This window comes from Syzygium oleosum, unplaced genomic scaffold (assembly GCF_021117445.2).
Source record: "Syzygium oleosum isolate NSW1041296 unplaced genomic scaffold, Sole_v2.1 Sole_v2.09, whole genome shotgun sequence".
In the NCBI taxonomy this organism is placed as follows: Eukaryota; Viridiplantae; Streptophyta; class Magnoliopsida; order Myrtales; family Myrtaceae; genus Syzygium; species Syzygium oleosum.
Genome location: NW_026607493.1, coordinates 10,251,584 through 10,312,346, shown reverse-complemented (window position 1 = coordinate 10,312,346; position 60,763 = coordinate 10,251,584). Strand labels below are relative to the sequence as shown.

Genomic DNA, 60,763 nt, shown 5'->3' with positions numbered 1-60,763 from the left:
ACAACTCATTTGAGAGCTTCATGGTGGTACTCTTGGTGGACATTTGGGACGTGATAAAACTGTGGCCTTAGTGGAGGAACGGTACTATTGGTCGCAACTGAAGCGCAACGTGGGACGATTTGTCAGTAAGTGCTACATTTGTCAGACAACTAAGGGGCACTCTCAGAACACTGGCCTTTATACTCCCTTGCCTGTTCCTTCTGGTCCGTGGGTGGATATTTTGATGGATTTCGTGTTGGGACTTCCTCGCACCCAACGAGGTGTGGATTCTGTATCTGTGGTGGTTGACAGGTTTTCCAAGATGGCGCACTTTATCTCTTGCAAGAAAACTTCGAACGCTTCACATGTGGCAAGTTTGTTTTTTTCGAGAGGTAGTCCGCCTTCATGGTGTACCAAAGACAATCACTTCTGATCGTGACACGAAATTCCTAAGCCATTTTTGGCGTACTTTATGGCATCTGTTTGGGACTGATTTACAATATAACAGCTCTTTTCATCCCCAAACGGACGGTCAAGCGGAAGTTGTTAACCGTACTATGGCAGATATCATTCGATGCCTCTGTAGTAATGTGCCTAAGCAGTGGGATCGGTATCTTGCTCCTGCTGAGTTCGCCTTCAACAACACTATTAACCGTTCCACTGGAAAATCTCCTTTTGAGATCATATATGGGCGTACTCCGCAGCATACTTTGGATTTGGTTCCCTTGCCCAAGATTCCTGGCTATAGTGTCGCGGCAGAACATCTGGCAATCAGAATTCAAGAAGTCCAAGCGGATGTTGCTCGCCAATTAGCTGCTTCGAATTCAAAGTATAAGGAAGATGCTGATAAACGACGCCGTTCGAAAATTTTTGAAGTAGGCGATGAGGTCATGGTTTTCTTGCGAAAGGAGCGCTTTCCCATTGGTACCTACAATAAGCTGAAGCACAAAAAGGTTGGTCCTTGCCGAATCTTGAAGAAGATCAACGACAATGCTTATGTTGTTGACCTCCCTGATGATCTCAACATTTCTCCTACGTTTAATGTGGCGGACTTATTTGAGTATCATTCTCCTGATACTCCCCTCTATCCTGATCATAACTCGAGGGCGAGTTTTTCCGCAAAGGGAGGGAAAAATGATGTAGAACAATTGGCGTGTGATTATCTTGAACGACGTGATCGTCAGGATCGCCGGAAATCTCGGCAGTTTTTCTGATCTTGGGTCTGGATAGGTTTTTCAAGCAGTTTTCTATGTTAGGAAATTCGTAATTGTCATTAATTTCAAATATTCTATTTGAAAGATTTGGTTTATTAGATGTTATCTTTAATTATTCGGTTTCAAGATTTGGTTTATTAGATGTTATCTTTAATTATTCGATTTCCAATAGGAGTCCTATCTCTATATAGGATGTCCGTCTTTGTAATCGGAAGAATCACAGTATCATTGAATAAAAAAATTTCAAGTTCCTTGGAGTTGTTCCAAGTTTACGCTTTCGCTCTGCGTCAAGTTGAGATTGAAAAGTGTCCATGAATTTGCTTTGTATACGGGATAGATGCGACCTTGATTCTACAAATGTAACATTCATAGTCCATGGAAGAGCGAGAAGAGCATTTTGGCAAAAACACATTAATTTGTCCTCAAAAAAACGACGCATGATAGTTGTATAGCCCATTTATAATTTTCCTTGCTCTATCAGTAATTCTAGCAGCTAGCACATGAAGAGCAACTAATTTGCATTGTATATCAGGTTGTGATCCAATCAATGATGATAACAGGAGAGAATTATAAGATGCACTCGAGAGCGGTAATGCATAGGTCCATACTCCATAATCTCAATTAAAGCGGATCATCCTCAATTGGGTTTTCTCCCCCCCTTTTTTTTTTGGCCAAAACGGAGATATCATTTCATTAAATCCGAACCCACCTACAAGAGTAAGGGGCATCAAAATACATGATTTCTCAAAGAGGGGAAGGGGGATTAGAAATCCAGTTTAGGGGGAGGGTTTCACACCTTGACGCTTTTACAACCCAGTCTGCCAGTATATTTAAGTCACAGGAGCAGATGACCAATTCTAGACTCTCAAAAAAGACCAAGAGGCTTATACAATCAGTGATAAGTAGCTCAACATCCCAAGGATAGAGAGAAGAATCATTCAGATAGCTTATCAAAGTTGAACAGTCAGATTCTACCGTTAGTTTCAGATGAGGCCAATCAGTAAAGTGTTGGAGAGCATAGAGACATATAAGGGCTTCGGTTTGAAGGGCGGAAGATGCTCGAACTGGTCGCGCGAGACCTTCCATCAATCTTCCTTCTGAATCACGGCATACGCACGCAATTGTCCCTTCCGTAGTCCTAAGAGAATGCACCACTTAGCAAGGTAGGCCTCTTCTTTGAAGCGATATATTCAAAGATCAATGACTTTTTCACATGCTTGTAGGGTTCTCCCCATCTACGAAAATTCAGTGCAAAATGCAATGCCGTTTGTGCATAAATGATAATTGCCCTAGCTCCGGAATATAGCACTTATTGCTTTAGATTCCCTTTGGTACGATGCAATCAAGATGATATCATTCTGGTTTTCAATACTTAGAAGGACCTCTTTATAAAGTGAGAGAACAAATTGTGAATTGGAATATTGTATAAGTTGCTTTTTAAATAAGTGAATCATATTTGAACAGGTTGCTGCAATTTGTATAACTTAAATTTCACGGAAATTTTTGAACCTCTATTATTAGTTTGTTAGAAGTGTTCGATAGTTCAACCTACTGTGTTGCAAACGCTAAAACATCGTACTCACTTGTCAATTTCAACCACAATCTCTACCCATCTTCCATGATGATCTTCACTTGCCTTCGTTTCCCTTTCCAGAAAAAGTGTAGCATCTTTTTTTGAATGTCATCCCATCATTTTCACGCAAAAAGATAAGTGATACCTACTTCTGTCTTGTTATCGAGAGTGAAAACCCTTGAAATAGAACTTGAAATCAAAGGAATGGACATCAACATTTGGAGAGGCTACATGTTGGTAAGAATGAATGAGCAAAACCCACCAAGAAAAGTTCACATACTCTGCAAGTCAATCGTAGATTAGTGCATCAACATTTGGCAATCTTCTACCAGGTGAAAACATCGATATACGAAGGATATTTTCTTAACATAGTTATTTGCTTATCCCTTTAATAGCTGGGAACATTGAATTCTAGTTATAAGAAGATTTGATTTTTGTTCCAATGTGTCACCAGACGTGTTAGATTCTAAGATGAACTGTAGTTTCTAACATTCGTTGTTTATTTTTATTCTTCATTTTTGTTTCAGCAAATAAAAGTATACAGGAATTTACTATTTAGATTCCTGCTGTGGCGTGTCGAGCTATATAGTCACCACAAACCATAGAAGGTTCACTATTCAGCTAGTTTTGCACCTCAAAGCTTGAGCCAACTAAACCTCAATTAGGAGCAGGATGAAAATAGCCACACAAGTCATCAAATAATTCCTAGTACCGCATTGAAAATAGCCACACAAGTGGTCGAATAATCCCTATCGCGACGCGAAACGAATCGTCTAGGCTCGGCCACGGCACATGCGATCCCGGCGTCCCTAAGTTCGATGTGTTCACGATCTCGCCGGAACGAAAGCTCTAGAGAGATCACGAGAAGGATCAATTGGTATCGTTTTCGCTCTGTATTCATCCTAGAGAAGCAGGAAGAGGGTCGATGTTTCAATTTCAACTCGCAGCGAGCAATCATTGTAGATTTGATATTTCACGAAAAGGATGCAAAGCGGGATCATAAGGACGGGGACGTTATTGGATCTGATTCATACTTAAGGATATGGTTTGTGGTGGGTGACGTTGGTCATGATATGACCTGATTAGACTTTGCGTTTGAATTGTTTATTATTTTATCGTGAGGATTAAGGATGAGATGTACGGTCGCAACAAGTTCTAACATTGGTCCAAATGGTTAGATTATTTGGAGCACTTACGCAAGTACAGTGGAACAATAGGAACGTGGATAAGACCAGACTCTCTTCTTTTCTTTTGTGTATGTTGTTACTGATCATTAAGAATAACGTATGATTGCTAATCCTAGCTTTTTCTGGATCATGACACCGATCGGCCCATACGTCTAGAAGAAAAATCATCCGCTGCTGCCCCTTTATGTATATAAATATTTTTAGTACGGTGCATTCGCGACGTATAATTGTATCGGCTGAAACGCAAATTTAGCGGTCAAGAGTTTATAATAAGATAGGGAAAGCAACACAAATGTTTCTCAAACTTGGCCTAATGTGCAATATGGAATCCGAACTTGTAATTTGCTTGATGTGGTCCTTGAATTTTGGTCCAATGTGCAATATGGTCCATGAACTTTTAATTTGTTCAATGTGATCCTAAACTTTTAATACATGTTCAATCTAGTTCCTATTTATGTTGTCTATGAACTTAAATTAATGGAAGGATAACATTGAATATTTTCATATAGTTTAGGGACTAACTTGAGCATATACCAAAAGTTTAAGGATCATATTGAACAAATTGAAAGTTTATGAATCACATTGCACATTAAATCAATGTTCAGAGACTATTTGTATCGTTATCCCTAATAGAATGTGTTTGTTTATGGTTATGAATCGTCTTGAATCTTCACGAACCACCCGAAAGTATTTTTTTGGTTCTACTTAGCAGTGGAAGTGTGGTCCAAAAATGGGGACAAACGGGCGAGATTGGGGAAGGAAGATGACATTTTTAGTGGTCGAAGATGCGTGGCAAGCGAATGAGCATTGCAGAGTCATCATCAAATCACGGCCCTGAACGTGAACGGAGAGACACATAAGCTTGCATGGCCGACCAATTCGAGACGTCGACTCTTCTCCCACTTTGGAGCTTATGAGTTTGCAAGCCCCGTCTCCATATATCTTTCCTATGCTCCAACCCTACTTGAATTATTGGGTCCTCCGTTACAATCGCAATGTCAATATTTATCGAGACATACGAGAGACGGCATGAGAATTGGGTCCCTCTAATCGCTTTATATCGCGGGAATTCCAAGGTTCGAACGAGATCCGAAATGAAGTCTTTTTAAGGATTTGCTCAGGTTCGGCCCTACTCGAATTATCGGGTCCTCTTGTAAGATTGCACTGTCGATATTTATCGAGACATAAGAGGCATGAGAATTGGGTGGGCATCTTGATTCAAGAGTTGTCGACGCATGAAGACAAACCCGGGAGTGTTCCCCCACCTTATACGAGTTCCTCTTTGTCTTGCTGATCGAGCTCTTCATCGACCTGATTTGGCTTTATTCCCTCTTAATCCGGCTCGGCATGTGAAGTGGTTTCCCCAAATGCATTCCACCTCGCAATGACAAGTCTTAGTCCGTCACTAAAATTCTGGCACCTGGCAAACTGTCAAAGATGGCCATGTGAGCTACCTTCCATTTCCACATCCTTAATTAGCTTTTACTCTATTAGTTCGAGAAGTTACTTTATTGCAGTCACATCATATCATATGCCTATGATACGTGAATACGCCGATTACATCGTGCAATCGATGCATGCATAACTTTTTCCTATTATAGGACATGGCATTTTCGATGAATTAAGGCAAATGAGACATTGTTAGTAAGAATACATAAATATTAAACCACTCATTCATTTCATGGTTTAAGTTTTTAGAGCAATTCGTATTAGTTCCACAAGATGTTTCATTTCGAAAATTCAAACCACTAAAAGATGACATATCCTAACTTTCGCTTTGTCCTTTTAACATGTTTCCTCATGTAAATACAGGTAAGACAGAGAACGCAAGTCTGAAACGCACGAACACGACGTCTACAAACTAAAGAATGATTAGAAGCCCCTTAACATGAGAAAGGAAGAGCGAGAGAGGAGAACATGAAGGATCAAATGCCAGACAGTTAGTGACAAAAATGAATACACCGTCGAATCTTTCATCTCTGGACCTCTTTCTCTCTGTCAATATCATCCTCCAAGGACGGTCACCAAACGTATCACGAGGAAGCAAAAAGCTTTGCTCTTCAGAAGATCTGAGGAGGTGGTACTTTTGAGGAATGAAAGCTACCAGAAATCTCAGGATCGCAAATTTAGAGCCCACGCGTGGCTCAACGCAAACATGCGCTGGTCCAGGTCGGGGGTTGATGAAATTAGGGTTGATACAAGAAGACAAACGTGATGCCTACTGCATCTTACGTATTTCTTCAAATTTTATGCTATATTCTTTCCTTTTTTTCTTGATCTTCTACAGAAGCCAGTGCAGAGAGATTAGGTTCTTGTCAAAGATACCAACGACATGATGGTAAAAAAGTTTAATCCATGTGTAATGATGACCAATATTCACTCACGCACGACACATCTGCAAGTCCATCTGGACCAACTTATATTTCAGAGGAGGATACACGCACCCGATGTCGATGCCTTTTTTCTTGTCGTACGTGGGAAAGCAAAGAATCCTAGAACCAAAAGATAGGGAAATGTCTCCTGCCTTGTAATACAAAAGATTAGGGCAGCAAAGCCCCATCGGACCGTACAAATAATGGAACCTTAAAGCAGCTCAAATGTCACGTATGCACCAGTAAAGCCCAACACACGAGGGTAAACATGGGCTTGATTGGCCATGCACGTCATGATCCCCCCTTTGTAGTCTGGACCCACCAACCCCCCTCCCAGCATATTATTATAGTAGCTTCACACCAAAACATCATGGTATGGTACCCCGGAAAAGACCGGGTGCGAGATCGATGCAGACCCCAGAGAGACCCCATGCACAGCTGATACGATACGATGCGACACAAGGCATGCATGCATCATCAACGTTGTAGCATCAAAATAAAGGTACGGATGTGACCTCCATCAAAAATTTCAACTTCTCCTTCTGAGTGGGTGATCAGAGAATATTGAACAGAAGCAGAGCAGATGCACTAATTGGATGCTTTTACGTATAATTGTGCTTTTGCTTAATCTCCGCAAGCTCAATTTAAATCCGTAGATGCTGTCGTGTCATGTGCAGCTGTGGATTTCATTCCCATAATCCTATTGCGTGGTCCTCTTCGACGGCCCTCAAGTTGAATACATGTGATTTGTTAGTCTTGCTTACCCGAGCACTGTACGGGCTGGGCTTCTTATTGGGCTTTCCTAGCTTTCCAGATTCAGAGATGGTCCATTCCACCAATGGGAAGCTTGAAGTTGAAGTTGAAGTTGAAGATGGTCCATCATCGTTAATGGTGAATTTGAATTGAAGACTTGCCCAATTTGGGCCATAAATTGAGCAGCATACGGCCGTTTTCATTAACTTCCCTTCTCGTCATGAGGCCCACTCACACGGAAACAATTTGTTTCCCTAGAGCTGGAATCGAAGGTGGGTTGTGCTTCAATTGCGAATCAAATTGACTCCATAAGATGACACTTCAAGAGCATCTTAGATTGGTCTATAAATGTGATCTACTAAGTGATGCGATAAACTGTAGTTGGATACATGAAATAAGCGGGAGCGATTGTCACGTCAATTTCTAAATCATCTCAATTCTACAACATAGGCAAGCGAAGAATCAAGGTAAAACCACAAAGACAGAATAGATGCAGACGAGCATGGCAGTGACTGTGATTTCATAACCATGCAATGCACAAATGGAACTATTGCATAAGCAGCAAAGCCTGAAGAATCATCAAGAGTAGATGTTTTTAACTGTCAAGTAGGGACGAGATTCATGTGGCCATCGCTGCCATGGCCACTTGCACAGCTTCTCATGGCAACTATGGCAACTGCGAGCAGTACTGAAACTATCCCGATCCATCTCCGACCCGTTATCAACCCCCTTACCATTTTTCTCTTCTTCTTGATTTCCCCTATCCCTGGAGAAGACGAAGATGACGACAACGAGGCGCAGTAACCGCCATCCTCCACTGCCACCACTTCCTCACTCATCTTGATCTTCCCACAACACACAACATCATCGTCGTCGTCGCTGTCATCATCATCATCAGTTACACCACTCCACCCACTGCATATCTCCGCTTCTCCATCTCCCGAGTCCAGCATTTCGAACAATCTCCTTCCCTTCAACCTACCGCTCTCGATCGCGGCTCGTCTCTCTCTTACAGTCTCTTCCGCGGCCGAGTCGTAGCGCCTCGCCATTCCCTTCCACTGCGGCGGTAACCTACGAAATCCATGCTGAAGTGAGGCCATGAGGATTCGTGGAGAGTTGCTCCTCAGGAGCCGAATGACTTGGACCAGGCTTTTATTAGAATTGCCGAGGTTGTACAGATTATAGGATTCCGTTCTTGTTTCAAAGTTCTGGAACTTGTTGTACAGTTGGTTGTCGGCAGCACTTCCTATTGGATCTACACTCGAGGCTTCCATGGTTTTTGTGGGGTCTCTCTCTCTCTCTCTCTCTCTCTGCGCTTTATTAGTTGTTCTGGATCATGATGAGTTTTGACAGCGTGGAAATGGGATCTTTTTTTGAACGTGGGATGTGGAGGACGAGGTTATAGGAGCGGCATAAAACTAACTTGATCCATGCTGGGCTTTTGAAAATTCTCACGCACAATCCGAAGGACTTGTTGACTAACTAACTTCTGTTTATCTTCTGAATCATCCGTACTGAGTTGAGAACTCAAGGCAGTTGATTCATCCAGAAATCCCACCACCTTCAAGTGCATTTTGATATATCACGATCTTGCAAATCTAAACTAAAATCGAATGCTGAAGAATCTCAATTGAGCGCAAGTGATTATTCTCGGTGACGACCACCCCGATCGAAGCTATTAGCTGGTCAACTAAGTTTTGGACATTTCAAGTCTTCCACTCTTAAAAACTAATTTTAGCCAACATGGGCCATTGGACGTTTCAACTTACCGACAGCATAAAGTCAAAAGCAAACTTTTCATAATTAATGTAAGGAGCTCTATGCTCTCCCGTAAAATTTTAGATTCTTTTGCCTTTCAATGATCATGCTCAGGATGTTAAAGTGACTCCCCCCGATTTTGCTTTATTAAAGTTTCAATCTTTGGTGGAAAAACGGGTTGATGGCATCCCCCACCCACAAATTTCCAGAATCATGATCAAGAAGCACCGCGCGCGCGGGTATCACTGTTATCATCAATCAGCGCCTCCCGTGGAATAAGTTTTAGGACGACCCTACCGACAAACTTCTTCAGATGACGTACATCCTTTTCAGGCTTCGTCCATTGCCTTACATTCCCAACTACTGCTTTTGCCTTCCTCTACAGCAATTCCAGCACAGCCCTTGCAGTGTCGCATTGAGGCATCAATAACGATTAACACATTCCACTCTGCTTCAAAAGTTTCCAGTTTTCTCGATTTGGACGAGACCAAGACAATGCCCTGGGTTTACAAATCGAATTCAAAAGTAGGGCAGGTTCCTTATATCAGAGATGAAGGTAATGCTTTGTCACTACCTTCATCAGCAATCTGAGGTTAGTTGACCAAAAACAGGCTAACAACATTGTCAAAAAGCCCTCACAACAGTCATTGCACTTCCAAATTCCCTTGGTGGAATGGCATCTACAGTTGATAATAGCCCTCAGATTCCAACACTACTCCTAGGACTAACAAAGAAAGGAGAAAAAGTAACCAGAGAGCTTTCATTTAGGCTGGCTCAGCTTGCAGCGTCTGGATTTGATACGTCTTCTATTATCCCTTTGCCGTCAAAAGCATCAAAGAAGAAAAAGTTCTTAAGTGGATCTCCCTTCCCAGATATAGTTTTTATCACCTCCTAAAAATAGTTGCATCGGCAGAATATGTTGAAAGGGCGTAAGGAAATCACTCATACATTAAGATAGCAACAGAATGCAATAAGTTTAACAGGAAAAGCACCTGTCCAAGAATCCCCCCAATGACTGCACAAACTGGTGGAAATTCTCTCCTACCAACCACCAATCTTTCCAGTAGAGAATCCGGAATTTGAGATTCATTTAATGACTGCATGGTCACAAAGTAACAAGGGAGAACCACAAAAATTATCCTACCAAAGTTATGAGAGAGAACCTTGCGAAAAAATCATATGGCACATGCAGTTTCCGTATAGCGTACCTCTGCCTCGCAAAGTTCCTTTTTCTTCTTCAGAACACCAGGAAGATCAAGAATCGAAGTTTCGCCGGGATTACGCCCTTCTGCCTCTTCAAACTTTTCGATGACTGCAAAAGTAGGGAAAGAAGACGGGGTTGGCGGTGTTAAATAAAAATTGACTATCCATATTCATTCTTCAATTAAATGATAAAAGGAAATATAAGGTAAACAGCATAGAGAGGTAACACGTTGGTCAAATCGTAAATTGAATACATGCACAGGAATAGCTGACTACAGGAGCTTAAACGACAACACAGCCAAGGGTATTAGTACTCAACGAAAGAAAAATGTAAGAACATCTGCCAATTGATGAGAACGATAACTAGGCACAGTAAACAAAAGAAACCATTGTACAAATCCGATCAATAACGAAGTAAATTAGTTCCCAAGGAAAAGTCAGATTAAATGCAATTTCGATAACCTTGTCATACCTCTCGTGGCAAAATAGAGCTTCGCCGTTTTCCTGGGTAGCTTTCTCCAAGGTGTTGTAATAGCTTCCTGTTACATGTAAACAACCATGTGATCAAGGGGAAAAAAAAAAAAAACCAAGCGTTTGCATCCATTTCTCAGGGCTCGTTTATTACTTCAAAATCACACCCAGTGATAGCAAAGTTCAATATGTAATAGATCATCAAAGAATAGTAGTCTGAAAAGGCTTTCACAAGCTTTTCTTGTTCAATCATTTTTTATTTCATTTCCTTTTAACTACTATAGGCATCATTACCATAACAATTTCCGAATATATAGAGTGAGACGAGCATCATTTCATCTGATTAGTACAATCCAGTCATACCTCAAAACTAGGATACTTTAGTTCGAATTCGACAGCTTCATCGACTTTTTTCTGCCAACCAGGAGAAGAAAACAAAGCAACAATATCAATATTTCTGATGATCACTATTATTGAATATAACAAAGCAACCCATATCTGCAATGTTTAGTGCAAAAATCTCATCGTCTGATAACTGTGTCTCAGGCATGCTGCTGAAGCAGTTCACATGAAAGGCTAGCAATAAAAAGAAGAGGATTAACACGAGCAATACTTCATGCTGCTAAGACCAAATTCCACAAAGTTACAAGGTCATAAATGCACCTTGTCCACCCTATCATGCATAAAAATCAACCCGGTATAATCTTCAAACAAATTTAAAACTGTACCGGTTGACATCTGACCAAACAAATATCTCTTTTCACTGTCTACCCTGCCACTAGCTGATATTGCAAATTCATTGAATAAGGCCAACTAGATTTAACTATTTAAAACCGAACTATGTGGACTGAAGCAAAAATCTGTAAGGCTTTTGGCGAATTGCACAGCCATTCCATATACTTTGCTAATATATAGCAGGATCAATAAAGGGGCGAGTTGCAACCTTTGTGTACTTGTAATTTTGGAGATCAACGAAAATTTCTCCGCATGAGTCCCTGCAATCTACAGTGTAAAATGCCACACGCCTCAACAATCTCCGACATTTCTCATTAATCAGTTTCTGCAATATAGGAAATATAAGAGGCTTTTAAACAAGAACGACAATGCTTATTGATACTGGATGAACCAAGCTTTCAAATTCTTTCAAGAGGATTCGAGTTTAAATGGGCAGAGTATCTTACCTTAGTAGCGAGTGAGCAGGAACTAATGACAACCACGTCAAACTTAGAGAAGAAATCTCCACCAAAGCTTGATATATCACCTAGTAAAGTATCATATAGAGAAACCATAGAGCACTATTCAACTATCGGAATTCAGAGCGAATACCAGAAAAGAAAGCCCATAAGCAGCTGTCTAGTAAGAGTCGACCTTTTTCAACTGATACACGGACCATAGAATTAAACTCTTTGAGAGAATCACAACAGAGCTCGGCAAGAGTCCTGCCCTTATACACGCTCTCGTCAGGAGGAATCAGAAAATTGGCAGACAATGCCTCTTCAGTAACTACCCCATCATCCACCAGGGTCACACTCCCGACTCCCGCCAGCACAATGTTCTTGCAAAACTGCCCCCCAGAAAACCATAGACAATCGGCACAAAGCAACACATCGGAAAAAAAAAAAACGTTTATCTTGACAGAGATACGAGTATCAACACACAGCGAATAACAACCGAGGGCTCCCTAATTGACTAGAAAGTGCAAAGATTTCACCTCGGCAACAGTTCCCGTCATTCCACAGACAAGAACATTGGCTTTGCTCAACCTGATAGCAGAAGAACAAGCTCGATCATGTCTCGAACATTACAGATTTTAACAGAGAATTACCAACAATAAGCAGAACGATAGACACAACAGCAGCAATTGGAGAATTGAAGATCTCAAGAGCAGCAAAAGAAGAAGAAGAAGAAGAGGACCTCCTCTGGGCATCAACGCCCCAAACCCTAATTTGACGATCGTAAAGTTCAGTCTCCTGCTGCGTCAGCTCCTCCCCGTCCATCCTTCCCCAGCCGTAACCTGAACAAAGCCGGGGCAAAGCACCATTTCCACGATCAAAAGCTCGAATGTGCGCATTACAACAACTCCAGCACTGTATATGCGACGAGATAAACAAAGAAGAAGATAGAGAAGGAACGGCAGCGCCTTCGCCGGAAACGAAACCCTAGGAACTCACGCCGGTGTTGCACGGGATCCCAAATTCGCGAATCGCGAAGCAAGTCGAAGGATCTTCGAGTCTCAACTTGGCTTCGAGCTCCCAGTTTCACTGCAGTTGGCACCAGCGAAAACTTCTTCCCTTCCCTCTTCGAAGATTTTCATCTTCTTTACCCCGAGCGAATGTCGGAGCCCGCCCGCCGTTGTCATTGACCAAGAGAAAGTTCCGTTTTTGGGCCTGGGCCTCGAACCGTGTGTTGCCGGGCTTTCAGGTCTTCAACGGCCCAAATCATCCCGAAAAGGAGGCGAGATTTGTACGTCATCTTGTCTATGATTTCCATGGGAAAAAGGGCGGGGGGGAATATTGATCATGAATTTGAACCAAAAACCGTCACCAGAAAGGGATTGGGGGCGTCCTCTCCGACCAGTGATACGCCGGCAATGGTTTGGCGCTTTGATCCCGGGCTTCTTTCCGCGGCCGCGGTTCCAAACATCATCGGAAAGAACGTTCCGTTTATTCGGATGCTCGGGCCTCGGTTCTGGGAAACGAAGGGTCCTCCTGCTCGTCGTGAACATTGGAAGCTGGACCTGAAAAAAAGGGTGCCTGAAATCGAAGGAGGAGGGTGTGATCGACTCCTGGGATTGGGAAGCAGAGATGAATTTTCGGTTAAGAGGGTACGCGTTAAAAGACAGAAACATGTGAGAGTTGTTGGTAGGAGGAGGAGGAGAATGGGTGGTTTCTCTCGGGGTGGGGCGGGGGAGGAATGCTTTCAAGGGATCCGCTTCCGTGCGGATGGGACGAGACTGTTTGCTTTCGCTGTCTGATCCTTCGGCTCTTCTGGGGGGACTCTTGATTGTCGTTTGGAGTTGCGTCGGGAGTTATGCCACGTTGCCATACTTTCTTCTTTTTGTCAATTCATATTGCCATCCTTTGGAAGGTGAGAAAATTATCCGAAAAAATCTTAAATTTATCATATTTTTATTAATTCAGTCTTAAATCTTTTTAATTACGATAATAAGGTCCTGAAACATTTTTATATTTTGTCAATTGAGTCAATCCGGCTAATTTTAGTTGGAAATCGCTGATGTGAACGCCGATCGTACGTAGGACAGCCCGGCACTGAAATTGATAATTTTTAATAATATTTTAGTTTAGGGCGGTGCTTTTTCTACTTCTCTTTTGGCTCAAACGCTCCATTTCTCGGTATATTGATCATATTACCTCTCGCTTTTTCCCCCTTAAAATGTTATATCTCACGTATTCAAATGTGGGGCCCATTTGAGGTCTTTTTTTTTTCATTTGTTTTTTTTCCTTCAACTTTCCTTTCTCGCTTGTGTTGATTCGTATCGCTTGTGCGTCTTCGTCTTCCTCCTCCAAGACCTCCATGTACAACAATAACTACGCGGTCTTTACAAAACCTCACAAGCTTCCTCTCTACTTTGCCATCGCCCCTCACAAACCCTTGGCACGTTTGGTAGAACCACACCTATGCCAACATGAGGGACAGCTTGATCTCCTCCCTCAGCTTCATGTCCGACGTGGTCCACGACATATATTTCTAGTACTCCTCCTCAAACGCTGCATCAAACTCTGGAGACACGCCCTTGCCACCTCTACCAATCATCCCTTGGTCGTAGCCTCCGGCAGCAACAAGAGGACCTTGCTCTACACCGCGGCCACATAGCTCGCCACATACCGCCACACCTTTTTCTCGTGCCTTGCATACTCGAGGTTCGTCAATCTCGCCTTTTCCACCCTGTAGTTCATATTATTAGTGAGGAATAGGTAGGAGAGCGAGACTTTTTTTTTTTGTAGAACTTAGCCTTGGCATTGAACATCCATACCAGGACAAGGATTAACCACACTAATCATGATCACTCCAAGCTTTACCAGTGCAAATAGGGCTTGTAATTCTCTCCGATGATCCTTTGATTCTCACGATAATTTCCGAGCATCGGAATAGAATGATCGAGATGCTTGAGCCCACGGGCAACTCGAGCAAGACCTGAACATGAAGAGGATAATGAGGATAATCCTGCTGCATATGTAACTGGCCATTCGGGAGGATAAAGAGCTCGATGCTCTCATCAAGGAACCATTGCGGGAGATGGCGTCATCTTCAGATCCGTGGGTCCTTAATCAACAAAACCGTCGAAAAGAAAAAGGAAAGTGAGAAAAAAAGAAACAAATAAAAAAATCCTAAATGGGCCCCACTTTTGACTCTTAGCGAGGATAGTATGAATGTAAAGGGGAGTGCAAGAGCCAAGAGAGGGGTGGAAAAAGCGTGACCCTTTTATTTTATTTTTGAATTTTAGTTATTTATTTTTATTTCCTTTTTTTTTTCTTCCTCTAACTGGTCGTTGGGCCTCAACGATGGCCAACAATCAGCCAGAGGCGAGGTCAGCCGTGCTGGCCTCAGGCAAGGCTTGCCCTCTCTGTCACTAGGTGAGGTTGGCCTCGCCGTGGCTGGAAGAGGCTCGAACTTGCCCAGCCACTGGCTTGGCAATGACGAGGCTCGATCTCACCTCGCCCACCCCCGGTGAGGCTAGCTCGGTGATGGCAAGCCTTACCAAGGGCAGGCGAAACTCGCCCTCGCCGGTGGCTAGGAGGGTGAGTTTCACCAGAAGCCGGCAAGGTCAACCTTGGAGGCTGGCTAGAGGAAGGAGGTAAGAAAAAAAAGAGAAAGAAAAGACAACAAAGAAAAAATAAAATAAAAAATATTATTAAAAATTGTCTACATTAGTGCCAGTTATCCACGCGGCTGGCTAGCATCTATGTCGACAATTTCCAACTAAAATTGGTCGATGGACTTAACTGGGAAAACGTAAAAAGGTTTTATGACTCAATTGATACAATTAAAAAGTTTAGAACTTAATTGATAAAAGTGTAATAAATTTATGATTGTTTGGACGGTTTTCCCTTTTTGGAAGGTCATGAGCTCGCATGACGTGTGTGAATTGACCGCCTTACGAGCTAACACAACTTGTTTCATTTTCTTAATGAGAATGATGCGGTTGGTACACTGATTAATGAATAGATTTACATGCATAAATCACATGCCCGAGTTCTTTCGTTTCCATGTAAGAATAAGTCCTTATTTGGCCCACCATTCTAGCTCTAGCTCCTTGGGATTCGTGGGGCTTTCATATAAATGCAAAACAAGAAAGCAGACTATTCTACTTAAGTCCGTTGAAATGTTTCATGCCCGTTGACCATAATATTCATATGATTTTCATATATATATATATAATCTGTTTCTACCCATTAATTTAAGTTTTTGAATTAGACTTTGCAGCACCCGTTCAATCAAATTTCACGTGCCAAAGAGGGCGTGGAAACACCGACTCGGGAGGCTCGTATACCCTTCGTATACACAATCGTAATTTGCTAAAAAAGATGAAGTTGAAAGATACAGACTACCGGAGGTTTCAATGATTGGTTTGAGGTTGGGAAAATGATTCACTCGAGCCAAAAACAGGCAGAAAAAATTTCGGGCGGGGGAGGGAGGGAAAAGACCAAAAGGCAGAAAACCCGATGCTGACTAGTTGCCGACAACTTCATATGTGGGAATTTCCTGAGAAGATTTACCGGGGGACACGTGGCGGGGCGTCAAACAAGCGCGATCAAAGTCGGGGGAAGGCATCAAGTCATAATGCATGGGGACCTACTGACCTCCACACCACGCCCCACAACTTTGGGGGTTGCGTTTTGCATTAACTTTTGTTTTTATCATCACCCTCCCCAAATCCTAGTTCTCTCGCAAAATAACCCCTAATTTTACTCAGAATTAATACCACAAAGAACCTCCAAACTAATATATCCGTAAAATAAGTTTACTCAAAACTAATTTTTTGACTGGCAAAAACCTTTCAAATTGATATACCTGTGACAAATTTATCCTCCGTTAGTTTTCGTTAAATTTTGCCATCGAATTTCTGATCCGGATGACACGTGACAGTTGAAGGATGTACCAGTTTTGGGTTTAATCCTCCGTTCATCAGAGGTGTACCTGTTTGTGATTTTTCGCGATATTGATCCAATTTAACGGAGGGTAAAATTGTCATAAATGTAGCTATTTGGGGTTTTTTATGGTAAAAAAATTAGTTTATGATAAATTTGTCATGGGTGTACCAGTTCGGGATTTTTTATGGTCAAAAAATTAGTTTGAGGTAAATTTGTCATAAATGTACCGGTATGGGGTTTTTCGTGGTATTAACCCTTACACTAAAAGTGACATGAATTCCATTTATATAGGACATCAATTCATGCAGTGCCACCAAACCACATCACAGTCTCGAAGATCGCACAGAATTTTCGAATGCCCGATTGGATCGAGTTGGGCCGAACTAAAGATATCTAGTAGAATCGGTCGATTTGATTTTCCCAACGCTGCAATTTCGTAAGGGGAGGATCCATGTTCCCGATTATTTAGTAATTTCTCTAGCTCTCGTGTGGCGGTAAGCGATGGTATCGTAATACCCTACTCGTACAATTATGACAAGCTCCTTTTTGTTTTTTTTTCCAAACACACCACAAGCAAAGTTAAATCACACAGTATCGTGCTCAATGTCGATGTGTTATTAGTAGCATTAGGCAAATGAATCGCGTCTCGTGGACTATGTCAAAGAGAACATGCGATGGATGTGATAAAAAAATCGATTGGAGCAACACGATCTTTACACCCTTTTGATCGGCTCTATCAGTTATATTATTAATAACATCTCATTTACATGAATCGGTCTTTTTAAAAGATCCAGGCTAAGTAGCCATCAAACGCGCGTTACCGATAAATCGGCGAGGTTAACTTTACTGTCTCATCCCCTCGTAGTGATAATTTATGTTGATTAATTTAATTAACATGCTTTCATGGACAGAGAGAGAGATTGTAGCATGGTGGACGGGCCTGGTGTCCCTTCTCTTATTAAAAATGCAAGCGTGCTTTAAGCTCAAAAACTTATTAATGGTCCACTTTGATTGTAACGACCTTGTAAGTTAAGGCTTCCCAAGCCTTTATAAGTTGCCCAGGACTCCCCTCCTCAAGCGATGTGGGACAGGAGAGACGTGCCCCCTTTGCCATCCTAGAAGCCTGCCATGCCCTCATCGGAGCTCTCATCGGATCGGGTTGTCACACTCTCCCCCACTTCGAGCACAGCGTCCTCGCTGTGGCCCCATATGCGGTTGGGAGTATACCACCTTGTAACGACCTGAGTCCCATTCGCAAGATATTGTCCGCTTTGGACACCAAGTCCTCATAATTTTGTTCCTCCGAAGGCAGCCCATACTACCCCCAGAAAAGACCTCTTGCAAGTTAAGGTTTCCCAAGCCTTTACAAGTTGCCAAGGACTTCCCCTCTTAAGCGATGTGGGACAGAAGAGACGTGCCCCCTTCGTCATCCTAGAAGCCTGCCAGGAGCCGCTCCTTGTCCAGGTCCTCTGATCCCGACGACCACTCCCCGCCCTTATTGGACCGGGTTGTCACATTGATTACTTTGGAAGCCTACTTTCATAAAAAAACAAAATTTAAAAGATTAAAGTGGAATTTTGCGGGGAAAATGAGAATGTTTCGTTTGCATTAAGCAACTGTAGGCTTTGGGGGACCACTAACCAACCAGCCTACTCATTCCTAGTCCTGCCTACTCATTCTTAGTCCTGAATTAATGGGTGGAAAGGTTAACCAAAGACATTCTTTCCATTGGGCCAACTGTGGAACTCACTCCAAAGCGACTGACGGTTTCATAAACTGTCGTGGATTAGTTCGTTTTGGGGCACAACTTTACCTAAAAGTGAATCGAATTGCTGACATTGTATTGTCGAGATCGATTGCCTTGTACACATACTTTCTTGTCGGCATCGGTACTCTACTAATAGCATGCTCAGTTTGTGAAAACACTATAAAAAATGAAGGGAACGAAACCGAATTAGGATAGAGGAAGACCCTGATTTCGTATTATCTAATTTAGCAAAGCAACAAAGTAATCATTTTACGTCGATAAGCCGGAGAGGAATTGGCGATTCCCATGATAAAGTAGATCGTTAGTGTATGAACCTGAATTCGAGGCATTCGCAACAATGGCTCTACTGATCCGAAGACATCCAAGTGCCTCTTTTTTAAAATCGTCACGGTATGGCTTGCACGTCTTTACGTGCGACCAAACCAGTGAGGAAAAAGAAGTGTGTAGTCACAAAAAGGGTTAAAATGTCTGATCTCTCCACACGACATTATGGGGTGTACTGAATACGTGTAAGTTCAGTGGACTCTTGTATTCGGATTATGCCGAGTCCCATTAGGGTTTCATTGAAATCGAAAACTATGATGTATTGGGCTTACATGCACGCGCGCTCGGAGCGTTGAGAATTGGGGGAGTTGAAGTGAGGAACACCAAAAGGAAGACATGCCATAAAATGTGAAACACAATGCCACAGCCACATGCTGTGTCACAAGTCACAACCCATCCATCATCCTCTGCACTCCTTTTTTTTTTCTTTTTTTTTTTGGCCTTTTCTCTTTCTGCCCTTCGCCTTTTTCTCTGTTGGCCTCTTTAAGAGTTTTGAGAGGGGGTACGAAGGGTGGGGCTTGTCCCCTTCTCCTCCTTTTCTCATCAGTCACCAGGCGAAGCCACATTTCAAAACACCAAACCCTACATATGGAATGCAAGATAATAATAATAAAAAAGAACTGAAATGGACTAGGAGAGCCAAATCAAGCCTGCCCCTTTTTGGCTTGTTCAACTTCTCCTTCAATGATTTTTCTCCACATCACTCAGACAACTCGCTCACATTATCCCCTTTCTCTTTCTGCACCACACGAACAACCCTTCAAGTGGAGGGCTTTGATGGCTTTCTGCTAGCAGCAACAGGTGGTGACTCTTCTTTAAAAGCTCCCTATCTTCCTATTCTCTCTCTTTTTTTTTATCTTTTTGTTGGGTTTACTTTCTTTTCAGTTGATTCTTTTATTTTTGCTGGTCTTTGTGGAATCTATGCCAGGAATGGATGGTTAGAGAGAAGGGCTCTCTGTCTCTTTCTTTTCTAATCCTGGACTGGACTTCTTGTGCGTGTAACTAGTCCACTTTTTTCACCCCTCGCTCTTGTGGTTTCTAGACTTTTTAGTCACGGTTGTTTTACTAATTTTATCTTCTTTCTTCTTCCGGTGGAGGGTTTGTTTCTTTTTGTTTTTTTGTTTTTAAATGTGTTTGTTGATCTCTTCGGAGTACGTTCTCCTCTGATCTTATTGTACTGTACTCGTAGACTTGTAGTTATTGCCAACGGTTCTTGTGATGTCCCTTTTCTTTTACCCTTTCCATGACTTTAGATATCACAAAAGAGCTACTGGAGGTAATGATTACTCCGTCTTGAGCTGGCCATTTTGCAACTCTTTCTGTAATTTCTAATTTCTAACTTATGAAAGATTTCTCTTTGCCCGAGCAGCCGACTGGAAATTTTTTCCGGTTTATGTTCTTCAGCAATTTAGAAAGACAAAAATCTCAAGTGCTTGATTTGGCTAGACGATACTGTTTTGTTCAGTTTTTGCTCCCTGTTTGATGCAGTTGAGGAAAAAAAAAGTCTATCTTGTGAAGTTAAAAGGAGTAGCTTGACCGTCCTGGGGACGAAAGAACTCTGAGTCGCTTTGCCAACAATCTCATTGATTTGAAGTAGTGAAAGGCTTATTAATGGATTGGAATCTGAAAGCTCCTTGGGATTTGACTGAATTTGCCCAAGAAACCCTGCCAAGCGACCATGGGGCTGATATGCCAAATAGCTATGGGATTCCTAGTGCAAAAGGAGAATTTTCGGTTGATTTGAAGCTGGGTCAAATGAGTAACACCGTGCACGAACCGGTAAATATGTGGAAGGACTCTGCTGTCTCAAAGATGGCGTCATCTCCATCAGGGTCATCGAAGAGGGCTCGATCAGCAAGCAATGGGGGTCAGGCAGTACATTGCCTTGTTGATGGTTGCAATGCGGACCTTAGTAACTGTAGAGAGTACCATAGGCGCCACAAGGTCTGTGAAGTTCACTCCAAGACTCCTGAGGTGACGATTAATGGTAAAAAGCAAAGGTTTTGTCAGCAATGCAGCAGGTACTGACCATATCTTTTGATTGTTTCAAATCGATACCAATCTTTCAACGTATTCTTCAAATTCATTGTTCTGCTGCGTCATTGTTAATAATACTTGCAGTCTGAAGTGGATTGTGTAAATTGGAACTGCTCCTAACAACAGGAACTGCCAAGTTAACAATGGCTAATATTATGTTTTAAATAATATCTGGTCTTGTAGGTTCCATTCACTGGAGGAATTTGATGAGGGCAAAAGGAGTTGCAGGAAGCGCCTCGATGGACATAACAGAAGGCGAAGAAAACCTCAGCCGGAACCCCTAAGTCGGTCAGCAGACATTTTATCCAATTTTCAGGGTGAGGATCCTCTTGCAGTAATTTTTCTTAGCTCCAATGTACCATGTGTAATACCAGTACATGGCAGGCTCTAGGGCAATTTCATGAATATTCTGTTCTGATTAGAGCTGGCATAAGATCCATACATGCAGAAATTGCATCTGCAAGGGGATTTATTTTCTGGAATGGAATGACCATCTCTTTCTACTTTACTGTTCACCTGTATGTTTCCTCCTGTTAGTCCTTCCCACGGGAGATTTTCCATCAGAAGAACTTGGGAATGCTTTGTTTTATGTTAAGAACAGTGGTTCTGAGGGAGCTCAACTAGCGTAGGAATGAGCTTAGTTCTTAGAACCAGTGACTAGTTGATAATTCCTGATGTGTTCTGTCATCTGTTATATTATGGCTGGTTGAGCCCTCATACATTCCAACAGAAATAACTTGATGTTAGATCTTCAATTCTTGGCAATTTTAGCTTTATGGTCCGGCTTCTCTTTTACAAATTCCAAGTGTGTATGATAGCTTACCATGAGCAGACAAATTCCAAGTCCAGGAGAAGTCTATAAATGACTCCTCAGACTAGCATGAATGTTTCTGTTGGTTATTATGTTTCTTTGACTCTTCATTCAATCTTTTTCAGGTACCCAATCAGTGCCACTCTCTAACTCACAGGTATATCCCACTACTGCTGTTGGCAACCCAACATGGACCGGAGTTGTCAATCCCGCAGCAGAAGCTGCTCTATATGGCCACCACCAACACCTTTTCGGGTCGCCCTCTAGCATATATGGGGGAGGCAAACAAATTAAGTTCTTGCAAGGGAATAATCCCGTGTTGAGCAGCCAAGTGTCTGCCGAACCTTCTGTATGTCAGCCACTCCCTAGGACGATTGTTTCGTCTGATAGTGGTGGGCTTGGCCGCAATTTGTTCTATGACCGGCTAGTCAGCGAATCGGACTGTGCTCTCTCTCTTCTGTCATCACCACAGATGCAGACATCAGGTACTAATTTCAGCAATATGGCGCACCAAAACTCCTACCGTGATAATCACAGCTTAGAGCCCTTGGACTCTGTTCGCGTTTCCAATGGCAGCGGAAGAAATACCAATTCCCAGGGAATGTTCCACTTAGGATCTGAAGGACGACAAAGAAATGAAGCCTCTCAAGTAATTCCCTTTCACTGGGACTAGTAAGCTATAAGCCCACTCCCCAATTTCCTGATGCATAATTACTGCATATTCATTCTCATGTAGAGATTATCGTGGTATTCTTTCTCGTATGTACACTGTCTGTTTCGGTGAACTCTTCTAATTGAAGGTATTAACTACATTGCCCTCCTGCTTTGGTGTGGTCATCGCTCCTTTTCTCCAACGAGGACGATACTCATCAAACTTGGGCAAAGTCGAAAGGACTCCATTTGGAGTCTTGTTTGTTTACCCAGTTAGCTTCATAACTCAAATGCTTTATAACTTGGATATGATTTAACTAATACCAAAGAAAGATAAGTACGACATTATTGGTTTGTCATCCTAAGCAGTGACACATTAGTTAAAATGAGAGGAAACAACTAACTCTAAATGTTGTTATACCTCTATATTGTGTTAACACAATGATTCCTGTTATGTTTAGTCGGTCCGGTGCATTCAGGTTAGCCTTTTCACCACAATCCGTATGTGTTCATTATACTCGTTTTCCTATAGAAACTTCGAAGTATACAATCTTCATGATCACATGATTTTTGTCTTCATAATTGACCTCCCTTGGTCCTATCGCTTGTGGTTTTGGCTTTTCTGGGCAGAGAGAAAAGATGGCTTCACACTGCTAACTCTTATAGTGTCAGAATCTGCTATGTGAAGGAAGATAGAAAGAATCACTCATATAGTTGCTTCCCCGAATTTATTTGTACTATCTCGGAGCTCTGTGAGCTGAAATCTACCTTCCTCCGATAATGTTTTTACCCATGCACGACATACATATGACGTGCGTAGATTAAGCATGGTGCTAAGGGATTTAGCAGTATTCCCCTTCGATGAATCGTTGATTGCCGACCCACCTAAAATCAATGTTGCCAATCTCACAATCTGCAACATCTAGGACTACATGGCCACGGTTTCATAAAACCAGATAGCTTCATGATTGATCAAATTGTTCTATTGTGATTTACACGACGGTTCTGCATTATGACAACCGCAGTGGAAACAAACTCAATAACGAGAACCAGAGGAAGCACTAGAAATCATCCTTAACCTTAAGGAAATGAAAGACGAAAAGAAAACGAGCGTGCTTGACCATGGTACGCATGACAAGCGAGACAGAGGGATGATTTCAGAAAAGAAGCAAAACAAGTGAAGATATTGGCACGGCTCAATCAGATTAAAGGACCCATTTCAAGACTTGGGAGATTTGATATGATTGAGCCATTCCAACATCGTCACAAACTCGACTTACCAGCACCGTTGGGATCGATCGATGCACCGGACACCACGGTTCGCCACTAGTCTCTTTGACAATCTCCGACGGCCATGGTTGTGTGATGAACCTGAGTTGCATAGAAATAATATGTCTACAGCAGAAAGCGAAGACAATTTATATAAGCAAAGAGGGAGACTCCTCCGGCCTTTACGAACTGTGAATGGTTGGGACGTCAAAATCGTTGCTTTGATTCATTGGGAAGACCTGAGCAAAGAAAAGGAGGATTAAAATAATTTCCATAATTAGGTCTTGTGGAACTCGTCAGTGGTCGATAACGTGGGGCAACAAGCTCACACAAAACGGTTCCTTCACCAAATCTTCACTATCATTCTCGCACCCACAAATTATTCGACGAATTAATCCTTCCTAACCACTCTAACATTTCAATCTTTTTCCCAACACATTTCGTGCGCGCCGGGAAAAAGAAACAATCAGTTCACCGTAGATGTAAGCGGTAATCGAATCGTGCAACGCTACCCGCATGGACATTCCATCTACACCGACGTGTGGACAATCGCTTCGGGAGCTCAAGTCTTATTCGGAGTTCATCGAGATCAATCTACTGCTTAAAAGGGTGATCCAAATCAACCGCTACTTTTGAAATGTTGGTCGTGATCTAGCTTTGGGGCCTCTTTTTTCTGATGAGGACCTTGCTATAATTAATGCAACGCATACACGCCCGTTAATCACTAAAGGTTGGATCGCATTTCAAGAGCCTGCCAAGGAGAGTTGTTGGAAAGCGAACGAAATCGATCACGTCAAGAAAAAGGAATTGAAAATTTGCAAGCAAGTAACCCCCATCAAACAAAATCTGCCGGTACGAGTGTTTACGGTTCGTGAACTTTCAGTTGTCTGAAGACTTTCCACAAGAAGAGGGGGATAATTGTCAATTTACGCTCTTGGCAGTCGCTTTCGTCCTCTTCAGCAGAGAAAAAAAGGGAGTCAGCTCAGAGGACTCTGTCCGACGAAAAGTGAAATAGGATGATGGAGATTTGCTCCCAAATTGGCGTGAGAAAAAGCTAACACCTGGCCTCGGGTTTTGCCCCCTGCCCCCAAAAGATCAGCAAAGCTCTAGACATCTTTCCCTCGATGGATCTTCTTCTTTAGTTCCCTTCCTCCCAATCAATATGATTGCTCTCTCTCTCTCTCTCTCTCTCTCTCTCTCTCTCTCTCTATGGATCTTCTTCTTTAGTTCCCTTCCTCCCAATCAATATGATTGCTCTCTCTCTCTCTCTCTCTCTCTGCCATGGCCACTCACAAGTCAAGGCTCGAGTCACCACGAGTTTGTGGGAAGTAGTAGACATCGTGTATTCGTAGTGGAATCCAAATGGCTTTCACTTACCAAAAAAAAAGACAGCTCAATTGGGTACAACCACCAAGGAGCACGTACAGACCAAGTACTTGTGTATCCTTCGAGAAGGCCCTCCACCAAATGCCAAAACATCCAATCTAATTAATGGGGTTAGCTGAGACTTGATTGGGTTGCCGGAATCAAGTGCAATAATAGAGTTGGCTTTAGTATTAGGAATCTTCACCAACCAACCTTCCATAATCTTGAAAAAGTCAGTCCTGAGTTGTGACCTTCGGGAGAAGTTACGGATGATAATTTTTAACAGAGAGGCTTGTGAGGTCGAAGTCTGCTTTGCAAGGTGCAGAAGAAAGAACCATCCAATACTACTACATTTCAACTGGAAAAAGGCGAAAATCTTGGTCTACATACTGGGAAGCAAAATGATGAACCCATACAAACTTTAAGTCGCGAAAACACATGCAGTCTCTCATCAAGTGACCGAGTTTGCAAACAATCTTCTGAAGCAGTTACAAGCGAATGAAATTGGCATGGAGCTCGAAAGGCAAGCTTTACATGTCTCGGAGCAGCTTATTTCCTTGTATGGGATGCCCAACATAAAACTCGAGTCAAAGTTAACAGTAGATTTTACATGGAAATCCCCAAGGATTTCTTGAACTTCTCAACCTCCAAATACACAGTCGAATAAGGGAGAAACTCCGAGAAGTAGCTGTTACTCAGATCGTTTATCGCAACGGCAAGTTTAGGGATTTCTAACGTCTCTTCATGAGTGAGAGTCCTGACAAACCTTGCAGGATTTCCAGCCCAAAGTTCACCAGTTGGAATTCTCCTTCCTGGGGGAACCACCGACCCAGCTTCAAGTATCGAGTGGGTCTCTACCAAGGAGCCTTCCATTAGAATGGAGTGTTGACCAATAATGCACTCAGGCTCAATTGTGCATGACCGCAAGAGGCTGTATGCACCAACGGTCACGAACCTCTCAATAGTTGTCTCTGCTGGCAAACCTGGCAGAAATGAGAGAAGTTGCTGGTCACATAAATTGACAGCGCAAAACACAAACGAGGAGAATTTTGCAGTCCCTTCAGAATTGTCACTAAATCTTAATATAGTAGACAACTGCTAGTAGATGCACAGTAGAGCCAAAACTACATTTTGTTGACGTACCATGACAAAAACCTTATCGAAGAGATTCTCATCCTTCGCTGAAACATCATATCTTACTTACCTTTCATCTATTATTCGTTCTATGAACAGAAACATTAGAAACTGAGCTCATCTCAGCAACAAGCTCTAACTTAAAAGCTTGACTAATAAGAAGGTGTAAAGCATGCATACAACAGTACTTGAGGAAGGATAGAAATGGGAATGGAAAAAGGATGGCATGTCAATCAAGAATCAAGACTCATAAAGATACTGCTCAGTATAAATATGTTCGGAACTTATCAGTTCACACACCTTAGAATCTACTGCAAGGCAAACAAGAAATTTGATTAGATTAACAACTCGAACAAATAGAAAAAAACATAACTCTTCACTATGGAGACTCTTCTGTTGGGGAAGAACTAACACCGAAGTGTTTGAAAACCACAAGACTGCTTAATTTATTCGAGAATTTTGACTTTATAATATATCTTTCTTAAAAAAGATATATGAACTGTTAGTGAATGGAAAGACACACACACAGAAGCAGGAAAAAAAATTAAAACAGGAATCAGAAATGTAATGGCGTTTGGAGGCGGGTTTGTGAAGAGAAGAACAATGAGAGGAGAAGGTGAAGCTTTCGGAGGATCCTGAAAAGGCTTCAATTTCCAGCAACATCATTCATTGAGCACAAAACCTGTACTATGATGCCATCGATTTTTTTATGTGGACGGCCTGGAGTTGGAGGCACCCTGTAGAAAACCCACAGGTATTTCAGAGCCACTGATTTCACTCTGCTCTGCCCCAATTAAATTACAGCAGCCCTCAGCTTCCATTTCTTTTAGCTTCTTTTTCTTTTCCCAGAAAGCGAAAAATCGATTGGAATGCAAGAACGTAATGGACCACGTTTCTCTCCCTCTCTCAAAATATTCACCACATAAAATATCGAATGAAGTGAACCATGTTCCGTGGGGAAAAAATCCCAATGATCACCAAAGTGTTATATTAATACCCACATCATCATTTGAACCTCAAAGTTCACATTACACAATAGTTGTCTCAGTATCGTTGTGATTTATAAAAGGACAATTCAGCAAAATAAAAATCAAAGGGATAAATAGAAGAAAGAAGAAACTATGACACGGTTTCATGCAACATTTCTTTTCAACATCCAAACGACACAAGTAACAACACTGCACAGTGCTGATCAAATGCTTTGAGTAACAAAGAAGATCGTTGAAGTCCAACGAATTCAGACAGTGCGGAAATTAACAATAAAGATTAGTGAACCATTGACCCCCAAACACGAGCACGTCAATTACAATTCCCTACAGGATCAACTGGCAAATTAGTCCCACGTTAATATCTTGCTATTGATCAAACTAACTTCAGCATAATTTAAGAAGTTACAGGTCCATCTTATCAAAGAAACTACATAGGAGACATTCGCACCTTGTGAGCTCTAAATCACAAGCTAATCCACTTGTGACAGCTGCCTCCCCAGTAATATCATCAATCCTCTATTAGTAGGAAAAATTCAGCTGCGGATACTAACAAACTTCAAGGTCCCTTAGTATTCTCCACAAGCAATTTCCCTCTTCAATAGCTAATGACTTCCTAAAGCACTCCTTAAAGAACATTTCTTTGCACACATTCTTCCAGGTGAAATCAAGCAGGTGGAGCAAGTAAAGAAAATTAAAATGCTGAAAAACAACAGAGAGATCACACCGATTCCAGAACCCTAACACCCAAAATCACAGTCACAATCACAATCTCCACAAATCCCCAAAAAGCAATACTCTAACCTGTGGGAGAAGACCAAGCGGCGTGAACGACACACCTCTCCTGGACATTGGCGCAGAATCCGACGGTGATCTTGTTGAGGTCGCCCCGGAGGACCGACCCGCTCCAGACGGACGCCCCGTCGTAGACCGTGACCTGGCCCGCGAGGACCACGTTCGGGGCCACGTAGGCGTCGACGGCGACCTTGGGGAGCCACTGCCCCAGCGGGATGATCTTCCTCTGGCCTCTGTAGTCCCATTTCACGCGATCCGGCGCCGGCGACGGCGCGACCGTCTTCGAAGCCTCGGCGGCGAAGCCGCGGCGGAGGGCGCGGTGGCCGTGGTTGGAAACCGCGGCGGCTAGGGCTCTCCTGGAAACGCGAGCTATGGTGGCCATTCCGATCGAACAGCGCGTTGGACTGTGTTCTAGAGAGAGAAGCGAGACTCGGCTTCTGACGCAGAGCGAGACGGCGAGAGAGAGAGAGAGAAGGAGAGAAGGAAATGGATTTGGGCTTTTGGATCTATCGGGCCTACCGTTGTGGGCTCTTGTTGGGCCCACAGTGGTAGATCCAAAAAGAGAAGGAAATGGTTTGGGCTTTTGGATCTACTGGGCCTACTGTTGTGGGCTCTTGTTAGGCCCACAGTGGTAGATCCAAAAGAAAATTGGAATCTCTCATTGTGTTTATATGCTACTAGGGGTGTGCAAAATAATCGAGAACCGCCCGGACCGCTCAGAACCGGACCGAAACCGGTGATTCTTAAGGGAACTGGTCTGGTTCCCAGTTCCAATTTTTGGGAATCGGTGAGTACCTGTTCGGTTCTCGATTCCAGGTATGGAACTGTTCACCCGCCCACCCCAACCGGACCGGTAATATAATAATAAATATAATATATAATATGATATATTTGTTTAATTTTTATTTTTTTTAAAAAAGAAAAATTCTAAATCCCTAAACTAAACCTAACTTGCTCGACGCTCACAGCCTCACATTGAGCAGAGAAACACCTTTTTTCGCTTCGCCTCACGTTCACTCTCACTCTTCTCGGTCAATACTCACCTCACCGTCTCTGACTCTCTATTTCCGTCTCCATCTCCGTCTTTCCGTCTCCGTCCTTAGCTAGTGGAATTGGTTCCATGGACCCACCTGGGAACCGGACTGGACCGGCGATCCGATCTCCGGGTGAATCCATGGAAACAACGGACGGTTCTCGGTTCCAATTTTTCGGAACTGGTTCTTAGTGGGCGGTTCACGGTTCTAGGATGGGAACCGCCCACCCGAACTATGCTCACCCCTATATGCTACTTCCCTCTTCATCACTGGGGTGGAATTGGACCTGAAACTGAGTAAGCTTACTATGCGTTTAGGTTGAGCTTGACTCCATGATTATTTGAGATCGATTCATTTGATTTCGAGTTTAACCTGGAGCTCATCAACCCTCCCCTGGACAAACTAGCGAGTCTAATCATCATTCGATTTTTTCTTTAATTATATTTGGTAGTTGCCAGAGTAGACAGATATCCTTGAGGTCACAAGGTACTAGAATTTATTGAACTCGAGTTCATATACAAGATGATTATGATCAAATGAAATCGAGTTCAAATGTTTCGATTTTCTAGAGTCGAGCGGGAAAGTTAAATACTCGATCGAGTGTGAGTTGAGTTCCAGATGTTGATTATTTTATTTTTACTTTCTCGTACGCACTAATGTAGACGGTGCATTTCGGTTTTTATTTTTTTACTATTTTTTATTTTATTATTCATTATTTATATTTTCTTTTTTTCTCGGGAAAATGACATAACCAATCCCTTAATTTTAGCTCAATGTGTAATGTGATCCTTTAATTTTTAATTTGTTGAATGTGATCCCTAAAGTTTAACCCAATGTGCAATGTGATCCTTGAACTTTTAATTTGTTTAATGCCGTATTTGAACTTTTGACACATGTTAATATTCGATGCAGTTCTTCCATAAATTCAAGTTCATGGACTATATTAGATATTTTCATATAATTCAGAGACTACATTGAACATATATCAAAAGTTCATGGACCATATTGAACAAATTAAAAGTTCAAGGATCACATTATATATTGAGTTAAAGTTGAGCAACTGTTTATATCATTATCCCTTTTTTCTCTCCACTCATCTCTTCTTCAACCCCTTAACTGTGCACATTCATGTTTTTGACATCAAACACCATAATACCCCAACCTCCATCTACGATCAACTTCTTCAAGCGTTAAGCCATGAACAACCTATGCTCCACCGTCACCGCCATCCATCACCGGAACACCACCGTCGGCCACCACATTCGGCCACCACCATCAATCACCAGCAACTCAACATTCACTTTCACCTAGAAATGCACAGATATTGCGTAGAAGTACAAACCAATTCAAATGCCTCTATAGATTAACATTCAGGCCAACGACTTCAAGCCGTTTCCTCACCGACGATCACCATCCGCGATCACTGGAGATCACACAAACACAGCGCGAAGGAAACATCGATTCGGCAATATGCTCGACAATTGTGAAATACATCAAAGATCATTTCCCTTAATAGCTAACGAAACGACTACTCACATCTAACACATGAATACATGTTCAGATTGAACAATGACCGGAACTAATCTATAACTAGGTCTTAAGGGGAATATTCACAAACAATTTACATGCGTTCAGTGAAGGAGTGTGTTGCGACCTTCCCATATGTGAGCCACCAAAGGAAAGGTAATGGATTACTAAGCGTACACTTAATGCGAACTCTTCCAAACTCTTTACACTTAACGCGAACTCTCTCAAACTCTTATCAATTGCGACTTTGGGGTTTTAATTTAATCAATTGAACACGCAATTTAATTCATTTTGAACTCGCCACTTATCCATTATGGGTCGATTTGAAACCAAAGTAAAATGTAGGAGAACATTTTATTTCAACAAACTAGAGAGATCATAGATATGGGGACTTGATTACATTAAATAAATATAACGCTCTTTTAACACCTCTTCTTTTTATTTTAAAAAAATATTTTGCAAGCAGGCTTCACCAATTTTAATCCTGAACCACTAACTTATGAAAGATGACTATGCGGGTGTGACATCCGGGTCATTACTCAGTAGACCCATGTGCCCTTGAATACTTAGCTATTCAATCGACGAATAATGAAGTTGTATCGTGCGTGGACAAACTTGACAACCTAGGTCGATAAATGCTTTAGTCGATCGGGTTTGAATTTCCGCACTAAGTTATGAGTATATTGAACGAGCTCGATGTTCAATCACATACGAAACTAGAACGCGGAAAGTGCCAACGTTTTGTGACCCGATACCAATTCTCTTCCATGGCCATTCCCTCTCTTTCTAGCTCATCCCCACCGCGCCACCTAGCGACACCCGCGCCACCTAGCGACACCCGCGCCACCTGGCTGCGCCATACACCTCCATTTGGCGCACCAAATTGCTTCAAAATTATAATCCATGCGGCTGAGGGGAATAAGAAGATAAAACCAGCAATTACATTCTTCTTCCTCCTTTTTCCGGTTTCCGTGGCCTCCCTCCGTTATCACTCTCTTCCTTTTTCCTGCGATACCGCGATCTCACGCCGTTCCATCCCGCCGGCGACGCCTTGTGCAGCCAGCCCTTGCGCCGTTCCGTGTCTCGCATCGTTTCGTTCGTGCCGCTGCTCAATATAATACTCGGTTAGTCTCGGATCGCAGGAGGCCAGCCAATAACCGGACCCTTTTTCAACTCCGCCAAGCGTCGCAAACCACTTTTGGGAGTTTCAGCGAGGTTGATTTTCTCGGATTTCCGCGGTTTCCGTTGTCTTTCGTGCACGTTCGTGTTAATCGGCGATTGCGGAAGACATGTATAGCTAGAATTTTTGAGTTCATGGTTTATTTAGTTCTTGAATGTGTTGTTGAGGTGCTGATTGCTGAAATGCGTGCGTGCTCGAGGTTGAATGACACCAAAGCAGGGCCGAATCCGTAGACGTTGTAGAAGTCAGATTCGGTCACGGATTGACCCAAGGTTTTTGCCAATTTTATACGATATTGTGTGGTACGAATTTCTTGGGGCTTTCTTCACGAAAGTTACACCTTATTCTTTGTTCTATAACATAATTTAATTCTGGATTTTTCGGACTTCATATGACTATATTATATTTGATAAACACACGATTTTAAGTCAGTTTTTTTAAAAGACCGGTACTGACCTTTACACGATTATGATTTTCTAAAGAATTTTCGGCAAGGAATTTGGACAAGTGTTCTTCATCAAAGTTGTAGATTACCCCTTAAAATATAACATATAAACTTTCCATGATTTTTAGAGCTCATTGAACCTGTGATACGTCTACCTTTCTTTCCGTTTGAGTTCTGGAATTAAACTACTGTTTTGACCTGATTTGTCCGAATTGTTGGGAATTGTATAAGCTAAACTGGGTTTCGAATTCTCACAAGAAATGTTCCTCTGGGTCTCGCCTACGTTGTGTTAAAATTTCATAATTTTTTAAGCTGATTTTCTTAGGTAATGATAGCGACTTCCGAAGGCGTACAAACTGCCTTTATGGGGCAATTTTGGGATTCTGGATGCAATTCCTTTTTGTAACTTGTCTTTTAAGATTTGTATTGCTGACTAACCAGTTTTATACCATTTCTATTATTTATAAGTGGATGAAGGTTGGTCAGTTCTGAACTTGAGTTGTTTTCTTTGCATTAGCAAAGTGAATGATATTTTAGACTGAAATATTGAATTGCTGCATCATGAGTATGACAGTTCCGTCGGTCCCCATGACGACGATGCCCCAGGAGTGGGGATGCCTAGAGGGGTAACTGGGTTTCTCCAAATGCCTGGGGGGTAACTGGGGTCCCCAGATGACCTCGCGATCCGGGAAGGGTGCGAGATGCCTGAGGGGGTAACTGGGTTCCCTCGGATGCCTGGGGGTGTAACACGGTTCCCTAGATGTCCTCGCGATGCTGTGTGGGTGCGAGGTGCCTGGGGTGTAATGGGGTTCCCCGAAAGATGGTGCCAGCTAAGTATTGAATCAAACGTGATTATTACTATTGCTACGATTCACTTGCGTTACTGGTTTACAGACCCCAAGATGTCTTTGTTTTTATACCAACTTACTACTTTGGTTTTGAAGAAGGTATTTAGACAAGTTGATTTTAAGAGTGATTTCATATATTGTATGTTTGGAATTTCCTCACATGTGCAGTGATAGGTTTACATAGTATAGATTGGTAGACATTTTTACTTGCTGAGTTTATGCTCACTGGATGTCGACTATCCTCTTTCAGATTAGTAGTTATGCCGATCGTGCTTGCCTCCTCCTCGATTAGCTACGGTGCCCCTGTCGATTTCTCTAGTCATATTACTGAGCTTGTGGATCCTGATTTCCCGGAGGATGGTAGAGTAGCATTTTTGGAGACCAGGCAATGATTTTTGGACATACTATGGATGATGGATAGGTGACGTTGTACATAGGTGCTTACAGGTTGGGAGGATATGACTGACGGAGCTTTTGGTGTAATCAGGGGCGGCAGGACCCTTTTTCTTTTCCCCAATGTACCCCGACCTATGTCGCCTAAGTACATAAATAAGAAATGAAAATGAGATCGCCATGTTTATATTTTTCGTGTGTGTCCCTCTAAATTTTACATGTCTCGGGTTGTTCTTTGATTTTACACTCTTTCGCATGCATAAAAAGTGAAAGAATACATTACCAGTCAACAATCAAAGCTTATAAATAAATTGTTCGAAATGATTTGAAGAACCTTGATGCACTAAGTAAACCAAAAGCTCCATTATGTCCAAACACATCAAGAATTTTGCAAAATGTTATTTTGTAAAGGGTAAGAAAGTGGAAAAATTGAAAAAAAAAAAAATCAAAGTAATTCAAATCAAAGTTGGTAACCCCATAATAGATGGTAATTTAATGGAGTGAAGATTGGTGAGATACACTAATTTAGGCTGGTAATCTCTAAAAAGGTTAGTATGTAAGAAGTTGATAATCTAGGTAAATAAAAATCAATTAGAAAAATTAGAAATTAAAAGAATAATTAACATTGGAAAGTAACTATGCAAGTTGGTAATCCAAAATTAGTTGGTAATTTAATTTAACAAAAATCGGTTAAATCACTCTAAATTAGGCAGGTGATTTCATTGTAAGTTATACAGATAAAAGCTGGCAAGTTGGTATAAAAATAGTTAAGGTGCAAATCAACAAACAAATTGGTATTTCCGAAAAATGAAGTAAAGTTATGAACAAGTTACTTCCAAAGATTTATTGGTCATTTTCCTATCAACAATTGTTTGACACTTACCAAACACTTATTGAACCGGCACGGGAAAAATGTTTTTGGTACCAAGCGATAGAATGAATTTATTTGCCTCTGCGAAATCACTGAGAGAAAGTTCAGATATTACGATCATCCATTACGTAGGAGACGAAGTCCATATCTCACAATTAATCCCCAAGCTATTCATGATATCCTTAATTTTATGGACATATACATGTATTCGAAGAAGATCCTTCTCCTTCCCTTTTTTCTGGAAGAAAAGAAGTGACTTTGCACGCTCCATCTTTCGTCCCATCGCCTATCGGCTCCTAACAAATTGCTGGCTTTTCAGCTGTGTACCCAGCAAATCTTACAAGTGAACCAGATATAGAGACGAGGCTCGGCATCTTCCTCGTTCGATAGAGAATTGGTAGTTGAACCCATGCTGGTCAGCTGGACAAATTCAGGCCGTCGACGAAATCAGGATAAATAACAATACCTATTATTGGTAGAAGTTTGCTTATATGTCTGGACTTCTGTTGAGTCCATATTACATTTCTCACGCACATACACAGCATATGAACGAAAAGCAGTCCTAGCTTTGATACACGTTCTCAACCCTATGTAATCAGGAAAAACCACCGCCTGTTTTAACACCCACCCACCACACCAGTACTTCAGTGTCCGCCATTTACTATGTAGGAAGATCCATCCTGAGGAACCCTGCAGTTTGACAAATATTCAATGGATCACTCTTTCACGGTTCAAAAGCAGGCATAGGCCTAGACAACTATCACTCTGAAGCGAGCATCTTTAGCTTCTGTTAGTTTTAGACCTAGAATTTTGCAGATCACTCGAGAACTGCTTATATGAACCATTCAATGAGTTGTCGAGGGACATTGGATTATCAAAACACCCACGTTTGGGAAAACCAATATCCGCGATGTATGAAAATGACGTACCTTTGGTCTGAGTAACAAAAGTGATCTACAAAAACTCCAGGCCTAACACCGACGTCGCGCATCTCGTGGTACTTGACCTTGGAATGATGGAAAATATATATGCCAATCATGATTAGTGCAGTGTTGTGAATTGCCAAGCTATGCATCTTCCAAGTTATGTATATACGAGTACAAGTTTGGAAAGATCTTACTGTTTTCAGGAGACGAGCGTTTTCCTCTTGCAGGACTTTGAGCTGAAGAAATTAAGCGACCGTCATGTTGCGTATGCACAAAGTTCTAATTGCATGTCCTCGACTTTTATATAGCAGCATCCACTACTTTTAGCAACAATATAGATTGTGGAATGTGTGTTCTTATGAACTTTTGATAAAACGTTTAATGATATGATAGGCCTCTAAAAACGTATGCCCTATGCCGCAATCAATTCATCTTAAATCCTTTTCAAAGACCAAAAGGTTGAGCATCAACGTGCTGTACAATGCAGATTCGTCTCGATATGTACGTTCTTGAATTGCTAATAATTAGTAAATGTTTGCCTTTCGGAGTATGAGGCTTTCTATTTCACATTATTCATATAACAAAATGCTAAAACGCGGCACAAGATACAGGCTTTGGATAATGTTTCAGGAGGTGGTTTCATGTGCATTTAGATCTACATAAGCTAGGAGGCCTATAATACACGAGACATCTACTATCTACTGAGTATGAGTCAAATAGAAGACTTTAGTAAAGCGTATTCAAGATGTTGCATCGACCCTCAAAGTGAAATCTTACTCAATATGGAGTCCGGATAATCAAGCAAAAAAACACCATGAGAGTTTGGTTTAATAGAGGAAACTTACGTTCCTTTTCAGCAGGTTTACATGCTCCGAAATGATGCGTCTCTGTCCATTGCAACCATATGCTCAGTCAGAATAGGACAGTAATGAAGTTAGTGAACATATACTGTGCTAATACAGGGAAAAGTGCTGAATAAGTCCTAAACCTTTTGGGGTGGTGCCAATTTAGTCCTAAATCTTTTTTTTTTTGCCAATTGAGTCCTAAACCTTTTGATATAGTGCCAATTCAGTCCTTTTTTGCAGGATTTTGCTGACGTGGACGTCGGCCGGCGGGCAACCGGTTACCGGCGCTGTGTGGACAAAATTTAATAATATTTTAATATTTTTTTGAATTTTTTTTCTTTTTTTTTTCTTCTCCCTCTTCCTTCAGCCGGTCGCCGGAGCGGCGACCGGCCGGAGGCCAGAGGCCGGCGAGGTCGACCTCGCCGGCCACTGGCGAGGTCGAGCCTCGCCGGCGGCTGGGTGAGGCCCGACCTCGCCCAGCCATGGCGAGGCTCACCTTCGCCGTCGCCGGCGAGGTCGAGCCTCGCGGGCCGGGGCGAGGCTCGCCCGACCCTCGCCCGGAGGTCACGAGGTCCGGCAAGGGCCGGGGCGAGCCTCGCCGGCGGCCGGGCGAGGCCCGACCTCGCCGGATCTCGGGCGAGGCCGACCCTCGCCCGGCCATGGCGAGGGCGGGCGAGCCTCGCCCGGCCAATGCGAGGCTCGCCCTCGCCGGCGACGGCAAAGCGAGCCTCGCCATGGCTGGGCGAGGCTCGACCTCGCCAGGATCTGGCGAGGTCCAGCCTCGCCCAGCCGCCAGCGAGGTCGAGCCTCGCCCAACCATGGCGAGGCTTGCCCGAGGCCGGCGAGGTCGACCTCGCCGGCCTCTGGCCTCCGGCCGGTCGCCGCTCCGGCGACCGGCTGAAGGAAGAAGGAGAAGAAAAAAAATTCAAAAAAAAATATTAAAATATTATTAAATTTTGTCCACATCAGTGCCGGTAACCGGTCGCCGGCCGGCCGACGTCCACGTCAGCAAAATCCGGCCAAAAGGACTGAATTGGCACTATATCAAAAGGTTTAGGACTCAATTGGTACAAAAAATAGGTTTAGGACTAAAATGGCACCACCCCAAAAGGTTTAGGACTTATTCAGCACTTTTCCCTACTAATGCATGTCTACGTCATCTGTTCCAGAGTCTTACAAAGATCCATATTGTTAAGGCCAACAAATACTTGCACTGGGATGGTCTTTTCGACTAAACCTTGAGAGGGAAAGAAAAATGACACCTCGAGAAAATATTTGTATAGATGAATAAATTGTGATCAACGATCATCGTGCTATTATATATGCATTCCTGAGATTTTAGTCCGCATCAAAGTCAAGAATTAATTAATCAGTAACATTCACCTGCTTGGAGCGGATGCGTTCGACACCGGTCTTCAGCTGTCGCTCGAGTTGTCTCAGCTCTTTCATGCTCAACATTGAAAGATCTTCTCCGGACAAGTGCCTGCATACATGAGCAGTGCGCGTCTTATTTAGTCAATCGCGATCCTTTAGAAACTTTTAAGTTTATTCGTTTCCGTCAAAAAAGAACTCGCTTCCACCTACTTGAGCTGTGTTTCCATGGTTTCAATCCCTCTTGTCAACTCGTGAATTTCAGCCCTCCAAAACTGTATATATTGCATCAACAGACTTATAAGTATGTCCCCAGAATACAATAACAAAATATCGCTACATAGAATTTTTAGGGTTCATCGTGCTGTGCCTAGTGAATCGATCTCCTTCTTCCTTTGGCTGAATATTAAGTGATAGTTTTTTTTTTTTTTTTATGACCCAGGGAACCCCGCACGGCCGACAGCAGGGAGGTAAACCACAGGGCGACACGTGCTAGCCACCACACACGTGCACCGGTTAAGTCACCTGCGGCACCCGGGATTCGAACACTCAACCTTTTGCGAGAGGAAGAGTGCGCTCCATTGGCTGAATATCAAGTGATAGTTAATCTCAACTAGCTCGATTAATTAAGAACTGTAGGCTAAGATGTATTTTAATCGCTTAGCAGCAAAGCGTCAACCATACACGTACTCTGCAAATTATAATAAGATGATGACGAAACATCTATTTCAACTCTTTTTCTTTGAGAGATCATCATATATTTTATAGGGTGAAGTAGAACAAATAACAAGATTTCTACTTTCCTGAATTTGATTATAGAGAGTCTAAAGGAGAGAGAGATTAAAGATTTAGATTTCATGGCAACAAATCAAGTTACATATTAAGACAGATTAAAGGATTAGATCTCAATCACCTCGATGCTTCGGCATCCCCGGCTGTGTGAAGATTGCGGGAGCCCTAATTCGTCTCGGTACTTGACAATAGTCTTATCCGTGCTGCGAATTCACCCCGTTAAAGTAGCAAAACGATTCTTATATAAATGCGTACACGCGCATATGGAAGGAACAAAAGCATGTGCGAATGGAAAATAGAAAAGGTAGCTGATAACTAAATAGATCGATTATATTAGTGTGATTACTCATGGCTGGCGAATTGACAACATTTCCCAGAAGAAGAGAAGATGACAAGGGCGATTTCGGCATCGCAGAGGACGGAGAGCTCGAAAGCCTTCTTGAGAAGCCCGTTTCGCCGTTTGGAGAATGTCACTTGCCTGCTTGATGCCTTCTCTATTCTCTTCAGTTCTACTTTCCCTCTCCCCATTTTTCTGGGCTCAGATCAGATCTTGCAACCCAACAAACCAAACCAACAACAAAAAAGACAGTTTTAAATTGATCAGACGAGACTCGTATCTTTCTTTCTTCGGATATGGTATTGTGGGATGGAAACTTTACTGGGATAAAAAAAAAGAGTGTGCCGATGGAAGCTGGTGAATATGGTAAGCATGACCTGCCATTTCTACTTGCACATATAAATAAAGTCGGACACCGCTGGAATATGCATGAAAGGCTAGGAGATTGGGGCACTTGATGGCACAGATGACGCAGGTGGCACGACGTCAACAATATGTCTCCTTCGTCTTTTTCATCCAACCCCACCGTACTCTGAGGAAAGGAACCAATATTCTCTTCGGACTTTTGGTTCGTATACCAATTTCATCTTCCCTACCCTTAAAGCCTCCGATCTGCTCTTTTGAATGTTGTTATTAGACTTCGAGTAAGGATGATGCTCAATTGTTCTCGTAAGATACTTTCGTAACGCAATGGTATCATCTCTCAAGGTGGCCATATAAAAAAAGGTAACGAATTCCTTAAATAATTGTGATTATATAATTATGGGATAGTAACTCAAATGATATCTCAACTTTGGCTTAAAATACAATATAACCCCTGAACTGTGATTCGATGTGTAATGTGGTCCCTGAACTTTTAACCTATTTGATGTGGTCCATAGATTTTTGGCATATATTCAATTTAGTCCATGAACTGTATGAAAATATTTATTGTTGTCCCTGAACTTGAATTAATGAAAAGATGGCAATAAACATTTTCATATAATTCAAGAACTAAGTTAAACATGGACCACATTGAACAAATTGAAAGTTCACGAACCACATTGCATATTGAGCTAAAGTTCTAAGATCATATTGAACAAATTAAAAGTTCAAAAATCACATTGCTTATTGGGCTAAAGTTCAAAGACCATTTATGTCATTATCCCTATAATTAACAAGACATGACAAACAAACTAGGGTTGATACCACGAAAAACCCCAAACTGTTACACCTGTGATAAATTTACCATCAGTTTTTTTCCGTTAAATTTTATTATCAAATAACACGCGGTGGTTGATTGATGTACCAGTTCGAAATGATTGCTTCCTTTGCTTTTGGTTATCCCACATTATTTGAGACGCCCTCCCTTTTTCGCTTCATTTATGAGTTTACATTATTAGTCTGGTAAAATGAAGAGAAAAGTGTTGGGATCATGCTTATGAATTTGGGGCGAACCAAGTGTAAAGTTGGATTGTGCCCTCTCCATGTGCGAAATGTATGCGAAGCCCAGAACATTTCCTTTTACCGAATTTCTTATTTTTGCCTGATAATTCTAACTTTCGCTCAACCTATTTTCTCTCTTCCTCTCACGGGCTTTGCAAATCTGTTGTACCCGCTATACCCGAATAAATCGGGAGGTCCGTTGAATCGTGGGCATATCCGCGTTTCTACCTTGTGCACTCTTTGAAAGGCGGAAATTATACTCGAGAATAATACTTTACAAGCCATCGTAAATAAAAAAAAGGAGGAATTTTTAATTGTCCAAGCACTTGAACTTCAATTTCGGCCCTAAAAGAAATTCATGAATGAGCTTGCTGTAGCGAAGGAACAGGAACAACAATCACTACCGAAACCCTAACCTAGTCCAAGTCTCATAGGGAATTCTTGAAGCTGTGCAGGTTCAAGGAAGGTATTGCAGGTTTCCTAGCAAAAGACCGAGAAATTGAGAACCCGGAAATTGAAAGAAAGGTAAGTGTTGGCAGCTGTATGATGTCTAGGGTGACGAAAATTGAGAAAACGACAAGCCAGAATGTTCCTGTCCGTAGATCTGCTTGAGAAACTATAATCTGCATATATATTGTGTCACGCATTTTTTTTCCTCGCACTCTTTGTGGTATTTAAGTCGTGGTAAACAGACGGCACACTATGTATTAACCACTTTGCGTTAATGTATACCAATTTGTGATTTTTTGTGATATTAATTCAATTTAACAGAAACTAACGGAAGATAAATTCGTCACAAATGTACAAATTTAAAATTGTTAATGCTCAAAATATTAGTTTGAGGTACATTTATTATATATATACTAATTTAGAACTTTTGATAATCAAAAAATTAATTTAAAATAAAATTATTATAAATATATTAATTTAAAATTTTTCGTGATATTAACACGAATAAATCACGCTTCAAGTAATAACCCAAAGACGGTATATTGTTGAATTAAACATGTTTGATGCGACATTTTTAATTGCTGAAATGTTGCATGTTCTCCCAAGTCGACACGTCAAACTTAGCTCCACGAGGAGATTCTAGCAAAGCCCATGAAAGGCCGACGCGTGCGCGTTGAGGTGACCCTTAGTCTTACATCGGGGAGTAAAAATCAAAAGGTTCCTGAAGTCCATCATGTTCAAGTTGAATACAAAGGTGAAACGAATCTGCCCACTAAGTGTCCTTCTGCTTTTCGGAGGGTGAGAAGATCGAGCTCACATGGTGACCCACCACCTCGGATATCGAACTTCTTTCGCGACACGATACGACACGACATAATTATGATGCAAGCTAATTTTTTGGGGTTAATTAAAAAAAAAGCATCAATTTTAGGTCGAGGGACAATTTTGACCTGAACTTTTTTTTGTTCCATACAAAAGTACCAACTTTAGGTCGAAGGACAATTCTGGCCCGAACTTTTTTTTGTCCATAAAAAAGCACCAACTTTAGGTCGATGGACAATTCTGGCCCGAACTTTTTTTTATTTCGTAAAAAAGCACAAACTTTCATTTAAATCCCAAATTTGGCCCCCCATTGACTTTCTATATGAAGTTACCCTTGTTTGAGAAAAAAAGTTATGGTGGTGAGCCTGGCGAATCTCTTCCATGGCGTCTGTTGACGGGCGGTGGTCTACAGCTTCAAATTACGACAAAACGACGAAGTTTGACCAGAAAGATTCAATCTGGAGATATTTTTGACTTGCCAGTGAAGTGAAGGAGACGAACAGTTTCACCGTTATTCTTCAAGCTGTGGTTCAGAGAATAAGACAATGAATAATGCTTTAAATCCAGTCAGCAAGTCACGTGGATTTATTGCTAAGGTGGAATAGTCAAGTTGGAAAATCAATAGTTTTAAGTCAATATGGGCCAGATTTAGAATTTAAGTGAAAGTTGGTGCTTTTTTACGAGACAAAAAAAAGTTCGGGCCAGAATTGTCTCTCGACCTAAAGTTAGTGCTTTTTTATGGAACAAAAAAAAGTTCGGGCCAAAATTGTCCCTCGACCTAAAATTGATGCTTTTTTTTTTTATTAACCCCAATTTTTTGCCAGAGATATGAGGACTTGGCGGTGTTCCTTACACTGCTAGAGATGATCAATAGATCGATGATGTTCTCACTTCGAGTTCAAACGTCTGGCTTGTTGCTGCTGAGGAAATCCATGTTATTACCTTGGGGGTTGACAGGTATGTCAAAGATGAAGAAGGATCAGTATGCCTTGGATGTATACGGGACATGTAACAGATCCTCAAATAGCCTGAATGTCTGTACCATTGTGCAATGGAACCTGCACTGCAGTGAGAGAGTTTACAAACCAGCATTCTAGGGCAAAAATTTGATTTCTTATAATGGAATGCTAAGATACATTCTTCAAAAACCATCTTTTGATCACACAACTACTTTTTTAGATTGCAAACACGATAACAAATTCTCGATAAACACGTTACAATCTTGTTGATAGATGTCGGTCCGCGCTTTGCCACGTGTCGGACACTCATGGCCACTCGAGCACTCACAATCCTTTTCCGGACAATGGTAAGAGAGCTGGTTTAATTTTATCTCTCGAAACCGAACACGATCAATCCCTTTGTCGAGGCAACATTTGCTCAGATTTGATTAGCCATTCTCTTTTGTCCCTCATGTTATTCTGAGTTGACATCATCAAATGATGCTTTCTATGTACATTCTCCTCCTCCTGACTTTTCCTTTCTTTGTGGAGTTGATATGCAGGCAAGGAGCAATCGACACGTTGCATCTCTTTGCCGAGGAAAATTCAGGGGCTCGTGGAAAAGCAGCGCCACTTTCTGCGGAATCAAAGCATGGGCATCGACATGTCGTCCTAGTGGGGCAAAGCTCTTTTGACGAGTGTTCTTATTAGATTATGACTTGAGTTTGAATCGTTTACGGAACGTAACTCACTTAAGTAAGTTTTCATATTTGGCCTTGAAGATATATATTTTCTGTTGGAGAAAATATTCAAAATTGCCCACAAAAGAAATTCTTCTTGTGAGACGTACAGTGGACATCTTTGTCCTGTAGTTGGGCGGTCAACAAAAGGAGTTAATCGTTTGACTCCTTGCAGCTGCAGAGAAAACCTTGTGGGCCTAGGGGCAATAGAAGGAAAGAAAATAAAGGGGCTAGCTCTTGCTTCCTGTGAAACCCGTCCAAAAGAAAAGTTCTTTTCTGTGGATTTAAGCCGCCGCACAATCCGAGAGCCGCACGAAGCTGCATAGTGCCGAAGACGAGCCGCGCGAAGAAGAAACGAGAAGAACATCAGAGGCACGTTCCTGTTACGAGCCACACGTATGCATTTTGCTTTGGATTTCAACACGCGGTGATTTGTACTGTGAGTTTATTTCGTCTAATTGAGTTGTTAATTCGTAGACACTTTGGATTTTGGCTTAAATTTAGGTGTGAGAAACACTCGAGGGTTTTAACGATTTGTAACTCTGATTCTCCGATTATAGTGGATTATTTGTTGCTGGCCCTCCCCGTGGATGTAAGTACCGACATTCTGACCGAACCACATAAATCTCTAGTGTACCTTATCGTTCCTTGTTTATTTCTCTGGTATTTTTGCATTGACTTAATTTGTAAGATCATGTCGCTTCCGCGTTACATTCCAATAATTGGTATCGGAGCTTGAGGGTTGGATTTTCTAGATTGTGATTTGGGGCTTTTGCTTGTTTGATTATTATCTGGAAATTCTGCTATTGCAATTATATCTGGAGCGAAAGTTGAGATTGAGAAGTTTAACGAGAGAAACAACTTTGGGTTATGGAGCGTCAAGATGCATGCTCTATTGACAGTCCAAGGTTTAGCTAAGGCGTTAGATGGCGAAGATGGGTTGCCCATTATAATGAAAGCGGCTGATAGGGTAGAGCTAATGGAGAAAGCACAGAGTATAATACTGTTGAATTTATCGGATGACGTGTTAGTCGAGGTGGCTGGGGAGAAGGATGCCGCAGTGTTGTTGTAACATCCCCAAATTTGGACCCCAAATGGAACCGAGATGACTGAAGGAAAAGGCCTTGGAAATGATGTGTGGACCGATCCGAGGGTCGGTCATGGATTGGTCAGTATAGACGGAACAGTATCTAAATGATCGGTCATGGTTCGATCGAAGGATCATCTGTGGATTGGCTAAGGGATCGCCAATGAAATGACTTCCTGATCACGTAAGTCGATTAGAGTGATTCGACCATGGATTGACCATTCGACCATAAGGGTCGACAGTGGAATGATCCCGGGCAGCCGTGAATCGATGTCATGCGAGCTTGTGTCAGTCCTGGGTGATTCCGCTCGGCCATGCACCGGTTACAAGCGTCCATGGACTGACTCCGTGGTACTTGATTCCACGCGGTTATATGACAACCGAGGGTCGACCATGGATCGTTGCGTTGAATTGGGTAGAGCCATGGACCAAGGACCCATGTGCCAAATCCGGTGCTTGCGCCAAGTTGGAATGGGCATGGACGAAGCAATGTGCGCAGTTAACTGGACTAGGGCCATCATGATACATGGCTCCGACCTTAGTGGACCATACTATAAAAAGCTGGTCTACTAGCCTCATTTCCCCATTGTGCCCTACTTTTATGCCGGGCTTTGTGCCTATAGGTTTCGGTCCCAATCCAGTTTTGTGCCCGCCAGACTTGACCATGGGCCGTGCATTGTGCTGTTCATGAGCCAATGCGTACGTCCGATCCATGAATCCCTCATCCATGCGTCTCGTCCATATGCACGGCACGCTGCTCGTGTGGCCTGGCTTTGCACCGGCACGCCATCCATGTGGCCCGATGTTGTGCCCATGCACTTGGCTCAGTGCCCATGCAGCAGGCCCGGAAGGTTTGAACAATCGTTTGTACATGCTGAAGAGGATGTTTCAGTTTTGATATTATGAAGGTATGTCGATCATATCCCACCTAGATGAATTTAATAAACTCATGATGGATTTTAAGAACGTCGGTAAGATACTTGATGATGAATAACAGCGTATGATGTTGTTGGCTTCTTTATCGAAATCGTGGGAGCACTTTACTGATTCACTACTACAGAGACGTACTACGATTACCTCGGAAGAGGTAAAGTCTGCATTGTTTTCTAAAGAGTGGCAGAGAGAATTGCGAGAGGACAGTTTAGCGTAGGATGTAGCACGGGGACTAGTGATTTGAGGTAGAGAACAACATCGAGGGTCTAATAGCAGCAAATGTAAAAGCAGGTCAAAGTCACGCAATAGAAAATCCAAAGGACGCGTGAAGTGCTTTGAATGTCACGAGGAGGGGCACATCAAGAGAGATTGTCCGAAGAGAAGAAATAGAGGTGACAAGTAGAATGCCACAAGCAGTGTGGCAAACGTTGCTGAGGAGAGCACTAGTGATGCAAAGGCCGTCTTGTGTATGACTACTGGTTCGTTAGGAGACGAATGGGTGCCAGATTCGAGGTGTTCTTATCATATGATGCCTTATAGGAACTGGTTTACTACTTACCAGACTGCAGATGGTGGTAGAGTTTTGATGGGGAATAATGCAACCTGCAATGTTGTGGGGATAGGAACAATTCGGATTCGGATGCACGATGGGGTGGTACGCACACTGACAAACGTAAGGCATGAACCAAAGCTCAAGAAGAACCTTATTGATCTAGGGACACTCGATGATATCGAGTGTAAGTACACCATTGAAGGTTGAGTGCTGAAGGTCTCTCGAGGTGCCATAACAGTGATGAAAGGAAAGAAAATGAGTTCTCTCTATCATCTACTAGGAGAGACCATGACCGAAGCTGCTGCAATTTCATCAGGTGAGTCAGATTCTAACTTGGCTCGATTATGGTATATACGTTTGGGGCACATGAGTGAGGCAGGTATACCGATACTTAGTGACAGGGGGTTATTAAAGGGTCAGAAGACAGGGAAACTGGACTTATATGAGCACTGCATCTTCTGAAAGCAGTGTCGGATCGAGTTTACAACATCTATTCATTTGACTAAGCGACTAGTATATTCATTCAGACGTTTGGGACCCGTCTCCGGTTCCTTCGAAAGGAGGTGCCTGGTATATGCTGTCATTTATCGACGACTACTCGAGAAAGGTATGTGTATACTTTCTTAAGCACAAATTTGATGTGTTTGATCGGTTCAAGAAATTTAAGGCATTGATTGAGAAGCAGTAAAATAAATAGATCAACTGCCGGAGAATCAATAACGGCATGGAGTTATGTGGTAAAGGTTTTACCGAGTTCTGCGAGAAAGAAGGGATTGTGAGACACCGCACAGTGCCCGGGACGCCACAACATAATGGCGTTGCAGAACGGAAGAATAGAATTTTACTGGAGCGAGCTTGGAGCATACTTTCGCATGTAGATTTAGGCAAGGAATTTTGGGCCGAAGCAGTGAACATGGCATATTACCTGATAAATCGATCTTTATCATCGGCTAATGAGTGAAAGACTCCTAAGGAAGTATGGTCGGGAAAATCTGTTGATTACTCCGGATTACGAGTATTCGGATGTCCTACATATGCTCATGCGAGTGATGATAAGCTTGAGCCGAGAGCGAAGAAGTGCATATTTTTGGGTTATGCACATGGGGTGAAAGGATACCGGCTGTGGTGCACTGATCCCAAATCACCCAATTTTCTAATTAGTAGAGATGTGATCTTAGACGAAATTGCAATTCTTCAAAGAAGGGGTCTTGCGACACAACCAAGAGAGCAGACAGATCGGGGTGTCAGTAGCGAGGTGGAGACTCCGGAGACCTCGGAGGTAACAGAAGTAGAGACTGTAGATGAAGCCGCAGTTCCTGAAGTCGGTGATACTGAACAACCAGCAAAGTCGCAGCACACTATAGCTGCGGGCAGACAGAGAAGGCAAATTAAACCACCGGTACGTTATAGTTATACATATATTGCTTATGCATTGACTATAGGTGACGAAATGGAGACAGATGAACCTTCGTCTTACCCTAAAGCAATGGCTAGTTCTGAGTCGTCACGGTGGATAGGGGCTATGAGTGAAGAGATGGAATCACTCTATCGAAATTAGACATGGGAGCTAATCAAAGAACCCAAGAGCCAAAAGATTGTTGGAAGTAAGTGGGTCTTTAAACAGAAGGAGGGTATTCCCGATGTCGAGGCAGCAAGATACAAGGGGAGACTTGTTGCGAAGGGGTATACATAGAGGCAGGGCATTGACTACAACGATATTTTCTCTCCTGTGGTAAGACATACTTCTATTCGTGTTTTACTTACCTTGGTTGCTGCATAGGATCTAGAGCTGGAGCAACTAGATGTGGAAACGGCGTTTATTCACGGTGAGTTGGAGGAGCAGATTTACATGAGGCAGACAGAGGAATTTGCTATTTCAGGTAAGGAAGCTCATGTTTGCTTATTGAAGAAATCTTTGTAATGGTTGAAACAGTTTCCTAGGCAGTGGTATAAACGTTTCGATTCTTTCATGGCTAGTCAGGACTATTCTAAAAGTCAAATGGATAGCTGTGTTTATTTTAGGAGATTGGAGGATGGGTTTTTGATATATCTATTGTTATATGTCGATAATATGCTGATAGCAGATAAGAATATGTCTGATATTGATGTGCTAAATAGGCAATTGAGTGCTAAATTTAAGATGAAAGATTTAGGTGCTGCAAAGAAAATATTGGGTATGGAGATTTTGTGTGACAAAACTGCAATAATTTTACGTCTTTCTTAGAAGAAATTTATCGAGAAGATTGTTGCATGATTTAATATGCAGTTAGCGAAATCTGTGAGTACACCTTTAGCAAAGCACTTTAAACTTTCAGATAAGTTATCACCACAAACTGAGGAAGAGGAGTAGCATATGTCCCGTGTTCCTTATTCTAGTGCAGTGGGTAGTATTATGCATGCTATGGTATGCACTAGGCCTGATATTTCACAAGCAGTGAACGTTGTTAGTCGCTATATGAAGAGTCCTGATAAAGCTCATTGGGAAGTTGTGAAATGGATCCTCAGATATTTAAAGGGGACAGCAGACGTTGAAATTGTGTACCGAAAGGACAGTAATGGCAGTTAGACCACTGGTTATGTGGATTCGGATCATGCCGGTGACTTGGATGAATGCAGGTCTTTAGCAGGGTACGTATTTACGCTAGCAGGTGGTGCAGTTAGTTGAAAGGCATCCTTACAGAATCACGTTGCCTTGTCTTCGATTGAGGCAGAGTACATGGCACTGACCTTTATAGCGAAGGAGGCGATATGGTTAAAAGGTTTTCTCTCGGACTTTGGGTTAGATCATAAAAGTGTTGATATACACTGTGACAACTAAAGTGCAATATATTTGATATATAATCCGATTTATTATGAACGAACGAAACATTTCAACATCAAGTACCACTTCATTCGAGATGTCTTAGCGAAGGGTATGGTTGTTGTTAAAAAGATTGCGATATCAAATAACCCTGCGGACATGATGACTAAGCGTGTTCCTTTGGCGAAGCTCAAGCTTTGCTTGAGCACAATTAGTGTCTGTGGAGAATGAACGTTTGTCGGGGCGTTGAGAGAACAACATAGATGATGAGTACTATGACTTGATTACAAACATTGAGTTAAGGTAAAGAATTGTTAGATTATGACTCGAGTTTGAATTGCATACGGAACGTGACTTAAGTAAGTTTTCATATTCGGCCGTGAAGATATATATTTTCTGTTGGAGAAAATATTCAAAATTGCCCACAAAAGAAATCCTTCTTGTGACACGTACAGTGGACATCTTTGTCCTGAAGTTGGGCGGTCAGCAAAAGGAGTTAATCCTTTGACTCCTTGAAGCTGCAGAGAAAAGCTTGTGGGCCCAGGGGTAATAGAAGGAAAGAAAATGAAGGGGCTAGGTCTTGCTTCCTGTGAAACCCGTCCAAAAGAAAAGAAGAGTTCTTTTCTTGGATTTAAGCCGCCGCACAATCCGAGAGCCGCATGAAGCCGCACAGTGCCGAAGACGAGCCGCGCGAAGAAGAAAAGAAAAGAACGTCAGATGCACGTTCTTGTTACGAGCCATACGTGAGCATTTTGCTTTGGGTTTCAACACGCGGTGATTTGTACTTCAAGTTTATTTCGTCCAATTGAGTTATTTATTCGTAGACATTTTGAATTTTGACTTAAATCTAAACGTAGAAAACACTTGAGCGTTTGAACGATTTGTAACTCTGATTCTTCAATATAATGGATTATTTATTGCTGACTCTCCCCGTGAATGTAAGTACCGACATTCTGACCGAACAACATAAATCTCTGGTGTCCCTTATCGTTCCTTATTTATTTCTCTAGTATTTTCATATTGACTTAATTTGTAAGATCCTGTCATTTTCGCGTCATCTTCTAAGAGTTCTATCTATACTTTTATCTTTTCCTTGATTGGCCTATTCCTGTCATGTGATAAAAGAAGGACATTGCTTTTATACTTATCTTCTCTCTTTTTTTTTGTTTCCGACGATTTCGCCTCGGAGAGGGCACGGAAACAACAGTACAACGATCGAGGCATGGAGACCAGGGGAGAAAGAATGCGACTTCTGTCCTGTTGGGCCGCTCCTCGTCTTTTTCAGATGGGTCAATTCAATTGATATCGACGTACTTCTTCACGGAGCTTTCGCTTGCGCAGCAATATTCGGAGGGGTGCGAAGGAAATGGCTTTTTTGGATTCTCTACTTGCAGTCATGCCATTGTTAGCAAAGCAAGTAGCAGGGCTTTGCTCAACATCCCTCCCTAAATGACCTAACGTCGCATTCGAAACTTGTTGCCCTAGAAGATTTCATTCTATATGATAATACTCACATGGCATGCTTTTTCTTAGCAGGACAAGTAACATCGTTCCGTTGTGAAACATAAGTCCTCGTCGCGTTTGTAAACCAAGTTGGCAGCATACAGCTTAAGTTTAGCACGGTGAAAATGCTCTAGGTTTAGCACGATGGGTCAAGTTGCTTTGTCATGAACTGACATGAAAGAAAGAGAGTGGAGAACTGAGAGAGCGTGAAAAGGTTAATAACGGGTCTACAACAGTTATGCATCACCGTGACGTGTGTGGGCTTTCTCGACTCCTTCAGAGTAGTGTATTGATGCCCTGACAAAGTAGATCAGCATCCACATATCTAAAGCCAACACAAGAGGGGTCATGCGATACGTAGTCTTCTTCAGAGCCTTCTTACGATCTGCAGACAATTAAGTTGCCATAAACAGCACATGCATATGTTAAAAGAAACAAACTTGTTAATGATGAGAGCTCTCTCTCTCTGTCGATCACAGAAAAAGGACACTGTTCAGGCCGGTAAGAAATGGCAAAACCAATAGCACTAACAATGATACAATGAACCCGCCAAGTACTAAATTGTACAGACACTGACAGAGAGAATGAGAAAGGGAAACGCCAACCGCAAACCAAACACCGATACCCGCCTGTCCAAAATAACAAGAGCAGAGCCCGTCAGATCGCAAGGCAACGCACTTTCACTATAACCTAGCGATTATCCGGTGTAGATGTGGACGCCGATGACGACGAGGAAGACGGTGACGAGGCCGAAGAAGATGACGGCGTGGACGACGACGGAGGCGCCGCTGGTCTGCATGTTGCCGAACTCGACCACCCGGTGGCGCCCCGGGATCTGGAACAGCAGCCCCGGGCTGAGCAGCACGAACAGCACCACCGCTATGATTACCGGTCCCCAATCCCCCATCGCTGAAAAGCTCTGTAAATGCTTTACGTCCCCTGCGCCTCCTGACTTCTTCGCGGTCTTGGAGAGGGAAGGAGAAGAGACGGAGAGCGAAGTGGAAGGCGACTCGTTTTGAATTTTTGAAGTGCATGGAGGGATGCGGTGGCTCGTCGGGAGGGGGACAACTGCTGGGTAACCGGAACGAACGTGTTGCTCTTGCATCTTCGACGGTCCCGATTTCCTAGGGTGGCACGCGCACCCCCCACGATCGGGGGGGCTTGTTCGCGGCCCGGCATGGCTTGGCAACGGCCCATGGGCCGTTTGTGAAACATTTGTGTTGGGCTCAGACTGTCGGCCCAATGGACATGGAGGTCGGAGAATGATCATGTTTTTTTCCGATGATTTTGGAAAACATTTTTCAAAAAATGAATGAACGAAAAATATTTTCATCGTTCGCGAAAATATTTAAGTAGAAATTATTATCGATAGGGAAAGCATTTTTCGATGGCTAATTACTTCAAGCAATACGAGCGATCATTTTTTGGAAAATGTTTTCGAAATTATTCATTTTCCGCACAACATACGGAGACTTATTCATCACTTTCTTTTTTCCGAATTTTAGAGCTCATCAATGTAAAACATGTGCAACATACACATTCAATCTTCTAGGAACTCAAGTGTGAATTTCACCACTTCTAGTTTTAAATGACGGTTTTCATTGTATGTGACCCGCACTATGAGTTTTGTGATGTACAAATGCCACACCATGACTTTTCGAATTCACGTGTCTCTCTCTTTTCTTTCTTCTTTTTTTGTTAAAAATGGAAGTACGTACTATGTTCGCCTAAATAGTTCAAACAAAACAATAAAAGACATAACATAAAAAGAAGGGATAGTTTATTGAAGATTCAAATTCCTATATGAAAGGGTAATGCATTTTTAGACTTTATTTTTTCGCATTTATGTCTTGTAATTATAGGGAAAGTTGTCTCGGTGTATAGATATTTCTGCAAATTTTCCATATAGATATATTTTACTATCGATCCTTTCAATAAAATTCTACAATAGTTATTGCCAAGCGCACTTGCGAGACTTGAGTACAACAACATCTCTTTTGTGTTAGATATTAAGGCCTAATACCTTAAAAAACCTCAAACTTTAACTTTTGTCCCAATTTTACCTTTTGTCTTGTAAAAAACCTCAAACTTTAGGTTCATTCCCAATTCTACCATAATTTTTTTTATCCCATAAAAAACCCTCAGCTTTAAGACATGTCCTAATTTTACCCTGAAGTTTTTTTTCCTATGAAAAACCCCTAACTTTAGGTCTTGTCCCAATTTTACTCTAAAAATTTTACAGTTTCATGAAAAACCACAAATTTTACTTGAGCCACAAATCCGCCCCCGTTAACTCTTCATCCAAAATTTCTCGTTGACAACTAATAGATGGAAAACTCTCAAGCATGAGCTGTTCAAGCATCTTGAGCGCTCTCCTACCGCGAGAGATGGAACATTCCCAAGCACGAGAGATCGACGAGCGCAAATTCACTAAGGGCGATTTTGACGGAAAGTTAATGGAGAGCAGATTTGAGACTTAAGTAAAAGTTGGTGACCTTTTATAAGACAAAAAAAATTAAAGTAAAATTGAAATTGAACCTAAAGTTGGAATTTTTATATGAGATAAAAAAAATTTAGGGTAAAATTGGTACTCGACTTAAAGTTGATGGTTTCTTATGAGACAAAAAAAATTTAGGATAGAAATTGGGACTGGACCTAAAGTTGATGATTTTTTATAAGACCAAAAAAAATTTTAGGGTAAAATTAGGACATAACCTAAAGTTGAAAGGTTTTTTATGAAACAAAATGTAGAATTGGGACAAAAATTAAAGTTTGAGATTTTTTCGGGTATTAGGCCTAGATACTAATAGTCCTTCCTAATGAGGAAATTTTAGCAAAATGTCAACCATTTATGGTAATGTGTTTCTATTCATCAATTCTTTATTAACTAAATAGGTTAATCGGAATTCTAATGCAAAAAAGGATTTTTCGTTACTATTATCATGTAATTTCACAGATGTTTTAGCACTTTTGAAAATTGTTCAGCATTTTTTTATAATTCTTTTTTTTTTTGAAACAGGTGTTTTAACTAGATCCACGCATTGCGGCGGGGTCCAGCATCCAGTGAAAATGGCATCGGGTTGGTCTTGTTACGAAGGAAAGAATAATTGAAATTGGGATGACCATCATCAAGTCACTTGACGTATCCAAATTTCTAATTCAATGGCGACGTGAAAATTGGCAAGTCATGCGCATGACGCATTACACTTTCTAGCGTCGACTGCCAACCCTTATCAGGACAAGCCCCTAATTTTTATTTTCTTCTAAAAGAAGTTGAAGGCAAGAGGCGTATTTATGGATTTAAAAGTGGAAGGTACCCCGTACTCTCGTGAAGTCGATCTAAACCCTCAATCAGTGCAAGTTCTAAGCTATACAACGATTCTTTGTACACTCGTCTTTTAATATTAAAAATAAAGTGAATTGGAAGTTCTAAAACTTATCACGAAAGTGCAAATTGAGTCTTAAAACTTTCAAAAAATGCAATTAAGTCCCAAAACTTATCACAAAAGTGCAATCGAGTCCTAAAACTTTTAAAAAGTGCAATCGGGTTCTTAAACTTGTCAAATTGATCCAATCAAGTCATTCCGTTTATTGCACTTTTTGAAATTTTTAAAACTCGATTGCACTAGGTTTTAGGGCTTAATTACACTTTTCGTGACAAGTTTTAAGACTTCCGGCGAACTTATCCCAAATTTCTACGTCATCACGTCATGCGAAAACAACCTTTATAAAGATCAAATTCATTCGGACAAATAAGAAGGGGGGAAAATGCACCTATTCCCTCCATCTATTTCCTTCCTTATAGAAAAAAAATACACGGTCAAAAAACTTTTCGACCAAAAAAACAGAGCAAGAAAAGAAAAGAACAAAGAGGGGAGTTTGAAAATTTGTTTATCCCGTAAAAAAAAAGAAATCAACCTGGTTCGATCGAAATTCGAAGCGCGTTTACGGACCTCACAATCCTCGAAGGTCGAAGCTCGGAATTTCCCCCGTACCGTTTGTTCGCGTGTTTTTTTTTTATATTTTTTATATTTTTTCCTCTGGCCAGCGAAATTCCCCCATTCTCGTTGGAGGACCTTCGACCAGGTAAGAAGAACCGGCGACGTGTCCGCCCCTCATTGGCCCGCTTCCAATAGAATCGAAATTTTCACTGTCCCCCCACCCCCACCCTGCGCATGCGCGCTCCGTTCCCTTCCCTTCCCTTCCCTTCTTTAGGTCGCCCCGGTCCATCTCCCCGGTCGCTCCATTCTCCCGGGGGAATCGAGAAAGTTCCGATCGGGATTCCCCGGCCAGAAAACTTTTTCCGGGCAAATCCTCCGCTCCTCGCCGGATTCCGGCGGCCTCCTCCTCTCCGGGGAAACCGGAGTTTTCCCTCTTCCCTCGTCCTCGCGAGCAGGAGGCGGGGGCGGTACCGTCGTTTTTTTTCTCTTTTCCTTTTCCGGGCGATCGAGCTTCATGCCTCGCTCGTATTCATCATAGTCGATCGGGATTGAGATTTCGGTCTTCGGTTCAATCGGTTTCTGTCGCCGGAGGAACCGGCGTCGTCTTGTCGGTGCGTGTTGTTCCCCGCTTTCTTGTTCTTCTTTTCATTCGATTTGAATTTCGTCGGTCGAGGTTGGGGCAGAATTGTCGGGTTGGAGTCGCTTCCGCGCGAAGGCCTTGGTTTCTGCGATTTTGTTGTTTTGTGGTGGTTGACCATGCCTTTGTTGCAGGAATTTTCTTGGAGGACAGGGAGGAGGAGGTGGGATTGGTGGTGTGTGTTGATAGTCGGTGAAGATGGCGAGTCAAAGCGGTTCGTCGAGGAGAAGCGTATCGCTGTCGAGCCTGTCGCATGGGAAGAAGAAAGCTTCCGAAAATGGAGGAGGAGGAGGATTCGACGCCTCTCGGAAATCTCTTTCGTCGTCTCGTTCCATGTACCTTTCAATCATCCTTTCCTACGATTCTTCCTTTCTGCGGTTTACTTTTTCTCGTGTTCTCGTGTACGCGCCGGCATACCGATTGATAATACTGCGAATTCACATTGGAAAATCATTGGTCTGAAAATCCGGACTCCTAAGACATTTCGTCGTCCTCGCGGTTCTGTTGCTGCCCGATTTTCCTCGGAGCCGATGGTTGACAGAGTGAAATTGGTGATTTTGTCTGTTTCGGTCCATGTTTTGTAAGTTGGGGATATCTACCTTCAGTAATTGCGTTATAGAAATACTCAAGCTACGCTCCTCCCGGTCGGAAACTTCCGCGCTGGTTTATGCCACCCTTTTGTCGATTTTCCAGCTTGTTCGGAAAGTTTCTATTTCCTATAAGAAAAGGAAAGCGCAGCACCACCTTCTCCTTGAATTTTGGACGATCCTATATGCAGGATCACTTTTTTCTGTTTCCACTTAAAACACCAAAGAGCCATTAACCATTAATGTATCTCTGCGGCTGAACTGAAAAGGCAAGGAGAAGGCTTTTCCGGGTGTGGAGGTCTCTCGGCATTGAAGTTTGCTCCTAAATGATGTATCTTTTTGGTAACTTGTGGTTTTTGCGTAATCAATTCATGCGGAAGGTCCTTTAATTCAAGGGGCGTTGTTATTGCTATTATTCTTACTTTTGCCTATTTTCTCCGAATCATTAGATATATGTCTTTCCTGGCCTTTCGTTTTTACACGTTAACATGTGCATGCGAAAATAACAAATGTTGATAAGAGCTGTTCTGTTTGTTCAGAGGATGCATAATATGTTTTTCTCGTATGGATATCAGAGCAAGGGATTTCTTTTTGTTTTCTGTTTTTTCTTTTGGGGGGTGGGATAGGATCAGGCGCACGTGAGGACTCTCTCGTTCTCTGGTCATGAATTTTCATCTGAGCGTGTTCACAAGTGCCTTTGTGCCTGCATCTGCACCATTTTAATGTGGCTATAGCGAGAACTACATGAGGAAAATTTTCTTCTCCATATCTACAGATTTTGAGGCTAAAACCAAATTTTAATTTCCTAGAACTGTATTTGAGCTTGCTTGGTTCCAGGGGATTAACCGGAGAGCGCACTGTGAAGAGACTGAGGCTGTCAAAGGCCCTAACAGTACCCGAAAGTACAAGCCTTTATGAGGCTTGCCGCAGGATGGCAGCTCGCAGAGTTGATGCTTTGCTGCTAACTGATTCCAATGCACTGCTCTGTGGTATTCTTACAGACAAGGTTTGATGTTTGTAACTAGTAACTTCATTCTTGTGCTTAACGCTGTTCCTGATTTAAGACCAATATTGCTTTTATTTGCCTTTGTCTGCTGAAGGATATAACAACAAGAGTCATAGCACGGGAGTTGAATCTTCAGGAAACACCTGTTTCTAAAGTAATGACTAGGAACCCGACATTCGTTCTCTCCGACACCCTAGCTGTTGAGGCACTTCAGAAGATGGTGCAAGGTTAACGACAATCAAAGGAACAAATGCTGTCTACTTTAGTTTTATTATTGCTTTATATGTTGAAATCAGGCTATGGTCCTGATACTTCTGGCTGCAGGAAAGTTTAGACATTTGCCTGTTGTGGAGAATGGGGAGGTCATTGCTTTACTTGATATAGCCAAATGCTTATATGATGCTATTGCTCGTTTGGAGAGAGCTGCTGAAAAGGGAAAAGCAATTGCTGCAGCCGTAGAAGGTGTTGAAAAAAATTGGGGGACATCCATCTCTGGTTAGTGCTGAATATTATTTCTGATATCTTTGTTTTTTCCCTACATGCTTTGTCTGATTATATTGTGTACGACACAGGCCCCAATACATTCATTGAGACACTCAGAGAACGAATGTTTAGACCCTCCCTGTCCACAATCATATCTGAGAATTCAAAGTAGGTAATATCTCCTTTTGCTTTTTTGATTGAATATTATCTTCATTTATCGGACTATTATGTATTGAAAGCTTAAGCTTCTTCTAATAGATGTTGGCATTTTTCAGATTGGTAACAGTTTCACCAACAGATACAGTCTTAGAAGCAGCAAAAAAGATGCTTGAATCCCGATTAAACTCAGCAGTTGTGACCGTAGAAAATAAACCAAGGGGAATTCTAACGTGAGTTGGTTTTGGTTTAAACTCTTTCTTTTCCAAGAAATAGAAAGGAAGTGACTTTTACAGACTCATGCTTCAGTTCGAATGAAGAGTTATTGCGTAACATTTCCAACGCAGTGACGATTCTTATGGGAATAAATTTTGTGTTTCTTTCAGTTCAAAAGATATATTGATGCGAGTAATAGCTCAAAGTCTTCCTCCAGATTCAACTCCTGTGGAGAAGGTATTTGTTTTGTTGAGATGGGAGAGTGCATTCTCAAACGATTTGACTAATTAAGTTTGTATCTGTTTGAGACCTTTTCTCTATGATGTAGCTTGGAAAAATGTAATAATTTAATCATTTACAGAGAAGAGCTCAAATTGATATGTGTTGGGACTCATATGTGCTTAATTGCTGTTATTATAATACCTTTTTGATTGCAGGTCATGACTCCAAATCCAGAATGCGCAACGGTTGACACTCCTATTGTTGATGCTTTACACACCATGCACGACGGAAAATTTTTACACCTTCCAGTGGTAGATAGAGGTGAGTGACATTGAATTAGGAGTCAGCAGTTGCTTGTTGGTTTAGGTGGATACTTCATAATTTCTAATTAAATGATTGATTGGAACAGATGGAAAAATTGTCGCCGTGGTGGATGTCATTCACATAACTCATGCTGCTGTTGCCACTGTGAGTTGAATTTCTAGCTAGGGTGTTCACTTCTTGCCTTTTGCATCAAGCCTTGCGTGGGATAGATGCATAATGACTCTTTCTTCCGTTATGATTTTCGAAAAGCAAGTACCTTTTTATAGGTTGTCAAGTTTGTTTGTAATACTTTTAACTTTCATTGAGAAGTAGAACAGCTCGAGATTTCATGTTTTTTATGGCTTTAGTATACTTCTTGATATTGCAAGGGGTTTGCAGTGCACTTGGTAATCAGATTGCAGTATGCCATATTGCTTTTATCTACTGCAACTTCTTGGCTTTAGGATTCTCTTTCCGTGGGTTGCTATTCTATAGAACTTCATGGATTAGAATTTGTACTCCCTGATTCTAACTAAGCATCATGTACAGTGTTGGGGCATTTCATTGGTCATTTGTTTTGTGTTGGAATCAGACTGAAGAATCTTGAGAAGATGGCCCCTTCTCTTTGATGTGTCCTTTTTCTCTTACTAAGATCTTTCATGAGGCTTATTCCACGTTCTGTTTACTACGTACTAGTCTTTCAAGTTTTAAAGCTTTTGTCTTCTTGACTAGGTTGGAAGCTCTACTGGAATCAATAATGAGGCTGCAAGCTCAATGATGCAGAGGTTTTGGGATACTGCTATGGCTACTAGTCCAACAGATGATGATGAAGAAACCAGAAGGTAATATGATATGCCCAATTTTTTTGACGAGATTCTTTTTCATGGAGGAATTTCTATGGCCTGCTTTTGCAACTATTGTTTACTTACCCCACCAAGCGACATCTCAGTGAAGGTTCCATGAAGTTAACTTCAGATGGAGGAGATGCTGGGAGATCATTATCCTATTCATCAAGCCAACCAAATTCATTTGCCTTTAAGATTGAAGATAAGAAGGGGCGGATGCATAGATTTTCTTGTGGTAAATACTTCTTTTTTGCTTATGAACTTAGCTTTCATAGGAAATTACTGCAATTTTGTCGTTCTTTTTCCCTAATGTGCTGTGTTTGCCATCAAGCCATATGATGGTGCGTCCTATTGGTTTAGACAAAGTACTCTCCCTGAAATTTTAACCATTATGAATTATTTTGAAGTGATAATCCTGGTCTGCAATGGGAGAATCCCTGATGACATTGTGCTGCCTGATTTTTTTCTTCACTAAAAAATTTAGTACAGCATATTTATGTCGTTTTAACAGAAATGCTTTTCATGGTTGTTTTAAGTAATGCTCTTAAGTTCAGATACCACTAGTTGCTATTGCAGACTTTTATGAAATTGTGAGAACCAACTTTTGGGAGTCTTTATACAATTGAGAGATTCAAGAGGATGCATTCTTCCAGGATTTACTAATTTCATCAGTGATGAACGTTCTGATGCGGAACTTTTCTCCCAACATTAAGGCATAGTGCCGTGTTCAATTGACTTTTCCCTTTGTTTCATGTTGTTGTTTGATACCAGATACTCAAAGCATGACAGATGTTATAACATCAATTGTCCAAAGAGTAGGTGATGACATCAACAGAAATAATCTCCCTCAGATTCTGGTATGTCCAGTGTCACAATTTTGTGGATTTCCATGTCATCTCTGCCCATAATTTCTGTGTCTTTTTTTACTAATTCATTGCCCATTGGCAGTATGAAGATGAAGACCATGATAAGGTCGTCCTTGCATCAGACGGTGATCTCACGGCTGCAGTTGACCATGCAAGGTCAGCTGGTTGGAAGGTCAGCTGCTTTGTATATCAGTTCCTCTTTTACTCTAAAAAATTATAGATCAACCATTTATTCTGGAGCACAAGAACTCACTGCGAACTGTCTTCACTCATTAATGGCAATCCTCTGTCTGTCTGTCTGTCTCTCTCAATCATTGATCGGCCATTAATTCCTGGCATCTTTTGGTGGAACACTTATTGCAATTTGATCATATGATCAATAAAATTGGCGCTGCATAAAGTTTGATCGTTTTTTCTGACTTCTTGTAGGGTTTAAGATTGCATCTAGATTATTCCGGAACAGCCAAGGGAAGTAGAGGAGCGACTGGTGGTGACATGGCTTACGCCCAAGCAGATGCTTGGGCTTCTGCATACAGTGCTGTTGCAGCCGGGGCTGCTCTTGTTGCTGGGTTGGGAGTGTTGGCATACTTGAAAAGAGCTGGTAACTAAATTTCCATATCGATTACCAATTGCAAGGAACCTGCTGAAGTGACAAACGAAAGACGAAATCCTAACATTAATGCTTGGCGGTATACTGCTCTTAATCATATATACTCCGGGGACTGGACGCAGAAGGGGAAGAAAAGTTCTTGGCACTTGCTGCCGCTGTAAGGTTGTGCTATGACACATTTGTTTTCCCAGGTGTTGCGGTTCCTGAACTACAGGAATATTTTTGGCTGGTCGATGTTTTGTGTCACTCGAAATAAAATCGAGACTTGTTGGTTCGAAAAACGAATATTAATTGATTTTTTTGTTTCTTGGGTTTAGGCAGTATTGTATGTGATGTGGTGGGTAACTGCTACGGGACTATATAACCAATCTTTGCATTGTTTGCAATCACTTTGACTATACTCTGCAAGAATTTTGGCAACATTGGTTACTAAACACTGCTTTGTCTATCTTCTGTGTCTAGTCTTTCTTTTTTTGCCTTTGTTTATATCCACAGATCAAGACACATGGTCATCGCGAGATGGGTTTACAGAGCCGGGCACCGCCTTGCACGGTCATTAGTTCTCGTGGTTCGTCGAATATAAGTGACGCAAATAAAGAAGAAAGGATATGAACTCGTTGGCATTCCAACTTTTCCCCCCCACTTTTACATAGGTTAAAACTCGCCATCTACATCTAAACATCCCAACCTTGACCCCATCCCATCCCGCCCCACCCGGCCCTGCCGGTGGTGTGGCCTGGACAGTTGAGGAATTGGCTCGTTCTGGTTTCACGTTGTCGGGTGCGCGGACCCCCACAAATTGCTCGGCCCCGATTTTTAAGTGCGTAAATATTGGTACCGTCACTCTCTTTTTGTGTGGTTTTCGGCTTCTCTTTTCTCTTTCGTTTTTCTCCTTTTCCCACTCTAGCGTAGGCGCTTTTCATAGGGGCTTTCCCGTTCACACCATTCGTCTGCAGAGGACAGAGACAGAAGCTGTCTCCTACGACCTTCTTACCTTGAAATAGGGTTCAGAGACCGACACGGAATTCCCCTCTAAAAAATCGAGTGTGTTCTTGTCATCAACATCATTATACCTACTCGGATCTGACAAATATGGAGTCCGTTTAAAATGTTGGGGCATCTATAACTATAGTAGTTTTGCTAGGAAACTGGCAATAATGTCGAGATCCATACCGGCCACACGCATTTCCATTCGGGTGACTACTAAAGATGAACCATAATAAGATGGAAGGTTGAATTCTGTCCCTGACACTGTTGCTATATACGAAAACAAATGCTCATTAATGCCGGCGAATCACCACCGTTCAG

At 42.0% G+C, this 60,763-nt stretch overlaps 7 protein-coding genes across 9 annotated transcripts; 2 read left to right on the top strand and 5 right to left on the bottom strand.

Moving 5' to 3' along the window:
* Nucleotides 1–7,473: 7,473 nt before the first annotated feature.
* LOC130138945 (uncharacterized) lies at nucleotides 7,474–9,137 on the bottom strand. Its single transcript, XM_056314593.1, has one exon. The coding sequence runs from the start codon at nucleotides 8,350–8,352 to the stop codon at nucleotides 7,681–7,683; it is 672 nt and encodes a 223-aa protein (XP_056170568.1). The 5' UTR covers nucleotides 8,353–9,137; the 3' UTR covers nucleotides 7,474–7,680.
* Nucleotides 9,138–9,285: 148 nt separating this feature from the next.
* On the bottom strand, nucleotides 9,286–12,844 carry LOC115690949 (SUMO-activating enzyme subunit 1B-1-like). The gene is made up of 11 exons (XM_030617457.2): nucleotides 12,682–12,844; nucleotides 12,425–12,524; nucleotides 12,222–12,273; nucleotides 11,879–12,074; nucleotides 11,692–11,771; nucleotides 11,454–11,570; nucleotides 10,874–10,924; nucleotides 10,512–10,578; nucleotides 10,045–10,148; nucleotides 9,829–9,933; nucleotides 9,286–9,727 (listed from the first exon to the last, which is right to left on the bottom strand). The coding sequence occupies exons 2-11, from the start codon at nucleotides 12,505–12,507 to the stop codon at nucleotides 9,611–9,613; spliced, it is 972 nt and encodes a 323-aa protein (XP_030473317.1). The 5' UTR covers nucleotides 12,508–12,524; nucleotides 12,682–12,844; the 3' UTR covers nucleotides 9,286–9,610.
* Nucleotides 12,845–19,233: 6,389 nt separating this feature from the next.
* Nucleotides 19,234–22,384, top strand: LOC115690908 (squamosa promoter-binding-like protein 13A). 3 transcript variants are annotated; one of them, XM_056314592.1, is made up of 5 exons: nucleotides 19,234–19,516; nucleotides 19,644–19,707; nucleotides 20,234–20,736; nucleotides 20,936–21,069; nucleotides 21,689–22,384. In XM_056314592.1, exons 3-5 carry the CDS (start codon nucleotides 20,327–20,329, stop codon nucleotides 22,234–22,236), a joined length of 1,092 nt encoding a protein of 363 aa, XP_056170567.1. In that variant the 5' UTR covers nucleotides 19,234–19,516; nucleotides 19,644–19,707; nucleotides 20,234–20,326; the 3' UTR covers nucleotides 22,237–22,384. The 3 variants fall into 3 exon arrangements, with proteins under 3 accessions (XP_056170567.1, XP_030473308.2, XP_030473292.2); XM_030617448.2 differs by lacking the exon at nucleotides 19,644–19,707; XM_030617432.2 differs by lacking the exon at nucleotides 19,644–19,707 and having other exon boundaries at nucleotides 20,204–20,736.
* A 2,854-nt stretch (nucleotides 22,385–25,238) lies between these two features.
* On the bottom strand, nucleotides 25,239–28,214 carry LOC115690957 (gamma carbonic anhydrase-like 2, mitochondrial). The gene is made up of 2 exons (XM_030617471.2): nucleotides 27,773–28,214; nucleotides 25,239–25,831 (listed from the first exon to the last, which is right to left on the bottom strand). Exons 1-2 carry the CDS (start codon nucleotides 28,143–28,145, stop codon nucleotides 25,455–25,457), a joined length of 750 nt encoding a protein of 249 aa, XP_030473331.1. The 5' UTR covers nucleotides 28,146–28,214; the 3' UTR covers nucleotides 25,239–25,454.
* A 5,940-nt stretch (nucleotides 28,215–34,154) lies between these two features.
* LOC115690964 (truncated transcription factor CAULIFLOWER A-like) lies at nucleotides 34,155–38,758 on the bottom strand. The gene is made up of 9 exons (XM_030617491.2): nucleotides 38,655–38,758; nucleotides 38,342–38,560; nucleotides 38,117–38,198; nucleotides 37,417–37,478; nucleotides 37,216–37,315; nucleotides 35,833–35,874; nucleotides 35,182–35,223; nucleotides 34,991–35,067; nucleotides 34,155–34,751 (listed from the first exon to the last, which is right to left on the bottom strand). The coding sequence occupies exons 2-9, from the start codon at nucleotides 38,521–38,523 to the stop codon at nucleotides 34,706–34,708; spliced, it is 633 nt and encodes a 210-aa protein (XP_030473351.1). The 5' UTR covers nucleotides 38,524–38,560; nucleotides 38,655–38,758; the 3' UTR covers nucleotides 34,155–34,705.
* Nucleotides 38,759–50,101: 11,343 nt separating this feature from the next.
* On the bottom strand, nucleotides 50,102–50,610 carry LOC115662098 (uncharacterized). The gene has a single exon (XM_030584283.2). The coding sequence runs from the start codon at nucleotides 50,488–50,490 to the stop codon at nucleotides 50,281–50,283; it is 210 nt and encodes a 69-aa protein (XP_030440143.1). The 5' UTR covers nucleotides 50,491–50,610; the 3' UTR covers nucleotides 50,102–50,280.
* A 3,165-nt stretch (nucleotides 50,611–53,775) lies between these two features.
* On the top strand, nucleotides 53,776–59,889 carry LOC115693260 (CBS domain-containing protein CBSCBSPB5-like). Its single transcript, XM_030620245.2, has 15 exons — nucleotides 53,776–54,135; nucleotides 54,296–54,496; nucleotides 55,586–55,754; nucleotides 55,849–55,981; nucleotides 56,079–56,249; nucleotides 56,327–56,405; nucleotides 56,513–56,626; nucleotides 56,780–56,846; nucleotides 57,047–57,152; nucleotides 57,241–57,299; nucleotides 57,867–57,976; nucleotides 58,084–58,214; nucleotides 58,751–58,836; nucleotides 58,928–59,017; nucleotides 59,275–59,889. The coding sequence occupies exons 2-15, from the start codon at nucleotides 54,360–54,362 to the stop codon at nucleotides 59,452–59,454; spliced, it is 1,632 nt and encodes a 543-aa protein (XP_030476105.1). The 5' UTR covers nucleotides 53,776–54,135; nucleotides 54,296–54,359; the 3' UTR covers nucleotides 59,455–59,889.
* Nucleotides 59,890–60,763: the final 874 nt, after the last annotated feature.

What these genes read in the sequence shown, in the direction of transcription:
- LOC130138945 (XM_056314593.1), bottom strand. Translation starts at nt 8,352, where the DNA reads ATGGAAGCCTCGAGTGTAGATCCAATAGGAAGTGCTGCCGACAACCAA.
- LOC115690949 (XM_030617457.2), bottom strand. Translation starts at nt 12,507, where the DNA reads ATGGACGGGGAGGAGCTGACGCAGCAGGAGACTGAACTTTACGATCGT. An exon ending in GGCGTTGATGCCCAGAGGAG is followed by an intron (nt 12,274 to 12,424) that starts GTCCTCTTCTTC and finishes TTCTGCTATCAG; the next exon opens with GTTGAGCAAAGCCAATGTTC. An exon ending in CCTGCTCACTCGCTACTAAG is followed by an intron (nt 11,571 to 11,691) that starts GTAAGATACTCT and finishes CCTATATTGCAG; the next exon opens with AAACTGATTAATGAGAAATG.
- LOC115690908 (XM_030617448.2), top strand. Translation starts at nt 20,327, where the DNA reads ATGGATTGGAATCTGAAAGCTCCTTGGGATTTGACTGAATTTGCCCAA. An exon ending in TTTTGTCAGCAATGCAGCAG is followed by an intron (nt 20,737 to 20,935) that starts GTACTGACCATA and finishes CTGGTCTTGTAG; the next exon opens with GTTCCATTCACTGGAGGAAT. An exon ending in CATTTTATCCAATTTTCAGG is followed by an intron (nt 21,070 to 21,688) that starts GTGAGGATCCTC and finishes AATCTTTTTCAG; the next exon opens with GTACCCAATCAGTGCCACTC.
- LOC115690957 (XM_030617471.2), bottom strand. Translation starts at nt 28,145, where the DNA reads ATGGCCACCATAGCTCGCGTTTCCAGGAGAGCCCTAGCCGCCGCGGTT. An exon ending in CGCTTGGTCTTCTCCCACAG is followed by an intron (nt 25,832 to 27,772) that starts GTTAGAGTATTG and finishes CATTTCTGCCAG; the next exon opens with GTTTGCCAGCAGAGACAACT.
- LOC115690964 (XM_030617491.2), bottom strand. Translation starts at nt 38,523, where the DNA reads ATGGGGAGAGGGAAAGTAGAACTGAAGAGAATAGAGAAGGCATCAAGC. An exon ending in TAAACCTGCTGAAAAGGAAC is followed by an intron (nt 35,224 to 35,832) that starts GTAAGTTTCCTC and finishes TAATTTCTTCAG; the next exon opens with CTCAAAGTCCTGCAAGAGGA. An exon ending in ACGCTCGTCTCCTGAAAACA is followed by an intron (nt 35,068 to 35,181) that starts GTAAGATCTTTC and finishes CATCATTCCAAG; the next exon opens with GTCAAGTACCACGAGATGCG.
- LOC115662098 (XM_030584283.2), bottom strand. Translation starts at nt 50,490, where the DNA reads ATGGGGGATTGGGGACCGGTAATCATAGCGGTGGTGCTGTTCGTGCTG.
- LOC115693260 (XM_030620245.2), top strand. Translation starts at nt 54,360, where the DNA reads ATGGCGAGTCAAAGCGGTTCGTCGAGGAGAAGCGTATCGCTGTCGAGC. An exon ending in CTCATGCTGCTGTTGCCACT is followed by an intron (nt 57,300 to 57,866) that starts GTGAGTTGAATT and finishes CTTCTTGACTAG; the next exon opens with GTTGGAAGCTCTACTGGAAT. An exon ending in GATGCATAGATTTTCTTGTG is followed by an intron (nt 58,215 to 58,750) that starts GTAAATACTTCT and finishes GTTTGATACCAG; the next exon opens with ATACTCAAAGCATGACAGAT.